This window comes from Electrophorus electricus, chromosome 25 (genome assembly GCF_013358815.1).
Source record: "Electrophorus electricus isolate fEleEle1 chromosome 25, fEleEle1.pri, whole genome shotgun sequence".
In the NCBI taxonomy this organism is placed as follows: Eukaryota; Metazoa; Chordata; class Actinopteri; order Gymnotiformes; family Gymnotidae; genus Electrophorus; species Electrophorus electricus.
Genome location: NC_049559.1, coordinates 9,144,603 through 9,205,644, shown reverse-complemented (window position 1 = coordinate 9,205,644; position 61,042 = coordinate 9,144,603). Strand labels below are relative to the sequence as shown.

The 61,042-nt window shown below is 41.5% G+C and overlaps 5 protein-coding genes across 12 annotated transcripts in view; 3 read left to right on the top strand and 2 right to left on the bottom strand.

Moving 5' to 3' along the window:
• The first annotated feature begins 884 nt into the window (after positions 1-884).
• Positions 885-19,132, top strand: LOC113574341 (coagulation factor VIII-like). Its single transcript, XM_035522758.1, is given in 20 exon segments — positions 885-1,066; positions 1,700-1,782; positions 1,910-2,032; positions 3,112-3,324; positions 3,544-3,705; positions 3,801-4,022; positions 4,133-4,298; positions 4,383-4,563; positions 4,697-4,793; positions 5,240-5,445; positions 5,562-5,712; positions 5,790-6,002; positions 6,268-7,513; positions 14,195-14,509; positions 15,007-15,026; positions 15,029-15,093; positions 15,095-15,725; positions 16,031-16,138; positions 16,409-16,528; positions 16,766-19,132. Coding segments are annotated over 20 exon segments (4,737 nt in total). The 5' UTR covers positions 885-923; the 3' UTR covers positions 17,038-19,132.
• dcaf6 (ddb1 and cul4 associated factor 6) lies at positions 18,035-41,777 on the bottom strand. Of its 7 annotated transcripts, XM_035522749.1 has the most exons (21): positions 41,416-41,777; positions 38,166-38,227; positions 36,626-36,718; positions 35,617-35,802; positions 34,653-34,766; positions 33,516-33,651; positions 33,067-33,278; positions 30,844-30,937; positions 30,467-30,583; positions 29,562-29,936; positions 27,995-28,165; positions 26,833-26,892; positions 25,561-25,783; positions 25,228-25,325; positions 24,449-24,761; positions 24,220-24,261; positions 23,061-23,199; positions 22,760-22,916; positions 22,570-22,658; positions 21,690-21,795; positions 18,035-19,188 (listed from the first exon to the last, which is right to left on the bottom strand). In XM_035522749.1, exons 1-21 carry the CDS (start codon positions 41,546-41,548, stop codon positions 19,145-19,147), a joined length of 2,964 nt encoding a protein of 987 aa, XP_035378642.1. In that variant the 5' UTR covers positions 41,549-41,777; the 3' UTR covers positions 18,035-19,144. The 7 variants fall into 7 exon arrangements, with proteins under 7 accessions (XP_035378642.1, XP_035378643.1, XP_035378644.1 ...); XM_035522750.1 differs by lacking the exon at positions 24,220-24,261; XM_035522751.1 differs by lacking the exon at positions 27,995-28,165.
• A 2,682-nt stretch (positions 41,778-44,459) lies between these two features.
• On the top strand, positions 44,460-48,581 carry mpc2b (mitochondrial pyruvate carrier 2b). The gene is made up of 5 exons (XM_027005146.2): positions 44,460-44,739; positions 46,036-46,076; positions 46,572-46,656; positions 46,826-46,937; positions 47,558-48,581. The coding sequence occupies exons 1-5, from the start codon at positions 44,640-44,642 to the stop codon at positions 47,601-47,603; spliced, it is 384 nt and encodes a 127-aa protein (XP_026860947.1). The 5' UTR covers positions 44,460-44,639; the 3' UTR covers positions 47,604-48,581.
• Positions 48,582-49,651: 1,070 nt separating this feature from the next.
• nxpe3 (neurexophilin and PC-esterase domain family, member 3) lies at positions 49,652-55,712 on the top strand. Of its 2 annotated transcripts, XM_027005151.2 has the most exons (7): positions 49,652-49,842; positions 50,182-50,359; positions 51,231-52,000; positions 52,278-52,348; positions 52,736-52,771; positions 52,850-53,050; positions 53,199-55,712. In XM_027005151.2, exons 2-7 carry the CDS (start codon positions 50,267-50,269, stop codon positions 53,762-53,764), a joined length of 1,737 nt encoding a protein of 578 aa, XP_026860952.2. In that variant the 5' UTR covers positions 49,652-49,842; positions 50,182-50,266; the 3' UTR covers positions 53,765-55,712. The 2 variants fall into 2 exon arrangements, with proteins under 2 accessions (XP_026860952.2, XP_026860953.2); XM_027005152.2 differs by lacking the exon at positions 52,736-52,771.
• Positions 55,713-60,231: 4,519 nt separating this feature from the next.
• The window catches only part of me3 (malic enzyme 3, NADP(+)-dependent, mitochondrial), a 6,260-nt gene continuing 5,449 nt past the window's right edge, over positions 60,232-61,042 (bottom strand). The window contains 1 exon segment of the mRNA XM_035522756.1: positions 60,232-61,042. This exon segment is cut by the window's right edge and continues 284 nt beyond it. The gene's annotated coding sequence lies outside the window, so the exon portion shown is untranslated.

The window sequence follows — 61,042 nt, the reverse complement described above, 5'->3', positions numbered from 1 at the left end:
AATACATTCACTCTGAACTTCATGTAATTACTTAACTTGTACCTACACTCCCTGGCCTTGTTAGACTGTTGGATTTTGACTGGATATGGTATTTCTAGGTGATTCTAAGTGACCAGTGAGTTCTTTTAAAACCAGTGTAGGGCAAAAATGTAGTTTAAAATAATTAGACAATTTGCTACATTGTATTATCAGTTTGCTACATGGTTAAATTTCAAATTACAACATATTTTATAATTAAATGGCATAAAATGAGCAAAGGAACAACATGTAGTTACTGGAACATTCTATCTTTCCCAGATTTCTGTGGTCAGGAAGAACATCTTGTGTCGCTTATTTGACTTTCTAGTCAAATAGAAATATGGATTTGAATGCTAATCATGTTTAGTATATTATTCAGGGAAATGTCTGTCATATTTCAAGCTCAAAAATGTGTAGCTATAATGTAGAGAATCTGTAACTGGTCTTTGTAAGATCCTGTTTGTGAGGCTATTGGTTTCAGTTTTAGGACATTTAAAGTTCAATTTATGGATTACAAAAAATAATATTTTATTTTAAATATGCATTTTAAATAGGTGCTGCCATACCTTATTATAAGTTACTGCTAGCTAAAAACAAGTATGCGGTTTCTGATTTAAGGTCATGAAGGAACATAGTTCATTGTTCAACAAAAACATGTTGAAACTCTGTGCAACTGTTTTGTGTGTGTGTGTGTGTGTGTGTGTGTGTGTGTGTGTGTGTGTGTGTGTGTGTGTGTGTGTGCATGTGTGTGTGTGTGTGTGTGTGTTTGTCTGAGTCTGACTCAGGAGGATGAGAAACAACGAAAGAGTGAGGGAGAGATAAAGTTAGTCGTAGCCTTGACATCAGTATCAGAAGTTTCTGCACACTAGAAGAGACGGACTTTACCTGGAGGTACAGGTTGAGATATGAGGCTTCACTCTTGGCCATGGGCTTCCAGTGCCTTACCACTCCTACTGTATCTGGCTCATTGTGTGGCAGCAGTGGAGAGACATTACTACATTGCTGCAGTTAACATTAACTGGGATTACACAGCTAATGGAAATCAGAGGTATTCTGTCCTTATCTGACAATTGTTTAATCATGTCTAGTTTCAGTCATGTTTTTCTTTTTTTTCCTCACAGATATATTTGATATGACTGAGTAAAGTACTAATACTGATCAGTTCTGATCATATTTTGGGGGGTTAATATTCACTGAAGTATTATCATTTAATTAAGCAAAATATGTAATATCTCTTTTTTTGGAAATGACAGTCAAACTAAATGTAAAATGAAAAAAATATATGCAATTGCACTGTGAATGAGGTTAAGTCTATAAAAGCTTATTTATTATATATAAGATAATACACATTTGTAATTGGAAGTCTTGTCACTGTCATAGTGTTTCACTGAATTATTTAGAGACAAATTTCAAAATTGGTTGATGTTTGGTCAGGTGAATGAATACTCTAATGAACTTCAGTCAGAAGATAAATGGGTGCGAAATATCATCTATGCCATTTTTTCCAAGTATCTTTTTAGAAACATTTTTTAAATCTAATCTTTAGTAAATTGTTATATTCAGATAATTCTGTTGCATGATTTGCATTTAATGAATTAGACTGATTCTGTAAACTAAGTAGTGATATAAATCTTCCAGTGAATATTTGTTTATTTATTTTTTTTGTTTATTTTTTTCCCAGACATGGATCCACCTATAAAAAGACAGTTTACAGGGCGTACGATGAGGGTTTCAAACATGCTAAGACTCATCCCTCATGGTTAGGTATTAAATTTAATTTCGTCATTTTAAATAGTATCACTGAGTAGTCACAATACTTGCTAAAGCCACTAAGAGGATTTCCAAGATCTGCAAGACTGCAAAACCTATAGTTAATTCACACTATCTCCAGGGCTGCTAGGACCACCACTCCATGGCCAGGAAGGTGAAACGATTGTTGTCACATTCAAGAACATGGCAGATCGTCCTTGTAGCATCCATCCGCATGGCATCACTTATGGAAAACAGTCAGAAGGTGCGTAGACTAATGTAATGGTTGCCTCAATAGCACAGAAAGCATGGAAACACCATAACATTGCAGTCAGGCAGTGTGTGAGCATTACAGTACTGTCTTACTTTAGTTTGTACTTTTAGGAGATAAAACAAAAGATTAGTGGCAGTAAGACTATTATGTATATTATTTCAGTTCTATTTCTTTAGCTAGGTAAAATATTGCCAGCATGAAATGGTGTGTTTGCCTTTTTCATACATATTAACCAAAGGCTATGGCCCTTAGTCCAAAATGAAGTCAAGCAAAAAAAATTGTCACCCCAGCAAGGATTTGACCCTCTTCCCCCATTCATTCAAACATGGACTTTCTTCCTGCCACTGAATACTGAATGCTGCTGAATGAGCTAAAGAACTGCTGTTGTCCTATTTGCAAAGAAATCCTGATTCATTTTATCCGCTGTGGTTTGACAGTGGTGAAGACTAGCCACCATTATTTTTGATAGAACATTCTATCTGTCCCTGTTTTCTGTGGACAGGAGAGAACAGTCTGTTTTGCTTATTCAGTTTTCTAATCAAACTGAATGTTTATTTTGATTACACGTAGTCCAGGTTCATTTTCACTGGATGCTCTTTTAGGTTGGATATAAGCATGATTTTGTAACAAACATTATATGTCATTGTTTACTGTTGTCATACCAGTACACAGATGAGGGCATCATTTTGTTATGAAAGTTATTCATATTGGATATTAGTTTAAGTAAACGTGTTATGCAAAATTTGTTGAAGTTAGAACATTGTGTTACAGTGTGCACATCAAAATACTTCACTGTTACTTGTTTAGCTGAGTAAACAAACTGCCAGTACGAAGAGGTGTATTTACCTTTTTCATACATATTAACTAAACCAGTACTCAAGTCCAAAATAAGTCCAAAAAAATCATTCATCCCCCCTCACAAAGATTTCACTATATTTCCCCTTGCGGTGTAATATAGACACTTTTTTTTGCCATTCATATTGGCTGCTGAACATTTATCTGTGAAAAGCAAATGTTAATGGGCACAATGAAATGTTAATATTGCTGCTGCAACTACTGAACCCTTTTAGGGTCCTTGTACTTTGACAACACCTCCGAGTTTGAGAAAGAAGATGATGTCATTTCTCCTGGCAATGAGCACACATATTACTGGGATGTGACTCCAGAAGTGGCCCCTAAAGCTACAGACCCCCACTGCATCACCTACATGTATTCCTCGCACTATGACATCATCAAGGACTATAACACAGGACTGATTGGTACACTGTTGATCTGTAAGAAAGGTAAATAACTAAGCAGTTGTTTTTTTTTTTATCGTCTGTGATCCTCATAAATGCAGAAATATGCATAACATCTTCTGTTGCGTGCTCTGCCCTTTTGGTGGTCAGAGGGCTTGGGTGATGAGTGGATGACCAGACTGTGCGATATAAGTTTGTTTATTCCCAAACTGTGACATCTGTGACATCTGTGACATCTGTGACATCTGTGCCTCTGGTCCACAGATAGCCTTGATGACTCTGGAAAGCAACACAATTTCCATCAGGAATTCATGCTCTTGTTTGGGGTGTTTGATGAAAATAATGGCTGGTACAGCAAAGGAGGTCCACCGCTTGATGAGAACGTGAAATACACCATAAATGGCTACACAAATGGCTCTATCCCTGGTTAGTTGGTTAGTTTCTTAAATACCACTGAAGATTATTACCTTTTATCTATGAATCATATGCTACATGGTCAAATCTCTTTGTGTTTTTATCAGGTTTGAGTGTGTGTGCCCATTCTGAAGTGAACTGGAACCTACTGGGTATGAGCTCTGAACAAGAGCTCTTCTCTGTGCACTTTAATGGGCAGGTGCTTCAGCGGGGGGGGCACAAGGTGTCCTCGGTTGGCCTTATCAGTGGTACTGCCACCAGCGCAGAGATGATTGCGGTCCATCCTGGCCGCTGGCTCCTGTCATCCTTCATCAGCAAGCACTTGGAGTGTAAGTCTTGCCTGAGACTGCAAGACATTGCCAAGTACTGTCAGTAAAGCTCACTTAATTAGTGTTCTGTAAACGTTGTCAGCAGGGCCTGTGATTTCTTACCATTTCAGTTGGAATGCATGGCTTCCTAACTGTTAACAAATGTAAGGAGTTTACTGCCCCAAAGCGAAGAATCACCATCGTGCAGTCACGCGAGAGCCAGGAGTGGACATACTACATAGCGGCAGAAGAGGAGGTGTGGGATTACGCACCAAATTTGCCTGAGAATGTAGACAAGTACGAGCATTGCTAATCCGATCTTGATGAAACGTCCTCTCATTTTGGCCAGCAGATATATTGTTCTCGTTCCTCCCCACGCAGGCATTTCCGGGCCGCATTCTTGAAACAGAGCGCAGAACGGATAGGTAAGAAATATAAGAAGGCACTGTTCACCCAGTATAAGGATGCGTTATTCAAAGAAAGGGCTGAACACAAGCAGAGGAAGAAGGAACTTGGAATTCTTGGTCCTGTTATCAGAGCACAGATTAGAGACATAATCAAGGTAATAATAATAATATTAGTCAGAACAAAGCACATAGCAAGCCTTGCCTGTAAACACTGATTCTGAGCTGTAAGTCCACTCTTAAGAGTCAAGGGTATTGATCACGTATATGGTTTTTTTTCTGTGTCCACAGATTGTGTTCAAAAACAAAGCCTCACGTCCATACAGCATCTATCCTCATGGACTGACCATTGATAAAGCTGCTGAGGGAGCCAATTACCCTGAGGGAGGTGAGCAAAACGACCACGGTTCATTCACATCTGTGCCATATCCTGACCAGGATTTAATATGAAAATAAATCTTAATAGGTTACTTGTTTTTGTTGCTTGTATTTGAGCTTTTGTAATACTGTACTCCTGTGTATGTAGAATAACGCTCAAACTGAATTGAACCGAATACAACCAAACTATACTGAACTGAATTTAATTGAATTGAAATCAAATAAAATTAATTTTAATTGAATTGATTTAAATACTATTAATTTATAACCAGTTTGGTTGGCTCAGATAACTCAATTCATGATAATTCATGAAATATAATGATAATGACCCCTAACCCTATTACATTTGAAGAAGCTTAAAAAAAAAATTTATATATAAAAGAGCATAGAGAGGGCGTAAGTGACAGTCTTGACTTTATCTTTATATTTTTATTCATGCCTCCTACCTTCTGAAAGGTAATCAGAGCCATGCCGTACAACCAGGAGAGACGTACACGTATGTGTGGCGAGTGGTTGAGGAGGATGAGCCCCTGGAGCGTGACGCTAGGTGTCTAACCAGGATGTACCACAGCGCAGTGAACACTCCAAAGGACATTGCGTCTGGTCTCATAGGCCCCCTCCTCATCTGTAAGAGTCAGTCTCTCAACACCAAGAACGTCCAGGTAACCTTTATTACTTGAATTAGTTCCTTTTGGTTACTTGGTTGGATGACCATTCCACACTGATCTAATTTTCCAGATAACTCACTTAATTTGTAGTGTTTCTCTGTGTTTCTCAGCTCAGGGCTGATAAGGAGCAGCATGCCACGTTTGCCATATTCGATGAGAACAAGAGTTGGTATCTGGCCGAGAACATTAACACATACTGTGAAGAGCCCGCAAAAGTAAAACCAGATGACCCAGAGTTCTATAAATCAAACATCATGCACAGTGAGTAGAGTTCTCACTTCCCCCACTTTTATATATCAGTTTTGTGAAGTGTATATCAATTTTATGAATGTCCACAGCAATCAATGGTTATGTGTATGAAAGTGGCCAAGTCCTGGGATTTTGCAATGGCGAAATTGTGACTTGGCATGTGTCGAGTGTTGGCAACCAAGACGACATCCAGACTGCTACTTTTTATGGCCACACATTTGAACTGAACAACAGAGAAGAGGACATCCTTAGTTTGTTTCCCATGACAGGAGAGACCATTACCATGGGCATGGCTAATGATGGTCAGTATTCCTAAAATGGTCCTCAATGGTAAAAATTATTTATTTAATATTAACTGGAATTGTTACTTAAAACAGTTATGGGGGATCAAGTTGAATATAAACCAGTGTGAACCTTTTAAATGTGGCTATTAGGTGTGCTATGTTTTTTAGTAAGTTACTGTTTTAATGTGAACAAATATTTTATTGTAATAATGTGATTAAGATTCACAGTTACCTTCAAATCTGTATATGCACTTAACCAAACTCTTTCCATCTATGATTATAGGAATCTGGCTACTGGCATCACTAAACACACATGAGACCGCCAAAGGATTAAGAGTGAAGTTTAAGGATGTTGAATGCTTTAGAGATTATGTTAAGGCAGAATACGGTGACTACTCTGAAGAGGGAAAAAAAGATCACGATTATTTCAGTGTCTGGAAACCTATTGATGAGACAGAGTTAAAGAGAGAGAGAGAAAAACAACTAAACAACAAAATAAGAACCGTGGAGATTGATGTATACACAGATATGTATGCAGATGTGCTTGGATTGAGGACGTTACATAATACAGAAAACAGCACAGATGATTTAGAGGAGCTTGATCTTTCTTTCTTAGACCACGATGATGGTCTCGTCCATAGAGATAGTGGTCCTAGCCTCACTGCTAAGATCCCAAACATTACCCACCTTGGGGTAAAATATCCTGAAGTAAAGTTTGATTCTGATGACAAGAACTTGACAAGTATGGTTGTCCAAAACACTAGTACAGAAGAGACATTGCGGAACAACTCCATAATGCATGACCCTATATCTATGAATTCTTCCACTAATTTCAGTAACACTTGGTTTCTGCAAGACAATGACAGAAACATTACATCAGTGGACAGTCACAATAGATCACCAGTGGCAATGTCATTGCTATCATCCCATACCTCAGAGGGTGATGGAGAGAATGTGACAGAGATAAAGACACATACCAAGGAGTTATCTGGGATGATTTCTGCGGTAGATGAAGAAGATGATGACAGATCAAGGGGCATCTTTAGTTACAGTGTCCCTGCTCTTAACTCTCCCCTCAACATTGCAGAGGATCAAGACATGGAAGACATTGTGCTACTGGAAGGTAGTGAACCATTGGAAAATATCACCTACTTGCATTTAAATGAACACAACATCGTAACTACAGCACTTCCCATCAATACCACTCCAGAGCAGCTAAGTGTTACTACTCTAAATATAATGAATGAGGAGGTCCAAGTATTAAATACAACCAAAATGAACTCAACATTATTGAGTAAGATGGTTCGGAAATTAAATACCACCCAGGTAGACACAGAACATTCCAGTAAGGAGGTTCAGGAACTCAATAGCACCCAGTTAGACACAGAATTCTCAAATAATGATGTTCAGGAATTCAATTACACCCAAACAGACTTAGAGCTCGCCAGTGAAGATCTTCATGGATTTATTATCATGGAAGTAGACTCAGAATTGTCGAATAAGGAAGTCCAGGAACTTAGCAGCACCCAGCTAGACTCAAAATTGTCAAATAAGGATGTTCAGAAATGTAATAACACTCAAGACTCAAATGTTGATGAGGAGGTTCAGGAATTCAGTAGCACCAAAGTAGACTCAAAATCCTCCAGTAAGGAGGTTCAGGAACTCAATAGCACCCAAGCAGACTTAGAAGTCTCCAGTGAAGAACTTCAGGAATTTATTATCATGGAAGTAGCCTTAAATTTTTCCAAAAAGGAGGTCCAGGAACTTAACAGCACCCAGCTGGACTTCTCAAATAAGGATGTTCAGGAATTTAATAACACAAAAAAAATAAACATCTCAAGTGAGGAAGTTCAGGAATTCAATATCACCCAAGAAGATACAGAATTATCTTCTCAGAATGTGACATCATCTTTCTTAGAGACCTTCACTGACAATGCACAAAATGAGAAGTTGAAACCTAATGTCAGCAAACTCTGGAACTGTTCAGACGAGTTCAATTCAGAAAGCCTGGAGAATACCTCCTTTCCTTGTATTTTTAACCTGTCATCTCAAGGCAGGATTTCAAATGGTACATTGAAAAATGAGTCAGCTTTTGCTGGAAAAGAAGACCACATTACTGACACCTTATTGCCAAGTGGCAGTTCAGAGAAGGGGATGCCAGATACAGAAGAGCTCAGTAAAGAAGAAGTAGTCATCTACGTGCAGGACCACAACAACACCGAGGTCATCTTTACCACTCCTCTGGATCAGCAGTCAGAAAACTGGACTTATGAAGGTAAACACCAGCTGGTGCCAATGGAGATGCCAGAGGACATCAGCAAGTACATCATAGACAAACCATTGACAGAATTAAATGGAACAAGCAGTGCAAAGGAGGATAAAAATAAAATAGTTCTCAAAAGGCTGATGCCAATGAAAGGTTATGGATTGAAGACAAAAAAAAAGAAGGATTATAAACCACAACCGCAGAGTGCCGTATCCCCACGCTACTTCTCTCCACGGGGTTTTGGGCCATCCGAGTTAGCTCTACAGGGAACCAGGTCTAAATCTAGTGAAGAGGACATGCAAGGGAAGTCCATAATCATAGGAGTGCCCAGAAGAGACTTCAGCGACTATGAAATATATGTCACCGATCAAAAGCAAAATATGGAGGACATCCCAGATGAAAATGAAGACTATGAATATGTTGAGTACAAAGATCCATACAAAAAACAGATAGATTTACAGAATACTGTGATTGATGATGGATCTAAATACTCTTTGAAAATAACTGGCACCAAGGCCAGGAGCTACTTCATTACCGCTGAGGAAGTCGACTGGGATTATGCAGGTTATGGACAAAGGTATTGTCTTATCAAAGTACACTCTTAGAAAAGTTCAATGTTATTATAATATTCTTTTTGAGTTTTTCATGTTGATCTATTTGATATATTTAATATACAACAGGTTGTATAATATTAGGCAAACATTTAAGCAAAACTGCATGAATGCAGGCTTCTTAAAATCAGGATTGAGAATATTTTATGCCAAACAAATGTCTGTAAACATGTAAAAAAGTTAATAAATTTAAAAAAGACAGACAGCAAAGAAAAAATATATTATCTTTATTCCTCAAAAACAGCCACCTCTTACCTCAGGTGTCTTCAGAAAATCATCCTAAATGTTTTCCCAGACTTTTGTTATTTTAGGCTTTAATGTAATTTCACTGAGATTCACAACCTTTGATATTTTGAATGTAATTCACTTAAAACCGAATCATATATGAAGTAATTATATACATTTTAAAGAACAGATCATTACAAACGATTTCTTACATGCTGTACTAAGTCTTTGACTGGTAACTCTACACTGAGTTCTTTTGTTAAGCTCAAATATGTTTCTTCTCTTCTTTCTTAAAGGAGGGGAGACAGATCAGCACAAAAGGAGAGGCCCACATTATTCAAGAAAGTAGCGTTTAGGGCATACTTAGACAGCTCTTTTACCACCCCACACATTCGAGGAGAATTAGATGAGCATCTGGGCATCCTTGGTCCAGTCATTAAGGCTGAAATTGATGAGACCATTTATGTAAATACTGCTAAATTAATGATACCTATAAATGAATTTGAAAGTAGACATTTTAAATCCACGTTAAAAGTGTCATAACTGTGTATCCTCGATTCCAGATAGTGTTCAGGAATCTTGCAAGTCGCCCATATTCTTTGCACGTAAACGGAGTGTCATATGGAAAAAACATGGAGGGACTGAAATATGATGATCAGTCACCTTACTGGTACAAGCAGGATGATGCAATTGAGCCCAATGCAACCTTCATCTACATGTGGACAGTAAATGCTAAAGTGGGACCACAACAAGATGAATCTGACTGTCGAATATGGGCCTACTATTCTGGAGTTAATCCTGTAAGTGCCAATACGGCTTCCATGACCCTACTGGTGATGTGAACAATCATTCTACCTGATGATGCCTGAATCCTTGTCTTTGCAGGAGCGAGATATACACTCTGGGCTGATTGGGCCTCTCCTGGTCTGTAGGAAGGGCACACTGAATACAAATCCAGTGGACACACAAGACTTCATGTTACTGTTTATGACGTTTGATGAGAATAAGAGCTGGTACTATGAGAAAAATCGGGAGATTCTCGAGAAAACCAACAGAAAAGCTGTCATGGATCCAGAATTTAACAACAACATTAAGTTTTCTGGTAATAATCAAAATCATTTGTGTGTTTATGTTTCCAAGCTTATCTAAATTTCTGAACAGTTATTCATCTTGATTTCTGTTTTAAAAGATGTAGGACAACAGCCTTTTTAAAATGAATTAATTGATTTATTTATGTTGCTTACAATCAGATTTAAAGGGTACATAATATATTCATAAAGAAAATTATTTCTGCATCATATTATATGAACATTTAGTGACTTAACTGCTTTCCACCCTTGTTAATAGTTAAAAGTGCACACCCACAGTTTACTGACTTAATAATTGCTGATCCCTTTGGTTTGTTTTTTCAGCCATCAATGGAATTATATATAGTCTTAAAGGACTTCGCATGTACAGCAACCATCTTATAAAGTGGCATCTTATAAACATGGGCTCCCCAAAAGACCTCCACAGTATTCACTTTCATGGTCAAACCTTCCTAAACAAGAACATGTATGACCATCGGCAAGCGGTCTATCCACTTTTACCAGGTTTTTTTGGGGGTTTTCTTTTATTCTTTGGTCAAAGCCTATAACTTAACTTCCAGGTCCAGAAATGATCTCTCAATTTCTCATTTCCTTTTTTGCTACACAGGAGGCTTTGCTACTCTTGAGATGTGGCCCTCAAAGCCAGGCCTTTGGCTGCTGGAGTCTGAGGTTGGACTCTCCCAGCAGAGAGGAATGCAGACTCTGTTCTTAGTGTTAGATAACGGTATCGAACCCTTTAAATATTTTTAACACAATACATTAAGGTCTTTGCATTTGAAATCATGCTGAATGCTTTTTTTTTTCCTCTGAAAAATGTTTTTTCTTTTGCAGTATGTGATCACTCTCTTGGTCTCAATTCTGGAACTGTAAAGGACAGCCAAATAACTGCGTCTGACTACAGAAGTACGACACAGAATTATGACATGTGACAAAAATAAATAGCATGACTATGAGCAAGATAATTCAATCCATCTCCTTCTATGTTTAAGGTTATTGGCTACCCAGTTTAGCCAGATTGCACAATACAGGAAAATACAATGCATGGAGCACAACCAAGTCAGAAGGATGGATTCAGGTATTCTTACTTAATAGCAGTCAGATTATTATTACCCCAGAAACTGAGATATGCTAATAAGCAGTTAAAAGAAAACATTGTGTCCTGCTGTTCAGGTGGACTTCCAAAGGCCAGTGGTGATCAGTAAAGTGGCCACGCAGGGAGCTAAACAACTCTTCACTTCTCACTTTGTACAAAACTACACCGTCTCCTACAGCACAGACCGCAAAAGGTGGATTTTCTATAAAGGAGACAGCAAAGCTTTCAGAAAGGCATGTAACTGCTTCAGTGCATATAACTGCTCTACTGCATATGCTGCAAGCTGACAAAACAGTGCTGTTCTGTTTGTAAATGCTAATTTGTCTTTTCCAACGCCCCAAAAGACTTTTGAAGGTAACAGGGAAGCCCACGAGGTGAAGGAGAATATATTCTTCCCACCCATAATTGGCCGCTATGTGAGACTTCATCCGTCTCATTCATACAACTATCCAACCATTCGCATGGATTTCTATGGCTGTGAACTGGATGGTAGGTGTGCAAAAATAGATTAATAGAAAATAGAAAATGCACAGGTGTCAAGAACCTACTGCAATAAGGATAACATTCACGTGTGCAGGGTGTTCTGTGCCACTGGGAATGCAGAGTGGACTGATCACAGACCAACAGATCACAGCTAGTTCTGTAGCCACCAACTGGTACTCTGGGCCTTGGCACTCTTGGTATGGTCGTTTAGACAAACAAGGGACCGCCAACGCTTGGCAATCCAAGGTATCTCATACATAAGACAGATTTTCCATGTTCCCACCTCAGATCCAGTCATTTATTTAATTCTGGCATCGTCACCCATTCACAGAGCAACGACATGCAGCCTTGGCTTCAAATAGAGCTGAAAGTAGTCAAGAAGATCACTGGAATTGTAACCCAGGGAGCAAAGACACTTGGCACAGAGATGTTTGTGACGTCATATGTCCTGGAGTATAGTGATGATGGGATAATATGGACGAAGTACACAGACGATGAGGACTATGAGCAGAAGGTAGCTCACCGTATTAACCAAGTCCTGCTGTAGACCTAAACATGTTCTGATGCACTTTGATGCACTTAACAGTAATCTCTTCATCTTCCTTCTTCTTTCCTGCAGACATTCTCGGGGAACTCCGATAACATTAGTCATGTGAAAAATTATATTTACCCTCCAATATTTTCCAAATATATCAGGATAATTCCAAAGAAATGGCAAAACGCTGTCACCATGAGGATTGAATTGCTTGGGTGTGATTTTGAATAAGGACAATATTATATCATCTTTCTGCGCAGTTGAAGCTGGGAACAACGAATGAATGGGCATTTGGACATTTTTTATATTCGTATGTAGTATTTCCTATTGAAAATTCAGTACTGAAATGATCCGGGCAACGGGAGCTATCGCTTATATTTTACGTGCTTTGTAACTGCTAAGCATGCTGGCGCCACCTAGAGGCAATTCAGCGTTCACTTGTTCAGGTTTCGATACAGCCCCTCCATTATTCGATTGGCTCAGAATCACACATGGTCGTGCTGTGAAATCATGCGGGAACTTTTGATCTACTTTGGTGGTCCATGCTGAAGCTGTTGAATATTTAAATGTAATGTTTTTTTCTTTTACAGTTGTCGATACTTTATTCAACCTGTGTTACTTTAATTCCTTATTAAATTCAATAAAACGTAAAGATAACCGCGCGTCGTACGCAGACCACCCAGTGTTGGTAATTTTCTTGTGGAGTCTGTGGGAGGCTGGAGGGAAGTTTTAGGACGAGAATGTCGACGCCATCGTAGCCGAGGAACTGCCCTCTTTACCCTCCCGACGACTGCACAGAGGGGCTTCACTCCGCACGGTGGGTGGAAATGCATGCAGATATCACCCTGGTAATTCCACCCACAAAGACGCTCCGCTTTCGAAATGTTGTCGTGGGACGGTGAGAAGTTGAAGGTTGTTGGTCGAGGTGAGAAATGACCGTTACCCGGTTTTTGGTTTTTTTTTTTATGTGTGAAGAGAAAGTTTCGGTTTTGTAATATAAAGCAAGCTAGCTCAGTTAGCGTAGCCAAAGCGTAGATGAAAGTCGACTAGCTACAGTGGTCCATGAAACTGTTAGATTGTTTTACAACACTAAAGGTCTAATAATATGAATGAACTGAAAGAAAATCAGGATAAACCTCTTTTGCAAGGCCATCTTAATACTGTGGCAGAAATATGCTTGCTATCTAGCAGAGCTAAAGCTAACTAAGCTACACCTGTCTATATTTATCCTACCAGTTAGCGTTAGCTAGACATAGCTCAAGTGCTAAAGATATAACAGTGTAATTTAATCTTTGGTTTAAAATCGTTATAGGTTATCTATTTATATTTTTGCACGATACTCATTTTTACCCAAGTGCCTTTCCTTAAAAAAGTCTTAGAATAATTAAATCTAACCTAGCTAGGTTCATCTATCTGCCTAGCTTTTCGGTTGGCACATAGACCTTAATCATTAACTTGCTTTTATAGAGGCAGAAACTAAAGTCTGTGCTTGTCCATCACGATTGTGTAGCTTGCAATAAAACTGTCCTTCCGACTTTTATTAATAACTTTAGCTGAGAGCGGATATAGGAACACCCCTTAACATTGATTTACACATGGTAATCTGTAACCAGAATTCACGTCATTAAGCAGCCCAGTAGCCGATTTCAGGACAGTAATAAATGCTCCATTACATTACAGGAACTACAGGGATGTTTTTTTATTGGAATCCATCAGCTGGTCTGTCAGGGTTGCACTTTACACCACCTGTATCAGTTTCTTTGTATTTCCTCTTAAATCACTAAGTACACTGGGCTGTTGGGTTGAGTGCTGAGGCATGCCTCATTTGTGTCTTTCTTTCAGGTGCATAGCAGCCTCCCACAATGAACAGCAGCAGGAATGGTACGGTGGTGGGGAATTCCACTGGCAGTCTGGGTGAGGGCACGGCCGTGGTGCTGGAGTCGGCCTCCATCATCATCATCGCTCTGCTCGTCTGCCTGGGGAATCTGCTCGTCGTAGTGACGCTCTACAAGAAGCCCTACCTCCTGACGCCCAGCAACAAATTTGTCTTCAGCCTGACGTTGTCCAACCTGCTGCTGTCGGTGCTGACACTGCCCTTTGTGGCAGTCAGTTCAGTGCAGAGGGAGTGGATGTTTGGGGTGGTGTGGTGCAACTTCACGGCCCTGCTCTACCTGCTGGTCAGCTCAGCTAGCATGCTTACATTAGGAGCCATAGCCATTGACAGGTGAGTCAGTTGTGTGCTTGGCTGTTCGGGGTGCATTAAGCTTTTTAGTCAGTTAAGACATTAAGCTTTTTAGTCAATGCAAGTGAGGGAATTTAACCTTTGGGAACCCAGTAAATATATCAACAGTGGTTACATGTTTTGTGGGTCTGGTGGAGCAAAGTAGACCAAAGATACACTGCTTGTTGGATATCATGTTTGTTTAAAGGTTCCATTCACTTTCCATATTGAACTCCATTAGCATTGCACTAATGGCTGTTCTTGATGACATTCAGGAGTCTAGTTTTGATTCAGCAGTTTTACTGTGATTATGCACACAGAGAGCTATTCAACTACACTTTTATCAGTATTCAAATCCAAGAGATGCTTTTGGGCACTATGGGAATAAAAGATATGTGGGGTGAATTTATTGGCAGATTATAAAAATGGTTTTGACTCGTATGTCTCTTGGGAGGAGCATGTGGCACTGTTTTAACATAACCCTCCAATCTTCATTGTAGGTATTATGCTGTATTATATCCATGATTTACCCCATGAAGATCACAGGAAACCGGGCCGTGGTGGCCATTGTTTACGTCTGGCTTCACCTCTTTGGTGGGCTGCCTGCCTCCACTCTTCGGGTGGTCGACGTTCGAGTTTGACCACTTCAAATGGACCTGCACAGCAGCGTGGCATCGGGAGATTAGCTATACGGCTTTCTGGGTCACCTGGTGCTGCTTGCTTCCCCTGGCAGCCATGCTGGTGTGCTACGGGGTCATCTTCCGTGTGGCTCGTATCAAGGCGCGCAAGGTGTACTGCGGGAGTGTGGTGGTATCCCGCGAAGAAGTCAGCTCGCAGAAGGGCAGCCGCAAGAACTCCAGTACCTCCACGTCGTCCAGCAGCAGTCGCAAGAGCCTCGTGCAGTCAGGAGGCCAGTGCAAGGCATTCGTCACCATCCTGGTGGTGATGGGCACCTTCCTGGCCACCTGGGGGCCCTACGTGGCCGTGATCGGGACAGAGGCGCTGTGTGGGAAGGACAGCGTTTCTCCACGGCTGGAGACGCTGGCGTCCTGGCTGTCATTCACCAGCGCAGCCTGCCACCCACTCATCTATGGTCTGTGGAACAAGACGGTGCGCAAGGAACTGCTGGGTATGTGCTTTGGGGACCGCTACTACCGGGAGTCGTTCGTCACGCGCCACAGGACGTCACGACTCTTCAGCATCTCCAATCGGATCACAGGTGAGTGTCGGCGGACCTGGTCCATTTTGGCTCTGGGCCACAAGGGCCAGTTTCATGACCCTTTTAGGGAAGAGGCTTGATCTGTGAAAAGATGTGGGTCGCAATCACCTCTGTAACCATTTTAAAGCCTTTTGGGGATTTCTACACAATGAATAATCCTAATCTTTGACTAAAAAGGACTTGAATGATGAATAGACAATTTAGACTAGGCTCAGTTTATGTCCAAGAATTAATGCCTCACAGTGAAGCAGTTTGTAACTTTGATTGTCCAAGTGTTTGAGCTCAATGTCTCCTGTGTCCTGCAGACCTAGGAATGTCCCCTCACCTCACGGCCATGCTGGTGGGTGGAGCTCAACTTTTGGGGCCCAGCAGCAGCACATGTGACACAGGGTTCAGCTACACTCAGGACTCTGGTATGTCCATCATTCCCAGGAACACACACTCAGCCATGCTTCCCATCGCTCAGAGGGTTAAAAGAGCTTCAACCCAGAGGTGGAAAAACTACAGGGCAGAAAAAGGGTTTGTTTCTAGGAATTAAAGGGGCTGGGCACTGTCGAGGGAACAAGTTTTGGGGAAAACAGGCGCCAAGGAGTGAAGAGAGTGTAGAGAGGTCAGAAAGGTGTGTGTGTGTGTGTGTGTGTGTGTGTGTGTGTGTGAGAGAGATCCTCACTGTCCCTCTCCAGCCACAGATGTCATGCTGCTGGATAACTACTCCTCAGACCTTTCTCATTCCACACACTACAGTGGCATTAAGAGAAGAAGCTCTGTTACATTTGAGGACCAAGTGGACCAGCCTTGCAAAGGTATTTCTAGCTGATTTGCCGTGCAGAGTTATTGTTGATTTGTTGGTTATTGTATTATTGAATATGTATGACGAAATATCAAAAGAATATCACATCACTCAAGTTACTTCATGATAGTCTTTAACTAAAACTTAGTTCCATTCTTCCCAGCATGCTGGCATAGTGAGAAATTAAATAACTGCACTATTCATGGCTAGCTATGGCCCTGCCTGCAATTTGTTTTTTGTTTTTTTCCAGGAGGCCTGGCATTGGTGCAAGTCACGGCAGATGTGCACAAGTCTCTGGACAGCTTTGCAGCTGGCTTGGCGAAAGCAATTGAGAGCGATGCCAAGCTGCATCTCTTCGGGGAGAAAACTCTGATCCCCAGCAACCTACTGAGCGCACGCCACCCACAGCGAGGACCACGCTATCTGGACGGACAGAGGCTCAGGATGGAAAGCATCGACGAAGGAATAGTGAGGGATAATGAGCAGGAAGATGAAGAAAGCTTCAATGATATCTCTGCATAGTTTCCTCATCTGCTGCACCTAAAGCACAGGATGGGACTCCGCACTGTGCTGACGTCTGCCTGTTGTGGTACACAGTGTACCCAGGAGATCATATACATTTATATATGCTGTTTGCCGTATATAATTGGCGAACTACATGGTGTCTTTTGCGTGTTTTACAGATTCAGATGAACTACGGTGTGAATTAACTATCATCTCTGGTGTGGAGAGGCTACCTTTTTTGGTTGGGGGGGGATGACCAAACAGAAATGTGTGATGGGGAAAATGTTCCATAAGAAAAATGAGTTTGTTGCTTTCCCTCAGCTAAAGTATGCTTTTGTACAATATAGTGGTATTGTAACAAGAAAAGAAACTTGATATATGTTTGGTTCTATGCTCATGTGCCTAGTTATTTGTTTTCTAAGGCAGCCATAACCACTATATTTAGTAGCTTATCTTAATGGACTAGTGCACATGCTGTATGTACTTGTCCTTGATCATCTTTGTATAAAGATCCTGAAATGTGCTTTTTAATTTTTTTTTTTTTTTTTTACATGCAGACATATTACAGATACCATTACTTCCATTGTAAAAAGCAGCCATGATGCAATTAACTGTATTAACATCTGTTATTTATAAGATAATGTAGTTAAAATACTTGACTCATACTCTTCTGAATAGGGTTGTTCTGCCTATAGATCTTGTGATGCCTTAGTTTGTACATGGCTTGTTACTATGCATAACAAATTTCATTAACAGTATTGGAATGCAGGAAAAGCAGTGTCTTTCAATTGCACTTGAAAACGGTACATGACATCTGAAGTTCGGTACTTTTTTTCTATTGCTCTTTTGTAGCTGATTACCAATGCTGTTTGTCTTAACTGCATCTTGAGAAAAGAGCAGTGTGGTATGCATTCCTGTGGAATGTTTGGAGAAAATGCATTATGCATTTTTATACCAATCAGTGTTCATGTGCTATACATTTATCATGATAAAGCAATGCCATATAGATTGGGAATTTCTTGCAATGATTTATTGTGATCAAAAAGAACATTTTGATTATCGATTTCAAATTGTGTCATTAAATCCTTTAAAAGGTTCTTTTAAAAATGCATTTAGTGTCCATATTTATCACAGCACATTCAATACCATAAATATTCATTTTCTCCGTTACACTTTTGTTTCTTTCAAATGCAACTAAAACTCATGATTGCGGACCTGGTGGATGAACGGGGCAGCTTGCATTTCTAAATGGTGTGAAATGACGTGTACAAAGCGCCACAGGGGATGGGGGGAGGGAGGATGAGCTGTAGCCTGCCTCTCTATAATCAACGTCCACTTAGCACAGCACTCTGGCCAGCAGCTGCCAAAACATACACCGTCTGTCCTGTTAGCCGACAGCCGAAGCAAGCCGTGATCTACCAGCCATTAGTAAGAACGGTTTGAGTAGACAGCTGCTGTTGATCAAATTCACAAAACTGACACATCTGCCCACTCACATTGCACTCTGCACATTCAGTCCACTGTAATACAGCTATGTCTGGATCCCTCAGTAGGGCACACTGATATGAAACCTCACTAACTGCTGATCCTGATCTGGAGGGGGTGGCTGGCATTTGAGTCCATCAAGCAGGTTTCGTGGAAGAGCAAAAAGGAATCATAGAAAGCCTGTCTGCCTTTACACAAACTGCACACTGACTAGAAGGAAAACTAGATTTTCAACAACAAAAACAAAGCATGATTTCATGTCTGACATGCATGCAACTGCAGGTATACAACATTTGAATTCTTTTCCTGATACAATGCTACAATAAAAAGAACCAAACCTAACAATGACCAAAGCTCAATCATGTGCGCAACAAAAATATTGCACTTAAATATTCTCAGACCTGTCACCTACACTCCTCTTCTCATGTGCGCATTGCCCTTGTTTGCTTTTTATTCGTTTTCACAGACGTTTAATCTCATTTGGGGTGATCAGTAGGAAAGTCATCTTTAAAAAAAGAATACTAAAAATTGATCTAACAAGGGAGTATTCTATATAATTGCCTGTACAAATCTCAAATATTTGACTGTTTCAAAACAAAGAAACAGCTTGTTTAAAAAAAAAAAAAAAGTCTCAGCAGGATTACTGTTCATCCTCGTTCTCCTGTCCAGAGCCCTCAGTGCGGTCTGGGGGGGGAAGATGAGAGACAGGGTGAGGTCATAGCCCAAACTCACTTGGATGCTGCATACATGCATTTACATCTATGCCATTTATAGTGCTTACTGGAGCAACAACTGTTTCTAAAGACATACTAAGGCCTACATTATTCCGACCTCAAGTTTCAAGCACTTACACTGGGATCAGGCTACATTCTTTTCTTTCATTCTTTTCTAGTCAGTATATCAGATTAGGCGATTACAGTGGCATAAATTCTTTCCGTGTCTGGGTTAGGAGGCTGGCAGTACTACTTGTCTGATGCCAGTGTCTTGTTTACATATGTGCACCAGAGACATTGACCATCTTATTGGTCGGTGTCGACGATGATGCCACAGTAGCTGTCAGTCTACAGGAAAACGTAAAACAATTCTGACATGCTAGACTTTTCAGTGGGGAGTTATGGGGCATCTTAGATGTCACAGCTCTGTTCTTTATTTACAGTTATGTGCAAAATAATAGCAGTCTAACATCACTAATGTATTTAATTACTCATTTTGGCAGAAAAGATAATCCAACATGGGGGAAAAAAATCCATGACTAGGTGTAGCCAAGTAATGGGCAACCAACAGAATCAACAGTCATGACATGCACGGTGCTAATTGGGTGTAATTGATTCATTTAATGAAAGGGGTGTGTTCAAATTAATAGCGGTGTGGAGTTCAATTAGTGAGGTCATTCATTCTGTGAAGAAACAGGTGTCAATTATGGCCCTTATTTAAAGAAGGAGGGCAGCAAATGTTGTACCTGCTGGTTTTAGCCCTTGCTCAGTGAGTAAAATGGGTCATTTCAGACATTGTACTGAATGAGAAAGAACTTTGATCAAGAAGTTGATTGGAGAGGGGAAAACAAAGTGCAGAAAATAATTGGCTGCTCAGCTAAAATGATCTCAAATGCTTTAAAATGGCAAACAAAACCCAAAACATGTGGTAGGAAAAGAAATGCTACCATCTGTGTAGATCATAGAATAACAAGAATGGCAAAGAAGCTTCCAATGATCAGCTCCAGGGAAATTAAAGAAGATCTTCAGTTACCTGTGAGTACTGCAACAATCAGAAGACACCTACGTGAAACCAAACTATTTGCAAGAAACCCTCTTAAAATACCATTGCTGAAAAAAAACACACTTTGACAAGGTTACAGTTTGCCAAAGAACACACTGACTGACCTGAAGAGAAGTGGCACAACATTCTATGGACAGATGAGAGCAAGATTGTTCTTATTTGGTCTAAAGGCCACAGACAGTTTGTGAGACGACCCATAAACACTGAATTCAAGCCACAATGCACTGTGAGGACTGTAAAACATGGAGGTGCAAGCATAATGGTTTGGGGATGGTTCTCATACTTTGGAGTTGGACCCCTTTAACGCATCCCAGGCACCATGGACCAGTTTGAATATATCCCAATACTGGAAGAGGTCATGTTGCCTTATGCTGAAGAAGAAATGCCCTTGAAATGGGTGTTTCAGCAGGTCAACAACCCCAAACAGACCAGCAAGTGGGCAACATCCTGGTTCCAGACCAACAAGCTTGATGTTATGAAGTGGCCAGCCCAATCCCCCAGACCTCAATCCGATTGAGAATTTGTGGAGTGACATCAGAAATGCTGGTTTTGATGCAAAACCCAAGAATGCAAAAGAGCTGTGGAATGTAGTCCAGTCAGCTTGGGCTGGAATATCTGTTTGCAGGTGTCAGATGTTAGTTGACTCTATGCCACACAGATGTAAAGCAGTTATCAGAAATAAAGGTTATACAACTAAATATTAGTTCAGTGATCAACAGAAAAGCTAAATTTGTAAACAACTTTCAGTTTATACTGTAAATATTCGAGTTTGTAAAAAAAAAAAAAAAAAAATTAAAAAAAAAGTGTCTTCATTTAAACAGCCCATTATTCTTTTTTCTTCATTTTCAGTTTAAAAATTGATATTTTGTTCATGGTTTCATTTGGAATTGAATGTGCAGTGCTCCCAGTGCCTTTGTGTACATGGAAATAAATGCTATTATGAGGGTTGAGGTTTTTCTCAGTTGTTTTAAACACACTGATCATTCCTTGCTACCGATGCTCACAATCGAACCCATCACTGGAAATTTGTTGGCTATGACAATCATGTCAGAATCGGGCTGTATTCCTGTAGTCCGGTCCCAGCATTAAGCTGTGTCTAGTTATGAACTGGTCTCAGAAGTTACTTTCCCATTTATGACACTCAGTGCAATGCCAGTTATTAAAAAGTAAGGCTTTATTGTTTTTGCTAGATATATTCACTAATCACCACAACCTTAGTCCCAGGCCCAGGGTATCCCTGCAGAGCACTGTGGTTCTCTCTGCTCAAACACACCTGACTAAACGCCTGAAGGGGCCTGATAACTGGTGCATCAGAGCTGAAACAGGTTAGGCACCGAGCACAACCTAGCTCAGCCTTTCAGCTGTATTGCCTCACAGTGACCAGGTCAAGAGTGGAATGCGGCATTCACCTGTTCGGATGTGATTGAGTGAGGCCAGCATGCGCAGCATGAAGGAAGCAGGAACAGTAATGGTGTTCCTCGTCTCCTCCAGCATCAGTTCATTACGTGCAATCACCTACAAGGAAAAAAAAAAAATGTTTAAAAAATGAAAAGAAAAGAGAGAAAGAAAGGCATCACTAGCTGATGTCAGTCAGCTATAAGCAATCCTTAGTGAAGTGTTTAATTCTGTAAAGTGTGGCCTTTTTGTTTAAATACTCAGAGCACAGGTTTGTCACCTAGAAGAACCGGGTCCAAGGCTAGGTGTGGTTGCTGCTTTCACTACACTGATTAATGGAGTACAAGCATACGTTTGGAAAAGTATTTTGTGGCTTCTGTGTCTCAGTGAACAAGCTAGCATGACACCCCTGACAGCAGCCTGCAGCGGTGAGCTCTGCTGCACCCTAGTGGTTCTATAAATAACATCTGGACCGATCACATGGAAAGTTTGGGAATAACATTCAGTCGAGTTGAGATGACAACAGCCATTATACCGGTAGAGGGTACAAATGTAACTTCTGCATGTGAAATTTGAGCTGCGTGCATTGCTATCATCCAAACCAGTTTTTAAATATGCAGGAGCATATGTTTATAATGGAATTCTGATTTGTTTAACCAGAGTAAGAGCTGATTGAAGAGAGTAGTATATTCAGTATATATGCATGAATAGTATATACACATATAGTAGTATATATGCATGTCTTTGCTTCCTCAATATGGCAGTCATATTCATATTAAAATAGATGCTACAATGAACAATTAGAAATGTTTTTATTTAAAGAAAACAGTGGATCAATAGGCAGAAAGAGTGATCTTTTGGTCAGACTTGAAATAGTTAAAGGAAAAGCTTTACCTCTTCGGCAAGGTCTCTGTTAAACGATGGTGACTGCTCAAGTGGGGACCACAGTTTGATGTCATAGTCGATTCCAGATGAGGCGAGAACTAACAAAAGCAACGTGAACTGTTAGATCAAATCGGCTTGCAGATGCCATTCTCCTGGGGGGCGGCACCTGAGCCTGTCGCCATGCGCGGCATGCACTTACTGGGGTCGTAAGGGTGGGGCTGCAGGCAGTTGACCACATGATTGTCAGCTTCAAGCAGCATCAGATGCTCTCCCGTGTGCCTGTCCCAGATGAAGATGTGCCCGCAGTCCGAGCCACTCATCACAAAGTTAGTGCCCCAAAAACATGACTCCTTTATCTGCAGAGGGCGGAAACGGTGGCTAACGTAAAACCGAAAGACGCGTGCAAAAACACGGCACCCGCTTTGAAATCAACGTATGACTTTTGCTTATTAGCAGTAATTGGTTCTCGTCCTGCCCCGTGGACAGTAAGTGGCGCCCACCATGGTCCTGGAATTGCGGTGGCCCTTGTACATCATTTTAACGGCAGGTCTTCTGATGTTCTGGGTCTCACTCTCCTCCATCTCACGCCGCTCCTTCCTTCTGCGGAAGAGCTCCTGGATGCGGGCCGCTGCAGAGCGCCTGCACGCACGCGCGCACACACACACACACACACACACACACAAGCAAAAACTAGCAAAATCACAGTGGTGGCTTTTGAAGGCCACTTTAAAAACGAGTACAGCAAAGTCTTATTTGAAACATGTTTATAACAAATGCGATCGATATCCTACATTAAACAAATACAGCCGACCCAGCAGACCTTTAAAGAACATATTGGGAATTTATCCAACACATAACTTAATAAACATCGTTTCCCATCATTTAGAGCTGGTCCTAGCACAACCATGCCCACAGCTTTAGCTGTGGAGCTGTGGAACTTACCAAGCCTCTTCTCACTAGGGTTAAACACAATTCAAAGAGATACTACTTTACTCCTCCAAATACCCTGATGTTTCACCTTTCCACAAATGAGAACAGGCATAGATCATCCACTGGGGTGGTGGGTGGAGTACAGAGCGATAATTTTTAAAAAGGTTTTATTGGCTTTACTTTGGACAAATGTACAAATGATTAGGCTGTACAACAGCAATTATAAGTAGTTTGAGAAATCAGCCTACTGTTTCATTCGAAATATTCTGAGTATCCTGTTTGTGAAAAGGAGATTTATCAGGGTTTTAGAAGGCTTAAACATGAGAGTGGTATGTTTCTCTGTGATGGCATACACAATCATAAAAAATGGATATAACAATAGCAAACATATCCTTAACGTTTCATAAGATTCCTGCCAAATCCTATTAAATATAAGAGCACACAAATAATTGCAAACACATGTGCACCACTCGTTAGCTGGATTAGTCACTGATTGAAGTGTCATTAAAACCGACCCACACATTTTATACACGCTCAGACACAAAACAGGTAACAGTTTGTCTCTGTACAAAAACATTGTGCACTGCAGAAATATGCAATTCTGCTGCATCATGAACACATTTGTAAGGTTAGTGTATGCTTTAAATAAATAAATAAATAAAATTCAATAAACCATCCACCTCTTGCAGTTAGATGATTTTAGTAATGTGCTCAGCACTGCTGGAATACCTGATCATCCTATCGCCTACTGCCGAGCCTCTGAAGCTAAATCTATTGAGAAGAACATAAAATTCACATCCTTGTACCAACATGTCCTTACTCCTACCCATCGCATACCTTTCGTGTCAACCTGATGGGACTGTCTTAACGGTAGGTTGGGTGGTTTTATAAATGTTTGTCTCTGTGACATGTGAGACTCCCAGGTTTGAACGAAACACTGACAAAAGAAAGCCCATACCTCTGTCCTGGAGCTCCTCTGTACCTGGCTGAGGGGATGAGGATGGGGTCGTCGTCGCTATCGTCAGAGTCCTGGTTACTACGAGCGGGCTGAGCGGAGCTCTGAGCACCCTTCACTGTTGCTTCCGTCCTCCTGAACCCCTCGGAGGACTCGTCCGAGCCTGCTGCCGCCTGATCAACTGGGCTGGCCGGGCTCCCTGTGCACCCTGCCGTCAGGTCCTCAGCTGGGTCGGACTGCAAGGCGCCGCCAGGAGCCTTCTCAGTATCGCCCTCATTGGGCTGGTTGTCTGTGCTCTGGGCCACCCCTGCTGAGACTGGGAAAGAGAGGCGCACGCAAGGGATCACACATCCGGGAGGCCAAGTTGCATATGCCTGAGCTCAGCTTCTCTCTCGTAATTAGAGCTAGCCAATCATGGTCTAGCTACTCATAGCCGTGCGACACACAGTCAAGGTCAGTAGCTAATCATAGTCATCGGTCACACAAAAACATAACTGGGCAGTTAGCACATTCTTCACAGTGCAACAAGCTGTACAATGATGTCACATTATCATCAGCATATATAAAAATAACCTTTTTAATAAGAAATGAATGTACTCGGTTCCTGATAGAATTCAATGTGGCTAAACGTGGTTTACGGCAATACTGCGATGGTAAAAAAACGTCAAGAATCATTATGTATATTTGCAATATCACCTGTCAATTGGAAGGACATTTTTGTTAGGCCTAGATTCAGAAACTATTATCAGAATGCAGTGTTAGCTGGTGCCATAATGGTTTACCCTGTACTGGTGTCTCTCCTGTAGTCTCCTGGCCCTTGACCACTTCCGTAGGCTTCTGACCCCCACCACCTGCCCTGGAGCTGGACGCGGGACTACTCCTACAGAGGCAAGCAAACACTTAAACCATGCGGTTCCAATAAATACACTTCAATTGCACTGCATACAAATTATTTGCATCTCATTACTGTGGGGAAACACAGTCACGTATGGCGCTGTGCTGTTGTCTTGGCCTGGTACTTTTTCACTGTAAAACAAACGTGAATCTGTTCAGGCCACTTGCAGAGCGTTGGCTTGTGGGACAGATGGAACATGTGCCAGATCCGCTGCCCTCACCACTCGTCGGTGAAGTCTAGCTTGATGGTGCTAGTGGTGGTACCCTCTGTGCTGTAGTGCAAGCTGAGGACAGGCTCAGCCATGGCCGCCGTGGCCCCCGGCACCCGCCCGGGACCCGCGCCCGTGCCGGCTGCCGGCGGGAGGCGCTTTCCAGACTCGGCACACGCTTCTGCAGTAGTTGTGCTTGCATCACTCTGTACTGTCCCTGACGCCTCAGTGCTTGCTGAAATAGAGTATAAGTGGCAGAGAGAGGAGGAGAAGCAGGATGAGGAGAACAGAAAGGCCAGCAGAAGGGCACCTCATATGATGCTCACGCGTCTCTACAGTCAGTCCTTACACTTAATCATAAATAATAATAATTGGTCCTGAATGCCACAGATCCAGCAGCCAGTTATCACATTGGCACAGAGCTCAAACTCTGGAGACAGCCATGAATTTATCACCTAATACATTACTGGCTGGCACTGCTTCATCAAAAATAATAATAATATATAAAACATAATAAACCATTATAAAAATATAAAATAATAAAACAAACAAAATTATAAACTTGAAACAAAAAAGAACAATAAAAATATGACACTGGAATATGCTGCAGGATGTTAAAAGATGGAATGCGCATATTGCAATTCAATGCAGTATGACAGTCACACAAGCCACATGCCCGTTCCAGACGGCAGGAAGCTTGGGGGAAGGGAAGCACGCCTCAACCACTACAACAACATTCAACCAGAGTGCAAGTTACCAGGGCAACTCCACGAGTGACAGGAAGCTTTCTCTGGACATCTCTGAAAGGTTAAAAGGTACGTTCTTCATTACGGCCATCCAAGGTCAGAGCTGGTCAGCTCTGAAAAAGGGAAGATCCAATTTTCTTTTGTATTTTCTTTTTCTATTGAATAAGCACTTAAGATGCCCAAACTGCAGGGGGAAAACCCTCGGTAGCAGGAAGAAGAAACAGGGACTTGGTCTCCTGAGGCTGAATGAAGGAGGGCAACATCTGCCAAGGTGAAGGAAAATGAACCAAGAGGAAAATGCGTTCATCTTTCAGTGGACTGGCAGCTAATGCTGCAGAGAAAGCTTCCAGTAGCCTCGGGACGCCTGCTCGGCAGGCCTGCAGGACACGGCAGCACGTGCGGAGTCCTCGCAAGACGGCACGAGATGCAGCTGGCCCAACCGGGGCCGCAGCGCTGCCAAAGAGATGCCGGAAGCCAGGGAAGGAGAAGGAAGAGAGGGAAAAAAGGGAGAAGCAGAAGAGGAGAAGATCTGACGCACCCTGCTGCTCATCCAGAGTCATGGATCTGAGCTGTTTGTTCACCACAGACGAGGGGGAATCTGGAACACAAACGAGAGAGGCTGAACAAACACACAAAACAAACAAACAAGTGAAAACAAAATGGCACAGGCAAAAAAGTGGGCGAGATTGATGTGGAAACATCTCCACGCACACAAGAAAAATCACACTGCAATGCAGGCAGCATCAACAGACAGTTCTGAAAGCTGTAAAAATGTCAAAAAAAAATTTCTCTCAACACAGCTTCATTGTCTACTTCCACGATATCCATCTATGCGCATATGCTGCACTGCAAACTCAACGAACCACTCTTAGGTCAAAACCAGAACATCTGCTATTTTAGAGGGCTAAGCACAATCTTAACCCTAACCCTATGTTATTCACCTTTCTTCAGAATGATGAGGACAACTTGCTTAGCTACACTACAAAATAGCCACTGCAGCACTTACGGCATGAAAACAGACCAAACAAGATTCTTGGTGTAGTCCAGATCTATTGCTATAGAACACACAGATTTCAAGGTAATATTTGTTAATATTTGCTGGTCATGGGACATCATCTGGAAATTATTGTAGCTCTAGTCTTTAAAAACAAATTCCTCATTTTGAAGTCCATGCTCCAAGACATTATGAATATCATATAACCGGCAATGGAGAAGCTCTGTGAAGCCACTCCCCTGCTAGGAAAACAGCAGAGGCTCAGCGCAGTTTAGTTGGTATGCAAATCTGTCACCCCGGAAGCTTGTAAATCATGGCAGTGCTGCCAGATTTGACAAATGCAAGGCCTATTAATTACAAAATGCATATGCAAGAAGAAAAGTCTGAAATTAACCCACAAATACAGGAGAAATACGCTTTTGTGAGTATACGCATTCTAAGGTAAAATCACAAGGTGGCAGTATAACATGGTAATTGCTGTGATCGCAACACGCACTGTGCGTGTTCGTGTGTGTGTGCACGCGCGTGTGTGAAAGAGAGAAAACATTGCGTGCTGTGAGGGGGTACAAGCAGTGCTCCCAAACCCTAAAGCCAGGCAGCACACCAGAGTGGTAAGAGGAGCCCAAGCAGGTGGATGAGGGGGAGGTTAGGTGGGAGGGCTAGAGCCATGAGGGGCTCATGGCTAAGCAGCGCGGTGGAGGGTAACCTGCTGGGGGGCGGCTCCCTGCGGCATGGCCCTGGGCGGGGCCCTCTGAGCTGGAGGCCCTGGAGGCTCGAGAGGCTGAATGCTGGCCCTGCCCAGGAGGGTCAGCCAGGAGCAGCAGCCTCTGCAAACGCCTGCACACTAAACTTACCGGCAGCCTGCGGGGGCCATATTCTGACAGGAAAGCAGAGACAAAGAGAGAGAGAGAGGGAGAGAGAGAGAGGAGGCAAGATGAAGGGAAGACGTAGGGGGGAAAAAAAGATCAGAAAGGCAAATGACAGACAGGAAGGACTGGAGATGAGAAAAAGGCGGAAAATGTAGAGACAGAAGCAGCAGCCGTGAAGATCTCGTACAAACTGCACGAAATATTCATGCACTTTATCTTCACCACCAGGTTGCTCAGCTTCTTCGGCACAGAAAGACTATGCTTAGACACACAGGAACAAAGAATACAAAATCATAGATTCGTATGGACACATGCTACAATGTTGCAGGACGACACCAAAAGATAACAAGACACCACCAAAGAAAACAAAACACAAACAGGCTAAAAGGTATAATGTCTTCTCCCCCTGGTCCGCCTTAGCACACAAAGCCTTCCTGTTGCCCTCACTAGCAGAAACAGAAGTTTTCCCTGAACTGCGGTGGGCAGGCCAAACTCTACTGGGGTCACAAGGAGGAACCAGACATTGTTTTTTGTATCCTAATGAATGTGAAAAGCAAGATGTTTGCCTGAGAAGGTTATTAAATCTTGGCTCCTAGTCTAAATACAGATTTGATTTCACAGACACAGCCCTGGGCCTAGACCAACACAGATAATCACCACGGTCACTGTCCAAGTGAAATAACAAGCTTCCTATGGGTCAGAGAGAGTGGCCCTACACGAGCCACTCTGACTGACACGGAAAAACCAGAGTGGGAGGGTGAATGAGTAATGTGATGTAGCAGCATAACTATATGACATACACATGTGCCATATGATATACAGCACCACAACTACTGTAGATCAGATTATCGGGCCTGAACCGTGCCCGTGTGACACACGGTTGTTTGGGTATTGCTACATGTGACTTTCAGGACTTCACACTGACACTTTGGCTATGTTCACACAGTTTGGGATCAGCAACCTTATTCACTAGTAAGAGCAATTCTCAAATTGTATTGTGAAAGAGTGAAGCAGGCCCAATGTGTACAGCCAGGTAACCGTAATGAGCCTTGATTAACACCTAAAACCAGAGAGACAGACCACACTCAAAGATGGCAACTTATGTAGCACTGGAAAGTGAGTCATCATACTGTATAAGGTCGAATTCTTGAAGGAGAGCTCGACACTTGAAGGAGACAGTGTTGGCATATGTACAGTGACGCGATCAACTAGTCGTCCACTGTGATTCTTGTACATACAGTACATATCAATCTAATCCAGTCTTGAATTCTGCATCAACTTCCTAATCATTTCTAGCAGTCACTTTTAATGTCCAATTAGATGTGCATTTAGCTGCTGTATGAACTTAGCCACACACAATATAAACAGTACTAACATGCACCACCCACACAGTGGTGTTCTTACCAGAGAGAACAGCCTCTGTTGAGGGGGTGGGTGTGGCTGAGCTAGTGGGCGTGTCTTCAGCCTGGCTCTTCTGCTCCGAGTCTGGAGAGGAGAGCATGGAAGAAGAAGTGGGGTGGGGCGGGGCTGACACAGTGGAGGAGGAGCCAGACGAGGACGAGGAGATGGATTGGGGCAGGGGTTGTGCAGAGGCCGTGGCAGAGGTAGAAGCAGAGGCGGAGGCTGAGGCTGAGGTAGAGCCGGAGACAGAAGCTGATGCTGGCGTGGTAGAAGGCTCGGGGGCGGCTGCCTCCACGTCCATGGGGCCTTCGGTTTCCACAGGTTCCTGAGAGGGTGTCTCTGATGGTGCTGCTGCCTCCTCTGGTCGAGCCACAGTACCTGGGTGGGAACAAGTCTTTTTTTTTCTGCTCTTATTCCTTCAAATATACAAATATAGACTTTTCCTTTCATAAAACATAGGGTATACTAGTTGTTTTGTTGTTTGGGTTTTTGGGTTTTATATATATATATATATATATATATATATATATATATATATATATATATATATATATATATATATATATATATAAAAAAACAGGAGTGTAACAATACATTCAGCTTCCCATTTTATTCATGATACTGTGTCCACGACTTCATATTCTAATGACATTTTAAAGAGTGTTTAAACAAAGAAAATTGATGACGTCATGACTGGAGTACATAAGTGCAGGAGCTGGGAGTGTGATCACCCCCTATGGCCACCTATAGGGTTAATGCAATGCAACTGCAGAAAATGGTACAATTAGAATGCGCTTGATGTCGCCCTTCTCTGAGATGCACATCGTACTCAGGCTTTAATTACTTTCACTGGTAAAATTTCTTTAGATGCGAAACAGATGCAACCAGTGGGGCGCCGCGCACCGTACCTCTCGGCCGGGCCTGCGGACGAGCTCTGCTGCCCTGGGCCTCGCTGGCCTCCTCGAACCAGCGCGACAGCATGTCCGACATCCTCTGCATGAGCGACACGTTCGGGCTCTGCTCTCCTGGGACAGACAGGGACAGAGAAAAGGGTCACTGCACTTTAAAGCCTCAAGACAGGAACACACACACACACACACCCACACACCCACACACCCACACACCCACACACGGATTAATGTGACTCCCATCTGAGTGCTGAGGTGGGGGTGGGTCATGGTTGATGTGGGTTGGGTTTTTTTTTGTTTAACTTGTACGCTTTTTGCTGTTTGAGCTACGTCATGCTGGAATGTTTGTGCTGGCGGTATGAGGTGTGTCGTTTTACCGTCGCGTTCTCTCTCGCTCTCCGGCCTGGCGCGCGGCCCTGTGTCAGACCAGTCTCCCCTCAGACGTAACCGCTTTACAGGCGGCTGCCTCAGCTGTGGGGAGACAGGCGTAAGCACCTTTAAAGCCACCCCATCAGCCCCCCTGCACTTCCAACCGCTCTGTCCAGAGTGACCTGAGCACATCATAAGTGAGGCTATATTCGCTATGGCTCTATGGGACTCACAATATCTACACACTGTTTACAGATTTTTAGACAGGAAACCAAATCCAACAGGGTCGGGCAAAATCAGACCATAAAACAGGCAAATGTTCAAATGCTCTATTGGCAGTCAAAGGCTGTTAACATTTTACAATATTCACAAAAACAGAAACACAGCAAGTGAAGCAACTGAAAGCAATGCCTAATGGTCCAAGAATGCAGTGGTGGTAAAACAAGCTGACAGACAGTAACTGGCCAAACGCCAGTCAGGAATGGGAGCTGTGACATGTAACTGACTGATGTCAGTGGCTAGACCTGAAACACCAATACCCATATGCACCCAATCATATCCTCTGCCTACAAGTACAGGCTGATTACTACAGAGGCCGTAAGACATTTCATAAACTAGAGTTGTAATAACTCATAAAATAATACAGAGGTTGGAGTGCGAGAATCATAGTGAGGTTTCCAAAGACATACCATTCAGGGTCAGTCTACACGAACAGGGTTTTAGCGGATGCTCAACGTCTCCCTTATTTGGGACGCTCCATGCGGACACAACTGGTTACTCTCCTGTGTCTGTGCCATGGGTCACACTCACATGCTTGCTGCTCTGCTTTCAGTCATGACACTTCACTCTAAAAGGACCATGCCAGCAGATTACATAAGGGCTACCATAAAGCCAGTGGCACTCCCAGTAGTGTGGTAGGCAGGAGAGCCATTATTGCTAAGCACTGGCAACTGGAGCAAACAGAAAAAGCTCCTTTAATTTGCTCCTACTCCATCACTTCCAGCGACAGAGTTCTGAGACACAGACTTTTGCCAACAGCCGGATTATGAAAGCTTACTCCCGCGCCTGCAGCTGCCGACAGCTAAAGAGGCCTTATGTAAGCAAAAATCAGAATACAGCTTCAACATGGGGAAGAAAAACTTGGTAACTGGAGTAACTGGATTCCGTTATGCCAGGCTTTTCCTGTATGCGCTTACAGAGCGGGAATGAGCAGGCAAGGGAAGAGGCAGCTAGAGATGCAAGCGTTTCTCCCTGTCTCGCTGGCTGCACACTCTGGACATCTATTTCTGTCCCTGCCGTGGAAAGCAGGCTGCCTCTGCAGCTTTATTTGGAAAGGAATGTGAGTGCAGGGGATCCGACCACAGCGGAACACATGGAGTGGAGCAGCAGCTGATGGGCCTGGACCAGTGACCCAGCACATTTCTCACACACTCGCGCGTGCACACTGACACACACACACACACACACACACACACACACACACACACACACAGTCTAAATGGGGATGCTGAAAGGTCTCATGATTTAAGAGACATAAGTCAGGATCTAGTCACAGACATTTTATCCATATTTTTTTTTAGCCATGCGTTCAGGCATGCCCATGTCCTTACATAAAATAAAACAGTCCTATGAGCCGGCAGGGGCCGATGGAAAACGGGGTCCCTCTGGATGGCTCACGTGCAGGCATGTTCACCAGTAAGCTTATGCTATAGTGGACTGGCACCATGCCTCTCCATCTTTATGTATATATCTAAGCCTTTAGATCAGTTTAAATTTCCTTCCCAATAAAAAAAACACAACACCTGTACCCGTCATCTCCCTCTTTGACATTTGCTTGCTATTACATCTCTGCTCTAGAAAGGCTTTCTCTGCAGCAACCTTGTGCGATGACACTTTCCTCTGTTCATTTGGGACATTTGGGTAGTTACATCTGCCCCGATGTGTACAAAGGGCCATGAGCCCTGAAAACAACAGAACAACTCCGCTAGGGACAGAAAGGTTCAACTTGCAGTGAAGGCACATGAAGCTTGCAAGGCAGCTGGATACGTTCCAAGCCCTTCCCCTGAACGGCAGCACGAGGCCACTCCCTGCAGCCCTGCGTGAACTACACTGCGTTATATTGCACCAGCCCAGAGGCCCATGCCTCCTCCCTGCCATTTCCGTGGGGAGTCATATAAGGAGGCTTCTCTCAGCATAATGTGTTGTGCGCTTCTGGAGCTGGTGCTCCTCACCTCCTCTCGCCTTTCCTCAGACGGGCCCTTGAGCTCCCGGGCCTGGTCGTCTTTGGGGTCGAACAGGTAGATGTAGTCGGAGGAGTAGCTGACCAGAACCTCCTGCCCATCTCCACTGTAGCACAGCGACGTCACGCGGCACGACTTGTTAGACAAGTGGGCCGGAACGAAGCGCACGCACATGCCTGTGGTCCCGCGCCCCATGTAGTTACCTGCAACTCATCAGACAGGGGACTTCAAATAAGAAAAACATGTCCTTTATTCTTGGCATACTGTGCTAACAGGTAAACATAAACAGCCACGTTGCATACCATACGTTTTTGTTGTGACTGATGAGAACTTAAATGTTACTGTCTCGTGTTAGTCATGTTACCATTATATCACCAGCCTATATTGAAATACTGATATATTGAATGCAGTTCGTAATCACGGTAAGATGCAGCCCTCACCCGTAGCCCTTGTGCCAAGCATACGCCTGTCATAGATTCTCACGGAGCTGTCCGAGCATCCCACAGCAAGGTAGTAGGGCACCAGGGGACAGATGGATATCGAGGTAGCAGCTCTCCGACAATTAATCAGAATATCCTGATTGCAGATGATCAAAAAGAACAAAAACAGGGGAAAATGGTGTGTACAGGGCAGAGGGAGAGAGATACGGTGCGATATGCACATATGTCAGTCTGAAAAGGTTGTCTCTGTGCAGTGTGAAGGACCTTTTTGTTTGAAAAAACTCCGAACAAGAAGACTGTTCAAGATAGGAGAAAGGAGCCAATACACTTGTTTCTCAACAAATGGTGGATATAGAGTGGCTGTAATGTAATCAATAATGCATGACACTTGAGACAGATATTATGAGAAGGTACAATGTACTTTCTTCACAGAAGAAAGAAGAGAAATAAGAACTTCAGCTCATTCTCAAAGTCCAATGTTCTCGACAGGCAACGGGTAATGCGTGTCTTCGGGTCTGTGGAATCTACAACCCAGTCTCTAATAGGACACAACATGAAGACGCACCCTTTTTGACCAATATCTCTTAGTTGCCAGTGAACACTCGAGGTGAAAGTTTGTTTCTTATTTTTGATAAAACAATCATAACATGCTGATGTGGCAGTCTGCGTTCCAAAGAGGCTTGGGGCAGGCCACAGCTGTGGTGCTCCGGCGGGGAAAATGAGGATTAAGGTTACAGGAGGAAACGTGATCTGAGATCAGCACAGCAGCCGTCCCTGGAGCTCAACCCAGTCAAAGACATTTTAATGAGAAAAAGAGCAAATGGTTACAGCGACTGTGTAGAAAGCTGAGATCATCCAGACATGCGGCCAAAGACGACAGACAAAAACCTGAACATATGTTCTCCCCAGGAACTATTTCATTATGAAGAAAGAGGGTGGATATAAAGAGGAGGGCTTGGGGTTCACTGGCCCATTTACTGTTTTAAACAGCAAAGGAAGGTGATGATTGCCACCAAATGTTCCAATCAGTATTATATAAGCAAAGTGAATTCGTTTGAACAAACTAATATGAAAGACTTGTGGTTACTTACAGTGCAAGTTATAGTATAATCAGGAAATTAACAGACAAAACCTTACATCTTTACAGTCCTCCTTCGTGCAGCTGGTCTTCATGCGCAGATCAAACCACCTAACTGTGCCATCTTCCCCACAAGACAGGAAGGTATAGGGGTCATTAGGAACGGTCATTATCTAGAGAGAGCAAGAGAAAACAAGAGAGAGAGAGTAGAACGAGAGTGTAGTCTGCAATTTAAGCCAAACGACATCATAAAAACAGTAGGTACGTTTATCATGTCACATAACAAATGCGCACGTGTCTAACTTAAAAACCCATACCTGCCAACATTAGGCTGTGAAAAAGCAGGAGATTTTCTGGGTTATCGGCAAATGGCCTACCTTCAACGACACCACAGATTACTAGAATAAATACAAGGATGTGAAAGTAAAACGACTTAATTAGACTTGAATTCAATGCTCATACTAAAATGCCTCCATGGCTTGTCTGTGTTTTAGCATATATAGCCATCATGTTTGGTAATGTCATTTTCCCCACCATGCTCTATTATAAAGCCGGCCCGACATATCTTACAAAACGCATGGTGTTTGCTGGTCTGGATAGCAGTGAAAAGGAAAGGTCTCATACTGAGGGGAACTGAAATTTGGAAGCGACTTTCTTCTCCTTGGGAGCTGCTGCATCTACTTTCGTTGACATATATACATGGCAAACTGACGAGTGACGCACGTCAAGCAGGGTCATTTGCACATGCTCACCTCTGCCTCTGGGTTGGGTTGCCAGGTACCACGACACATATCCCACACAGAAACTGAGAAACACCCGTTTGATTTGTATCACTATGAAATCGGGAGATTAACGGGAGAAATTACCAATTGGGAACACAGCGGGAGAAAAAGTTAAAAATAGGGAGAATCCTGCAAAAGTCAGGAGTGTTGGCAGGTATGATAAACCTCTTACCTTACCAGCCTTTCCAGCTTCCGGCTTCTACCGGTGTGATTCTAACACTCGCTCCAGCATCACACCTACCTCATAAGCCGTTCCGTAGTGGCAGGTGAACTGGCACTGCCTGTTTGTGTCCGGGTTCTTTTCCGTGTGCGTGTAGTAAACGAGGCCGTCTCCTGAGCACGACACGATCTGCTGATCACTGGTGTGTGGCATGAACTTGGCGCTGAAAATGTTGGCCCGGTGACCTGAGCGGATGGTCGCTTTGACCTGAGGGAAGAGTGGCGAGAGTAGGACCAGTGGAGATCAAACCTTCTGAATGCCGCTCTCAATTCTTTTCAGCCGATTCTGCATAACGGGGGACTGTAATGTGTTCAAGATGCCCTTTCAAAAAGTTGTTTTGTTGTTTGGATGAAAATCATTACTATCTGAATGGATGTAATGTTCTCAAAGGGCTCAAAATCTTAATAGACTTTGTAGCAATCTCATTAAAGCTGTTAAATAATCATTACTGACAGAAACTTAAGTAGAACACCACTTACAAATAAGAACAGTGCATTAAAACATTTTGGAACCTGTAAATTTTGTGTGAAACAGGGCTTTAAAAGGCACTCTGTTTTCAGGGACATTCCATGCTAACTCACCTTGATTTCCCACTCCCAATCCATGTCATGGATTTTCTTTTTAAAAAATTAAATAAAATCATGCGAGGATTTCTATTAAATTCATGAGAAAAGCTTGCAAAATCTTATATCTTGATGCTGAATACCTTTTTAGTTATACATTTTTGAAGTTTGTCCCTAAATTATCACTTTTGCAGTTTTTTGTGTGAAAATCCACTTTTTTAGATATTTTGACCTTATATTTTCCCCCCTTGCACTTGCAAAAGAACTAGTGAGACATATCTTCTCTTTTTTCAGTGTTTTTTGTAGTTTCACCTTGATATGCTTTACTGTATGAAGCATTATTGCTCTATTGGTCAGGTAACCAATTCCAGTCTGTACATTATTTCTGCTAGATAAATAATGCCTACTCTTTGATGTCTATGCAGATTTTATGCTTCACAGGATATAACATTACCGCATAAACTTACCTTCCTGTTGTAGGGATTTGTAATAACCAAATTAGTGTCATCAGATCCTGATAAAATGTATTCCCCTGTGTCATTCCAGGATATGGTATTAACCTATTTAAAAACAGAGAAAAAGATACCTGGTGATACAGATATCTGACATCACTCAAGATGGAATTAACGGAGCATGCTAAATATAACAACATGGTCTTTCGCAACATGTCACCTAGAACTGCAGGAAGTACAAGAACAAACAATGGCCTCGCAGCAGTGAAACCTAGCACAGGACAATGCAGCTGTCAAGCAGCCTCAGCCTTTAAGAGAAATCGATCAATATTTCATTATCCCAGTCCGCAAAGGCTAATGTGTTCTGCTCCCCTCTGGTTTCTGTTTCCAGTGCTCCACTCTGTATTAGGGAACAACGAGCATCGTTGCACGAACCTGTTCCATTTCACCTCAGCCCTCTGATGAACTACTGTTGTGAGCGGCTGTCATTTTCCTCTCACACTCCTCCACATTTAATTTAGAAAAACTTTTGGGGGGACAAGAAGGCATTATATACATATGAGCCACAGCCTATTTGATCAGAGTGTGAAAAAAATGTTGAGCCTTTGTGAGATCTGTCAGACAGCCACTGGGGATGGCTGACGTGTCTGCTAAGAGGACGCTCTAAATGTGGGAAGCACGTCACGAATCGGAAACTGAAACGCTATCTACTACTCTCTGACAGGAGACACCTATCTTTGCTAGCAGACAACAAATGCAATCCAGACATTTTTTTTTTGCCTTCACACACAGCATGGCTCCCACCTCTCTGACAGGCTCTCAAGACATGTTGTGGGAAAAGCTGCAGCAAACGCTATTCTGAAGGGGGCAAAAAAGACAATTAAAGAGCAATTACAGAGCAGTGATGAAGAAGCTCGACTGGCTGTTCACCCCCCCCCCCCCCACTCAAACTCCTGCTTGGGGTCTGCTTGGCCTGTCTGTTTAATGCGGAGGTGACATATTGAAGGTGCACAGTGCAAACGACAGCAGGTAGACCACCTTAATATGCTGTCTTCTGTTAGCTCCCTGACCTCAAAGAGGCCTGCATTACTCACAGTGGCACAACCAGCATTATGATACACTGCATACAGACGCTCCACCAGGGCAACAGAATAACAAGAATGTGCACTGACAGACTGGGGCTTGTGACAGCTAAATGACCTAAAATTGCAAAGAACATATAGCCAAGCCCACATTTGGCTTGTTTTTGAGTACTGGCTGGCAGCAGTGCAGTTGAACTAGAACAGCTGATGCTGAATAGCATCATACAAAGCCTTTATAGCAGCCTAGTGTCTATCAACATCAAGTCATTAACAAATCAAGAATCAGACACTGAGCTCAAGTACACCACCCCACACACACACCTGTGGGGGCAGAAATGTCCAGACAGGCAGGCAAGCACATTCTTTTAGATGTAGAATCTAAATATAAATAAAAACTGAAACACTAATTTGCTGAAGTAGGAAAACCTCTAAGAAAACCTGATAACCAAAATGAACGGGTATTGAATACTCACACAGCCATCATGCACATTGAGTATGGCTTCAAGCTTCAGACGCTGCACGAATTCTCTTCTGCCTGGAAAGGAAAAGGGAGCTTTATACGTTAAACAACTTTTTTTGATATTCTCATAAACCTACCAAATCCAGAAAGATTCGCTATAACACAACTTCACTTTAACAGTGTTGAGAAAGCTATTTTTCATTCATGTTTCTTCCAATAACATGCCAATAAGATATGATTAAAGAGTGAATAGCAATTAAATTATTTTTTTATTGCTTAAATGCATGAATTTATTTTAATAGTTTTGTTTTGTACACATAGCCTAGCCTAACAATACAAAACCAGACCGAACTATGACTCATAATTGATATATTTCTTTATTTAATTAATTTGATCATAAATTATTTCAGCTTCAAAATTTCCTGATAAATGTTCTGCACGCCCCCACCCCCCTTTCTAACAACAGACTGAACAATTCTTCAAATCAAAAACATGCTGAAGCCTTTCAGACGCTTTTGCACATAGCAAGATGTTTCATCATTTGAAGAGAAAGAGGAAACAGAAAGGCATCCTAGGGTTGGCAATGAAAGCACACCTTTGCTGTCCTTGTGCTGGCAATCAGCTGCAACTGGTTAATGCCAAATTTAAGCACAGTGCAAACCTAGTAAGCAGCTGGTGTTTTACAGCAAGATGCCTCGGCACACCTCAGAGATTCAAAATAAATACACACAACATGGTGAAAATAGAAGCTAGACAGCAGAACTTTGCAAGAAATCCGGTCTTCCTGAGTCACAATATACCTTCTACAAGTGGATTCAAGCTATTAAAAATGTAGATTGTACAAGAAAAAACACAATTCCGCTCTTTAACAATTAAGAATGTATGCTTGAGGTTGAAAGCATTGGTAACAATACTGGAAAAAGGAGAGGAAAAAAAACAGGCTGCTTGACTTGACTTGCTTTCAGTGACATGAGAGTCTTGCAGCAACTTGACTTTAACTCTCAAGTCTTGATTAGTCTTTGATATTGCCTGCAGGCAGTTTTAAATGTCCCCCTACTTTTACCTCAGACTACATTTCCCTTTAGTTAAAAATACTTTGGACCATTTTTGCCCCTTTCACTCCATTATAACCTTTGCTGTGATTACCACAGGATCTAGAAATGCACCCACCTTAAAATCCTCCCACACCAATCACTGGAACATTGCTAAATTTAGGCTCGGCTCTGTGGATCACTTGCCTGGTTTTATTACAGGCACTTGTCTATTCCCTGTCGATTAGCACTGACAGCCCTAACAACGTGTGGCCTGGCCAAGCGCACACGCAAACACAAACGCGTCACCAGCTACCTCATGAACTGTGGTAACACTTATATCAGATCTGAAACATTGCAGACAAGGTGGAGAAAACAGCAGTGGTGCAGCTTCACAACAGTGAATAAAGACCAAACTCGCCATTAACGAAAAGAGAAGCATTTTCATAATAGTGAGTCTACATGATTCCAAAGACAACAGTACCATTATTAGCTGCAAGGCAAGTTATGTCAGCGAAACCCCAGGTATGCTCACATATCCAGGTCTAAACTGATTATGTAGTATGTCGTTAAATAAATAATTATTGTCAACATGTACTTTCCACATAGTAGCAAACAATTCCCCACCAAACACAGTGTTCATAAGGTACAAGATATCTGAAGGGAGATTTCGTGATCAATCACTCCTGACAAAATAAACTATGAATGTTTTGGTTTGATGACATGCTGGTATCACAAGCATCCTGTTATAGTAAATTCAGTTCTAAGACTTAATTATTGTTTAGTCTGTTTAGGTGTTTGCCAAATTATTTATTTATCTCGCCAAGCAATTCTAGATTTTAATATGCACTTAATTAACTGATGTATTTGAACTACTGGTCACATTAAAGAGCTCGAAATATACACCTATTTTTCATTTAAATGCATTGATCCAGAAATTATGAGGGTGTTAAAATTCTCAGGAACTTTTAAAAGATCATAAACTTCAAAATTAGTGGTTTAGGTATAAAATCATATCATTTGTTATTACCAGATATAATATGTATTACTACACAATAATACAATACAATATATGGTTACCATACACACGGAAGGCTTTTTCTGGCTAAATGTAGACATATGTTACCAAACACACTGTAGGCATATTCTGGTTAAAAAAATTAACGTTTGATGGTTTGCTTGTTGTCAGTCCCATTTAGCTAGTTTGACTAAGGAAAACTGACCATAATTTGATGTTTAAGGCAGTCCTTTGACACTTTTGCTTGCACTGAAATATTTGCAACCATGTGATACTGAAAGATACAGATCATAATACTGCTGCCACACGCTTAACGTGAAACAACCATCTACTGCCTGATGACATAATTCATTTAAAGACGCCAAGACATCACCTTTTCTTCACCTTTCTCAAATAAATCTAACATTACTTGAAAAGTACTGTTACAGGCTTGAACTGCAAGTCCCTGGCACTTTACATCACACACGCAAGCAAGCATCTGGAACAAGAGACAAGAGAAGCGCACAAGAATGTAGCTAGCTAGTTACCCAACCTAGCTATCTAACTTCTGCTCGGCTAACGAAGCTACGAAGCACGGATAAAAATGGTCACGGAAACCACCAAGTCATTTTTTAGCCAAGCAATAAAACAGCCACGTCCACATCCGTTAGTATATAGGGATAGGGATAGTAAATTGGGTTATTAGCGTGGCCACTGACTAATGTTTTTCATGTTGACCGTCAACGCCCCCAAACACACAAACCAAACAATGGTGGCTTCTTGAATCTATAGTCCGCTAACACTAGCCAGATTATAAGAAGGCTGCCATCCTGCCAGGTGTGTGAGATACCTTAAGCTATCTTGACCTAGCTATTAGTTAGGTCAACGCTCACTGTATTCATTTTTATGTAGCCGGCTAAAGTTAGCTCCACGGACAATTAACAAACAACCCACTGTGCAAACACACAGTGTGTGTATGTATGTGTTTGGCTGAAATAACCCAAAGGACAATGCTAATCGTAGTTAGCTGGGATAGATAGTTAGGCACCTAGCTGGTACAGTATTATTTAGCAAGGCACTCGTGAGCAGCTAACGTTTGTTTTGTCCAGAGTTCTCTAAGGTTACAAAATGGACAGTCGTCAGTATGAACTATATGTTATAACGCTAGCTAAAGGTCGTCACTAAGAAAGCACACTGCCAAAAACGCACAGCTGTCATGTCCACGGCTTTCTTACCCAAATAGTTCGTTCTGACAAGGTTGGGATCATCGTATCCAATGGAGCGTTTCCTTACATCCCAAATCAGGTTTCCAGAGCAGGACATGGTGCTCTCAGATCTATCCTTCAGAGACCAGGTGCATTGAGACATCGAGGGGGAAGACACTTAAACACAATCTAGCCCGAAGCTAACCTAGCTAACCACCGCTACCTAGCAATCGCCTTATTTATCGTCCGAACACTTATGTGCTTCAGTGTCTGATTGCAGCAATAAGAGGGCAATTAACAAAAAGTCACTAAAAATCTACAGCCCTACAACAAACGTCATTCAGTCTCCGTATCATCCTAACCGCCCCCCCAAACAAAATGAGGCAAAAATGTTGTTGTTGTTGTTCTTGTTGCTGCTGCTGCTGCTGTTGTTGTTGTTCTTGTTGTTGTTGTTGTTGTTGTTGTTTAGCTGGCTAACTGCTTCTGATTCTCCCGGATGGCAAACCTCGCACATTAGCCAATGAAACACGAGCTACACGCGTGGTAATCAACGAAGTGCGTGAAAGACTGTTGAAGCTCGTCATGTATGCGCAGCATTACGCAGAACTTATTCTGTAACTTTTAGACTGTGCCGTATATGGAGAGTGTTGGGATAGATGGGAAGTGTGTCGTCACCACTCTATTTCACAAAATCCTTTGTAAATTGTTTGCAATTGATGGCTTGTGAGATACTAAGTCATGTAACAGCATGCGACCGGTATGGCGATACCCAGTTATAGGCGAACACAAATATCGGTCAAAGTCATTATGATTTTTAGCACCAGAACTTGATTATATCAACATACAGTAATTGTGGATGTGAGGCATTCCAGACACTGATTGGTAATCCAACCTTTAGTATTTTTAACCTTTCTATGACATTAAACAGCTACACGGACAAATAATGTTACTTAGTAATGTTGTTTTGCACTTTGCTACCTCCAGATGGCCGATTTGGGTTGTGCAGCCGTTTATCTGATCATCTTTACTTGAATTATTATTCTCAAAATTTCTCTAAGGAGGTATTGAGCATATAGCCTCAATTTGATATAAAACAGATGTTGTTTGCTGCATAAAAAGTATTTAAAAGTATCGATGTTTTGTATGCCCTCGCAAATGTTTCAGGTTTCCTTGCAAATGCTGTGATTTTCTTAAAATATCTAGGGTTAGTTTAGCTAGCTTACATGAAGGAAGAGATGAGGTATGGAGCAGTTTATTGAATTTTACTTTGACTTCGTCTTGGTGGATAAAAATGCCCAAAACTATTTTGCCAAAAAAAGTATTAACTAAAAATGTGTCTTCTCTATCAACCCCTACAACAATCAAAAGAGACCCCTGCATATAACATTATATATGTACATCTATGATCCAGGGTATCATATCATAGGCATTAAGGGACATAATGAGAACTAGGAGTGAAGAAATAAGATTTCTGTATTTGTTCTACAGAGATATACAAATCATACTGTGATATTATCAGTGAGACAGACCAGTGACTAATGATAATCTTTCTCTGATGTGTTGGTAGCCTAACAGTTGCATTTTAAATGTTTTGGGAAATACAAAAACATTTACCAGATGAACACAAGATTCTCTGTTTAATTGTTATGGTTAATACAGAAGAACTATGTATCCAAAAAGTGCCATTTAAAATTTCCAACTGCGTGGAAAGTCAAAATTAGTTAATGATTTTAATGACTACATCTCAGGCTCCAGCTCTGGTGTTTCAACAACTATGGAAAAACTAACAGATTTTACAAGAAAATCATGTCACTTATAAAAGAGCAAAAAATCATTTTTCCATTGATTCTTCTTTGCATTGCAAAACAGCCTGGATGTTTCAGAGATTCTGTACTAAATCTTTTTAAACATGGTCACATCAATGTAGGGGGGCCCGATGTATGGAGCATAAAGTGGTTCATTTGAGGACTACAAACAATCTTGAGTCTTCATCTCATGTGAATTGCACTTTGTAGAAAAATTTAAATAACAAATCATTACTTTCAGAAGTATAACTGGCAGTGAAATGCCTATGGTGACTGCTCTGCTTGTAGCCTGTAGCCGAGGAGAGATACATAAAATATGCAGATCAGGGAAACGGATGCGGATTAATGAATAAATATGTCCAGATAAAAAATGAATGGTAATGCTTTCTACTTTCACTCACTCACTATAATCAGCTACAGCTGTGCTGTTACAAGAAATCGGAGCTGATGTTGAAGATTTTATCTGAAGTTACATTAATGATTAATCAGACCTAATAATACGCACAAAAATAGATGCTAGGTTATTAAAATCTACTAATGGTTGTTTTAGGCTACCTATGATGTTCTGATTGCCATTACACCTTTAATATAAAGCAAGTGTAATTTACGGGAAAAGGCAAATTTAGTTGTATTGTAACATGTTCCAAGGGCTGTTAAATATCACACGGTCAGTTTGAGCATTTTGGTCGGGTTTTGAGCAGTAACACGCAAGCATTTCTGCTACGGAGTGCTAATGGTTTTGTGAGCTGACGCTGGAGTCGCAGAAAAAAAAAACATATTCATAAGTTTTGTTTGTTTTTGCTATTTTATTGCAATACATATTTCTACTTTCCCACGTTAAATGAACATCCGTTTAGCTCCATTCATTTTTGATTCACTCTGGAGAGCAACAAACCCGAAAGATTTGGAGTGGTAACTTTCTACATATTCTCTGACAAAGATCATTCAGCACGGGGTGAAATTCTTTCTCCTGTAAATGATTTTGTGATCATTTAATAAGCAGCGGAATTTGTCTTTGGGTTTCAGATAAACTGTTTTGTTGTTGTGCGGTTTTTTTTTTAGCTGTAAACAAGCCTACAGCAATTCTGAAATTTGAATGGGCTCGTCGCCCCGCCCCATTCACTTACTAAAAGACGGTAGTCAAATGCCGTAAAACACCATGGACCAATCATTGAAAGAGTTTGGCTAAAACCAACCAATAAGACACGTCAGAAGGCGGGCTATTCTGTGACGAAATAAACTTGCGACGTTTCCGCTTTCCGGCAACTCTGTTCTATAGCAACAACACTGGCAGGAAGGTCGAAAGGGACGAGAAATCAGATGTAGTTTGGGGCGGTTTTTTAACGTTTTGATTTTTCATACAGGTGCTCGCTAACTAGCGAGAGGAATCTGCTGTGCTGTCCTTCGTCCTTTAGGCTTCTTGTTTAGTTATTTAGTTAGTTAGCAGTCATGGCTCTGGTGGGATTGAGAGCCTCTTACCACAGAGTGCTCCAGAGAATCGAGCTTTTACTGCCAGCTAAACTGAGACCTATTTATAACCACCCAGCAGGTAAGGCAGGTGTCATTGATGTGTGAATTATGTGTCACCTATAAGTACGCATATGTAGTTAGAGACTCCTGACTGGACTGTGTCGTTTAGAGTTAGCTCACCGCTGTGGACTGTCTAGAGTGTAACATAGCTGGGTGAAAACCGGTTAGGTTGTGTCTGCGCAGTCTTCCAGTAGCTAACGTGTTATCTGAGTCTCAAGCGATTTGGATGCTGTGTGATTAAGTTTTTGTGTGTTCAGATAGTTAGTCGTCGACCTTGACTACTCAAAAGCACTGCAGAGCTTGCACCGTAAACAAGGGTAAACACTGTAAAAGTCCAGCCACCAGCTGTACATTCACAGATTGTCCACATTTGACTGTATTTTTTTTATTGTAAAAGTATTAAATTTGGAATATATATCTGAAAGTTAAATTAGGACAGTTACTCTCTTTTCTTGCAATTTTCCTAATGGAAAGAGTGCAGAAATTCTCTAGAGGAGATGCTAAAAGGGTCCAAGCGTGCGCTCTTGGCTGTTGAGGGCCTGTCATGTTGAGCCATTTACTGTTTTCTCTCAACATGATGAGTTCAGCATTGATTCAGTGCTGTTATTCTTTAACTCAGTGTTGTTTTGGTATGCATTGTTAAAAAGAAAATCACTTGGCCTAGCTATGTTTAGAACGCAAGCGGTACTATTGGGCTATATTTAAAATGAGTCTATCATTAATGCAGATATATTAAATATAAGCTAATATCATTTTAAAAGCCAATAATAGTATCTGTCTAAAATGCTATTTTCAGTTCTAAATCCTATGTTAGGAGTGTCACTCGGATATACTCCTTTTTACCTCTGAGTATGAGAAGCTCTTTTTCCAGCTCAGTCAAGGCGCTTTGTGTGTGTGTGTGTGTGTGTGTGTGTGTGTGTGTTTATTTAATCATAGTGTGTTTTCAATTTACTGTAGAAAATTTGAGTTGATCATAATGTAGATTTTGTTGTTTTTATTTTACCCACTGGTGTAGCAAATTTACTTTCACCACATTAACTTACTTCACACCCATAAGCTAGACGGCAATGTATTTAAATTTTTATTTGTTTGTTTATTTTTAAAAAGGGGCATCCTAGTCCTCATGAAAAGTACAAACCTTAAAGAACTACTGTGTCCAAAGGGTTGTCTTGAGTAAGATGAAGTCTTCTTTACAAGTCTAAGTGGCATGTAATATTTTATACTACTCTTAACACCTTGTTTAGCATAATTTATTTATGTTGTTGGATTATATGTATTTTTAAAAAATGTCTGTTGTTATTGTCTTTCTCTTTAGGTCCAAAGACTGTTTTCTTCTGGGCACCAATGTTTAAATGGGTATGGACTTGTTTGTACATTTGAAGGAGACCTTTTTTCCTTGGTTAATATTTATCTTTAATTTTCAATGCTTACACAAACAAAGACATGCTCACACACAGACCCCACAGAAAGGTTGGGGTGGGAGTTACAGAGCTAATAATCTGTAAATGGTATTAAGTCATGCACATACACAACATAATAAATCTATTGATAGAGACAGGCATCTGCACATACAGCCCTTTGCATTGAGGAATAATCTGTACGTTGTCAGTGGCATTCAGCATGCTGCACACACATGAAAAGAAAATAAAAGATTAGTGTTAATAACACATTAAACATAATGTGTGCTGGTTCTGATTGCACAAGGGGAATCAGATGCTTGCTATAGCTCTGCTTTTTAAGAGTATTTGTCTTGTCATTTCTTAACTTAAAAAACCTTACATTTAAAAGCCAGTAAGATAAATTAAAGAATTGTTTGTGTTTATAATTGCTGTTTTCCTTGTTTTCTATCAGGGTTTGGTGCTGGCCGGTCTAGCAGACCTGACTCGACCAGCTGAGAAGCTTAGTACATCCCAGTCTGCTGTACTGACTGCCACAGGTATCACTGTTTGTGGATGGCAGCTCTTTTTGTGCTCTTTAAATTCCAGAAAAATGTTTTTTCTATGCATAAGCCTTGAATACTATTGCATGAGTCAGAAAATAAATTCTCATATATTCAAATCATTGTTCAAGAATGTAAATCGCATTGCTTTCTCCTTTGATTACAGGTCTTATTTGGTCCAGGTACTCCCTTGTTATCATACCTAAGAACTGGAATCTCTTTGCTGTCAACTTCTTTGTTGGAGGTGCAGGTGGATCTCAACTCTACCGAATATGGAAGTGAGTGTTTGTTTTTTAATGCAGTAAAGATCAAGAATGGATAATAATATAGCACGTAAGATCCATTCACTAAAGGTGCATTTGCAACCAGGCTACCTAAAATAAGTCACATTTCTGTTGAGACTTAATAATCAATAAATATTTCATTGTTGCGCAGGGAAGTTGCAAAATAAGAGGAAAATGGACAAGTTGTTTAGTAGTCATGAGACCCCTGGTTAATGAACAACTTTCCTAATTAATCATGTTGCATCAGCATGGCGCAGTGATGCTTTATGGCATGTTTTTATCTTGTCTATAATGAATTCTAGCAACAAAGCATAGACTACCTAAGCAAACTCCTCATATTAGTAGCGTAGGAGTAAAAATTAAGGTTTCAGGTTCGACATTGTTTACTGCCAGCAAAAGAAGACCATAGATGTTCTCACAACCCAAATGCTTTAGTTATTTTCCTTTATTGTAGCTGCAAGGCAAAAAGACCCCCCCAGTCAGGGGTTTGTTTTAGTTCTTGTTTGTTTTTTCTAATGAGTCATTTGTGGCAGTCAAATTCTTTTTCTTGTGGAAGAATTGGGAATGTGAAACATGAATTAAAAAAAATTGTGGATACGAATTCCTTTCTTCAGATACAAACAAGAACAGAAAGCAGAGGTGGGAGCTACAGAGGCTTGACCCCTGACCCCCGACCCCCGTCAGTGCCGTCCCATGGGAAGAAAACGAGTCCCCGTCGAGCTTAATGTCCAGGAAACTACACCGCTATCTCTCGTCTTTTGTTATCTTTTTGTAATGTTGTTTTTTTTTAAACAACACAGTAGTATAACACACAGTTTCCTACTAGTATTCTTAATTCCTCAAGATAAAGACAGTTTTGTCATTAACGCACAACATTTTACCAACAATATTCATGGGATTGTGTAATTTTCTGTAAAATATTAAGTGCTTTATGGGAAAGAAATGCTTGTCCAGGTTTTCTTGGGTTGCCAACATACTATTTAGTACAGATGCCTCAGCGGTTGCAATAAAGAAATGTCTCCTAGTAAATTGTTTCTTAGGAGATGTTTTAAGGATTAGTTGTAGACATTTTAGGTGATTTTCTTGTTTCCCTTTGTTTTTAAAATTAATCTATGCCATAGTAAAACTATTGTACAATTCACACCTTGGAGTAACATCTTGGACTAATTTGACATTGAAAATATATTTACTATAGTAGCTAAGATTGCTGGTGAGATTTTGAGGCTTCATAGCTACGTTTGGCTCATAGTTTCGGTTTTGTTAGTTTTGTCAATTTTGTTAGCTAAGCTTTTTCTTTTATAATCAGCAACCTTAGCCATGTTTCTTGTGTGCATTTTTGTCCATTAACACTTTTGAAAAATGAAACATTATCTTATGATCTCTAATATTGAAACCTTAGAATATTATAAGCTGTCTTAGTTTCAGGCAATGTTAAGAAAATCACTTTAAACCACAAATGAGTTGTAAAATTGTCTGTGCTTTAATTTATACACAGGATTTCTTAAGTACAACAGCTTGAATTAAGTGTGAGACTGGCATTCTCTCCTAGGAGTAGTCATATATGACTATAGATCACCTACCTCCAGCCACACAATGGTAATAACCTGGTTAAGAATTAAAGTTCAAAGTAGACTTTTATATCCCAATATCTCTCTTTATTGGAATTGTACTCACTGCACCACCAAGCAACTGTTGTTTACATCACCTTGAAATGGAAGATTAATATTCAGGACTGCACTCACTAGCTTCTAATGCAGCAGGACAAGATAAGCAGCTCCTCTCTGTCACCCTTCTGTGAATGTCTAATGAACGGTGTTCACACACGGTATGCTCGCTAGAGCTGCGGTCTCAAGGCTGACTTAGTTGCTCTCACATGATGGCCTACTGTGTCTGTGGCAGTGTGTGTCGACAGCTAGCAAGTATACATCACAACAGACCTGTTTCCAGCGGGCGACTTTATGCTGTACAGTTTTAACTTAAAATGACTGGTCTGAACAAAGTCTCGCTGTTTGTTTAAAAATTACTAAACTGATATGCAATTTGTTCCAGAATAATGACAACTGTAACATAAATTAGTAAGTGTAACATAAATTACCTAAGATTAATCTGCGATAGGGAGCTTTCACTTATGTTACTTTAATGAGTCTCTTTAAAAGCTTCAGCTCAGCCATAGGTTACAAGATGCAGGTTATCTTGCCTGCAATGGTAGTTTGTCTGAGCATATTTAGGCAGACCAAAAATACCATATGGTAAATTCTAATCAGTTATTTAAAATGGCAATGCACAGAATTGTGCATCCATTTTTGTGAGGCACTATAAATCCTGATTGACTTATTCATAAAATCAATATATTGAATTTTTGACATTGAAATAACTATGAAATTATGAAATTATTAATAAAATGAAGGCATTAAATTTGAGCCACCTAAATATAAATCTAGAATTTGTCCCTTGATGAAAATATTTGGTGAAATGTCAAGTTCACATCTTCTATATGTTTACGGCCCATTTGTTCATAGCCATCGTCACTTTTTATTTGAGTGGATCTAATTCTACATCAGAGTGGTACTTAACTCTTCCTGATTTTACATTTTACATTTACATTTACATTACAAATGATTTTAGTTGCACCTTGTATTCGTTGTGTAATTTCATTACCCAGGCGTTTGGGGGCGGTGTGTAAAGAAACAGGAACACGGTAATCTGATAATTCTGACCACCACTCACCAGAAAACCTATCACTGGCTTTCAGAAACAAGGCCTCGTAATTACGCCTTAGAAATCTGGAACTTTCAAACACCCTTCCCTGTTAGATCAGTGGCTGGTTGTACTTGTTCTCGCTTACGGACGCAGCCATGTAAAGCGTGAGGAATAAATCAGAAGCACATCTCCATCGAAGGTAAGTGTGGAGTACCTCGCTCTCCTAGCTGAGCGCAAACATTAACATCTCACGTAGGTAGGTTATAAGGGTAGCTGGTAACATAAAATATAACATAATGGACGTTATTGGGTGGAGCGAAATTGTGTGACCGGAAGTCCGGAAGACGTTTGAGCTCTGCAGTCCTTTTGGAATACATATAAACATCAAAGTAATCAGATCGATGCATTGTTGCAGCGCATTTGTCATCGTATCCTGTGCAGGATTCTTCAGAGCCGTGAAACGGGCATGGGACAGGTTGGGTTCATTCGCCCGGGCTGTGTGTGTGTGTGTGTTTTTGTGTCCCGTCCTTTCTGTTAGTGGTGGAGTTTCTTCCCAGTTATCCCTAATGTGTTGACGTTGCGTGCTGCGATGCTGTTGTGGAGGATGGCACAGAGACCCAGCCATGCAGGGACATATACCCAGACTTGCCCCGATCTTCATTCTGCTGGCATTGTCAGGATTTGTCCTGCTCATCCGCAACATTACCTCGCTGGAGGTAAGTGCGAGACTTTAGGAGCAGAGTGTGTTCCCTCATGACTGCGCCGGTGTAACCCAACTTCCGTCTGAATTTTCCTACTCTACTAAAATGTAATATCATCATTAACAAATTTAAAAGGAACTGGGTCATTTACCTACTCAGAGAAAGCGTGTTTCAGATGCTTGTTAGCACAAGTCATTTGATTCTTGAGTTAAATACAAGGTTTATGAAATTATGTCAGTACCATTAATATACAGCAGTTTATTTCAGATAGGTTTAGTTCATGTTTTGAGGCAATCTTTTGTGGATTTTTTTTTGTACTGTTTCAGATCAAACCATTGTATTACAGCAACAGACATAAGCAAATGTAAGCAAACGCTAACCTATGTTAGAGGGACAGAATGTCTAGATGTTCTTGACCTTGTCACTGTTGGATAGATTCAGTTTAGTGCAACTGCACTGAAGAGCGCACAACTCCTGTTGTTAGAAATGACTGGATTTTTATAATGAGATAAAGAGGTAGTTAGGCCAAACTATTGCAGAACATTGAGGATAAATGACAGTAGTATTAACTAGAAATGAAAGATGGTTTATAGCAATGAATTGCTCTGACTGAGACACCATGGCTGTAATGCAGTCATTTGCAATGGTTGGAGAATGGAGACAACAACACTCTATATAAATGTTATTGTTAAACATTGTGATTTTACCCATTTCCCATACTTAATCCCAGTGTCACCTGATGCATCATATCTGCTTGCAGTCCATGTTCATTTATGTAGCATTTTCCAAAAAATGCAGCAGCACTTATAGGTACTGTATGTTAACATTTGAGTAATATATATAACTAGGACCCCAGCTTCTCAGTTTCAGTGTGATCTATTTGCAGAAGTGGAACTGTCAGACAGTGTCCACGTTCTACCAGATCCAGAACGGTATTTACTCAGCTTTTAAGACCCTCGAGACCTCGCTGCCGACAGAGTTCAACCACACGTACTGCGCACGCCTTGGCCAGGCTCCCACCGTGGAGGAGGCCAGAGAGGAGCGCTACCTCCTCAGCTCCATCGCCTGGCCGGGACCTCCCGTGCAGGGCCTGCCGCTTCGCCTCAGCACTGACCCTGCCCAAAGCTACTTCGTGATCCGGGGCCCTGCGGAGCTGCACGTGGGTGGACAGCTGGTGGTGGATGTTCACATGCTTAACTTCATGGGCCAGCCCAAGAGGCACGGTGGAGACTTCCTGGTGGCACGGCTGCACTCGCCCGAGCTGGGCGCAGGAGTGGCAGGTCGGGTGCACGACCACCTGGATGGCAATTACACGGTGCTGTTCCCGCTGCTTTGGGCTGGCCTGGTGCGGGTAGAGGTCACCATGGTGCACCCCAGCGAGGCCGTGGTGGTGCTCAAGCGTCTGCGAGAGGAGCAGCCCGACCGGGTGTACTTCAAGAGCCTGTTCCGCTCGGGCTTCCTCGCCGAGACCACTGTGTGCAACTTGTGCCTGCCCTTTGGACAGCAGCCGCTCTGCAACTACACGGACCCCCAAACGGGTGAGCCCTGGTACTGCTATAAGCCCAAAATGTTGGGCTGTGACACACGAATCAATCATTCAAAAGGGGGATATAAGAAAAACCTCCTCACGAAATACGAAGAGCAATTCTTCCAAAGGTAAGCTGGCAGTTGGGTCTTTTTTGTGCTGCTTGTTTTGGATAAATGAAGTTTTAAGATCATTTTTAGTAGAGAGAAAATAGGGGAAAAGGAGAGACAAAGTAATTGGTTAAAATTTGAGTTTAATGAAATTCAGGGGTCTTATTCTAAATATATTAGTTTTATTGTGCTTCACAAAATGATTTTATCACATTTTAATATTTTTGGCAAAACTTAAAGTTTTGTCTCTGGCAAGTAACAAGAAGACATTTATTTATAATTTTGTATTTTGTTTCAGTGGTGTAAATATCAAAGTTCCTATACATGCATCAGGGATGGACAGTGTAACTGTATTACCTACAGAACAAGGTATGTTTTATAATTATTATGTTGTGAGCAAACATACAGTCCTACTGTTTGGTTTAAGTACTGGCTAATTTACATTAGAAAGCTGTGAGTGCAACTTAATTATAGCTACACTGTAATTAACTGATAGGATGCGTGCGGCATCTGCCATACAAAAGTAGTTATTACATGGCATTTGGTGTTTATTAACAAGCACATTCATATTAAGAACACCTATAGTAATGTTGAACCATAAGTACAAATTGATATCTTTCCACAAGTCGATCTGAAACTAATGAATTTAGTCTCTTTTCAGATTTATATCTGTTCAGTGAAATTGTTGACCTTTATTCAGTCATATGTTTTACTGTCAGAATAGGCTGAAATCTGTTGATATATTTTCCTTGATAGAAAACAAGAAATGCCTTAAGATCAACAGTCCTTCAGGTAATATTTATCACGGTGGGCACAAATTTAAATAAAATGTAAGCCCCATTTTTTTTCACGGCTTTTGTTCCTACAAAGTGCAACCCAGAGTGAGAAGCAGCACCTTCACCCCTGCCGGATACTATTACCACGATACCTGGAGGCATTTTACCGGGATACGTATGCGTCAGTTTAATGACTCATGGGCCATAACACAGTGTCTTAAGGGGAAGATTGTATACATGTTTGGAGACTCCACTGTGCGCCAATGGTTTGAGTACTTCAATGCCTTTGTTCCTGGTAAGTGTATCTTATTACACTCTCATCAAGTCTCTTTTTGAACCCTGTTCTCCTTTGTTCCTGATCACTTGTTTCATTTTTTTGGCTGTTGGCTTCATGCACTTCACTCGTCATTCTCCTGTCGTACCTGACTGTGTGTGTGTTGCAGAACTGAAGGAGTTTAACCTCCGCAGCCCCAAGAACGTGGGGCCATACCTGGCCGTGGACAGTAGGCACGACATCCTGCTTAGTTACAGCTGCCACGGACCGCCCATCCGCTTCACATCCGTGTCCTCATCGGAGATGCACTACGTGGCCAATGAGCTGGACCGTATCCGGGGTGGGCCGGACACCGTGGTGCTCGTGGGCGTGTGGTCCCACTTCAGCACCTTCCCTGTGGAGGTGTACATCCGGCGTCTGCGGCACATCCGCCGCGCCGTGGTGCGGCTGCTGAACCGCGAGCCCACCACGCTGGTGGCCATCCGCACGGCCAACCCCCAGAAGCTTGACCCGGAGTCCAGCCTGTTCAACAGTGACTGGTTCTCCCTGCAGCAGGACATTGTGCTCAGGGCCATGTTCCGCGGGCTCAACGTGCGTCTGTTAGACGCCTGGGAGATGTCACTCGCCCACCGTCACCCCCACATGCTGCATCCGCCGCCAGCCATCGTCAAAAGCATGGTGGACCTAATCCTGTCCTACATATGTCCAGTCAGGAAGAAAAAAAGAAGAAGTTAGGAAGAAAGTCTGGAAGAATCTGAGCTTTCGAGGAACTGTGAGGAAATCCGGCTTCACTGGAGCCACAGTGAAGCCACAGAGTATTAATTCCTCAATGAGCAATGAATCTCCTACTTGCTAAAGTAATTCTGATAAATATACAGTATAATGTTAAATATTGTGCAGTTTATAGTTGCTTAAAGCAAGTATTCTACATCAAATGATAATTGCCAGTTAAGATTCCATCCTATGACTTCAGTCATAGCCATTCATTAATTTTTAGCAGTGTTATTCTGGGCTCATTGATTGAGAGTAAATATGCTTATATAGTACATAACCTATTCAGGCACAATTATTAAAGCACATGATCATGTTTATTGTCCTCATGGTGGCATCACAGTATATAGGCACTTAAAAGCATCAATCAATCGCATGTGCCAATTAACTTCCAAACATTTTAAATGCATTAAACTGAGAGGTAAAATGTAAAGGGGAACAGTAACATTAAATCCTGAAAGTTTTTCAGTTTAGAGGACTGATAAAAGCAGCCCTACGATGCCCAACTGGTGAATATTTGAGACTGCACCCAGCTAAGCTAGTAGTGCACATATATGAGCATGTGAATATGCAAAGCATTACAAAACCAAACTGTGTTTGAGTTCAGTTTTGTTGCTTTTTGACTGATCTCTTCAGAGCTAACCAAAGACTTGGATGTATGTAAACAGTTTTTAAACTCAACGGTTGAAGCTCTTCAGTAAAGAGAACAGTTAATTTGTTCTGTCTTGTGACATTGCTTCACCAGAAAATTAACCCACACCATACTAATATTATGGAAGAAATTCCTTAATTATTACATTTGTATTCAATACAATATTATATTCGGACATATGCAGTAAGACTAGTCACACATAATTAACCATTACACAAACAAAAATGTAAGAAGAGTCCTTTTATCAAAGTATAAGAATGCATACTCAATATGTAAAAATGAACTTATTATTTATACAGTGTACTTTGTATGAACTCGGAATACATCTGATTAAAAAGGTTTGGTGGAAAACATGAAGAGAAAAAATAAGATACTTTGTCTTTGGGACGAGACAGGTCTGGTCAAACATATACAACAACAGATGTTCTGTTATTTATTTATTTTTATTTTATATCATCTCAAACATTGTTAAATCACAGGAATGTAATAAACATATGGTCACCTATAAATGAAGTGATGCCAGGATAGATGTGGAAATGTCAAGAAACAACGGTAATTTAGTTTCACTCTGAACAATTTTTGTTCAGAGTAAAGCCAATTTGTAGTCACGCATGAAAATGGTTCTGACAAAAGTTGGTACCAGCAAATTTGAATCAAGCTACCAATGTAACATGCTATAATTGCAAAGAGCAGTTTTATTACCATTCTACTAATGAACTGAGTGGGAAATGGTGGAAAGATTGAACATATAACTTTATTGCCTTGCTGTGTCAAATTGTACCATTTTTTACATGACACTGCATTAGCCTGTAAGCCTATGCAATTATAATAAATCATAAATAATTACATGTAATTAATAATTTTTTTCTGTATGTTAGTGCTATTTGGGCTTCCATCTGATATCCTCCCTTCATTACTGCTGTGCTATGCTGTTCTGTAAGAGGATCTGAAACTGTCTTGGTGTTCTGTTCACAGGCCTATGATATAAGAAAATATAAGCTGATGCAAACAGAATCGAATCCAAGCTATTTCCTGTCTTGAAACAGGGTTATGAAGCTTATGAAATTATTTGGTGCCAACAGTCTGTTTCTTGCAGTCTACCATGTAATTCCCCTATTCCCAGGGAATAGTTCACGATAAGGTATGTCATTTATCATGCTTTGACTTTATCTTTATGTTAATGTAATACTGTGTTGTCACCACTCAGTGTAAAAGGTCTACAGAATTGCACAAATAAACAAGCTTTATGTCATTTTCAAATGTGGCTGCTTGTGAGTCATTTTAATCCAAGAGGAGCATCATTTGAAGTTCCTGTGTCTTACATCTGTGTTTGGCGCATTGTGATGCTTTGATTGTGTGTTATGTGAACACCACCAATTAAGAAACGGTAATAAAAGGGAATTTTGACCAGGGGAATTTCACTCTGGAAATAATCACGCTGATTTCAGATCAGGTCAGTGATGCTTTCAGCTGTTTCCAAGCAAATAGGTAAGAGCCTCCCATTGGATAATTACTGCATGGGTGATTATGTTTCAGCTGGCAACAAGTTATTTTACCCTAACTGATGCAGTAAGTAGCTTTTCAACCATGTCGAAAGACATCCTGTGGTCGTGGAAAAGATGTTAATCTGTTTCAGAAGGATCAAATTATTGGCATGCATCAAGCAGAGAAAAGATCTGTGGAGATTGCTGAAACCACTAAAATCAGACACAATGCAAAGGGAACTCAAGGGATTGGGACTAAACAGCTGTGTAGGCATAAGAAAACCACTTGTCAGTGAGGCTAACCGGCAAAACGGCTTCAATTTGCTAGGGAGCATAAAGATTGGACTCTGGAGCAATGGAAGAAGGTCATGTGGTCTGATGGGTCCAGATTTACCCTGTTCCAGAGTGATGGGCGCATCAGAGTAAGAAGAGAGGCGGTGATGCACCCATCATGCCTAGTGCCTACCGTACAAGCCTGTGGGGGCAGTGCTATGATCGGGGTTGCTGGAGTTGGTCAGGTCTAGGTTCAGCAGTGTTATGTGCCCAAAGAATGAGGTCAGCTGACTACCTGAATATACTGAACGACCAGGTTATTCCATCAACGGGCATATTCCAAGATGACAATGCCAGGATTCAACAGCTCAAATTGTGAAAGATTGGTTCAGGGAGCATGAGACATCATTTTCACACATGGATTGACCACCACAGAGTCCAGACCTGAACCCCATTGAGAATCTTTGGGATGTGCTGGAGAAGACTTTGCGCAGTGGTCCAAATCTCCCATCATCAATACAAGATCTTGGGGGAAAAACTAATGCAACTCTGGACAGAAATAAATGATGTGACATTGCAGAAGCTCGTGGACATGATGCCACAGCGAACGCGTGCAATAATCAAAGCTAAAAGCGGTCCAATGAAATATTAGAGTGACCTTTTTTTGGGTGAGGCAGTATATATATATATATATATATATATATATATATAATGAGGGGTTTTGTTGTGGTTGTTTTTTTTGTGGGTGTAGCACAGTAGCTTCATTGTTCTAAAGACTGCACTCTTCTGCACTGAAATTGTCACTGAAACCTTTTTATTTGGAAGGTTTTTCATTTTGCAAGCTCTATTTTAAGCATTTTAAAATCCACAGTAAAAACCAAGCTTATACTCAATATTTCATTTCATTTCATACTCCATAATGTGTAGTATTATTTCATTAAAGTACTTTATCAATATATTAAAACTTTCTTTAATCCTTACTATTATAGAACTTGAGATTTTTGACTCAAACAAATCTATGTAAATAAAGTTAATATCACCATAAGAATAATATATAATATAAATACAAATATAATAAAAAGACAATATAATATGAACAATACAATCACCATTATTGTTACGACTGCTTGGGGGTTAGCACATTTGCCTCTCAGCACTGGGGTCTCATGCTCGTGCGCCTACCTGCCTGTAGTTCAACGTGTGTATGTGTGTGTGTGTGTGTGGCTTTGTGTTGAGGTCTCCAGGTTCTTCTCTACCCCTTCTGCGCCTGAAGCATTCTGCAGAGGGCTGTGGTTTCTGTTTGAGTGCATGCTATGTGCAGTTGCCTGCTGCTTCTCAGTGGTATGTAGAACAGATGTAAAAGCTGTGTGTGGACTGTAGTGGCCTTGTGTTCTGAGAAAACAGCTATATAAGTGTAACTTCATTCCACTTATTTTACCTGTGTTTCACATTATCACATTCATTCTTGTGAATGGGGCCAAACGGTGATGAGAGATATAAATTGACTATTTTGTGAATGCAGACCATGCCTTCTTCACCTCTAGAACAGAGGTGATTGTGGGAGTATAAGGGGAGGAGATCTTGGGTGAACTTTGGGCCAGAGTTCTGTATGGTCTCCATAGGTGGGAGAGGCCAACCTCAAAAGCTACAGGTTATAACTGGGACATCTGCTGGTGGGATTTTATGAGGTTTTGTACCTGGGTCCTGATGTAACTGGAGAGCCAGTATGTGAGGCGGTAGATAATGTGATCTGGGCTGCAGCGCTGATCTTGAAAGAGTGGCAGTTTGAGTGAGTCCACGCAGGAGATGGTGTACCAGAAGCTAGAGGAGAATTCTGACCACGGAAAGAAACCAAAAGATGCGAGGAGAAAGAGGCCTTGATGGTGATTGAGGTAATGATTGCAATCATGGCTTTTGAGGTGTAGATCAATTTGCAAATGGCAGGCAGAGAACAATGGAGAACTGGTGATGAACTCGATCAGTGAGGGCATGAGGGAATCGGAGCACCCTTTGTTAATGGAACTGACAGTAACTTATCAGAGTGAATGAGGAGGAACTGCCTGGACCAATGAAGCAACAACACGATAAAGCTCCCAAGAGGTGGAAAGGTCACCAGAACCATCTGCCAAAACAAAAAAAAAAACTTCACAGGCCAAAGGGAAGTGCACCAGCAGACAGAGGAGGTGCTAAAACTGCGTCTACATGAGACCGGCGTATCCCAGGAAGCCGAAACGTGCAGGGCAAGGCAGTAGGAGATGAATGTCTAGCCCTTCTTTGGGGGATGATGCAAATGTCATATTTGAGGTGACCGAGGAGGGAGAGGAGCTGGAGTTTAGCACACTGCACCATGGTCAAAACTGGACAAGGTAAAGGTTACGCAGTCGACTTTATCCATATGGAGGCACGTGTGGACTGTGTCAAGAAAGATGCAGAGATTTAAATCAGATGGTAGAGATCATGGTTATTCCAGGGAGATTGGGACCCCAAGGTGGTGGAAGGGAGACAATTTGGTAGATAGACACTGGGCAGGGGGAAGGAGGAAAGTTGATGGTGAGGAAGTCATCCAGAGGATGAAGAATGAAGGGAAGTCATTGAATGTTCAAGAGGATTGAACAAAAGGCCTCAGCCAGGGTATCAAACAATCTTGGGGCTGCTTCAGTAGCTGAATACAAAGTGCACAGCAAAATAAAATTCGTTTTCTCAACATGAACAGATACCAAAAATCAGGGTGGACAGGAAGGGCCTTGAATTCAGAAGCAATGTCTGCTTAGGCAAGCCATATCTCACACCCCTCGGGATATGATGGTTGCAAAGCAGAGGGAGTAGTCAGGACCAGGCATGAGAATGTCGATAGAGGTCTCAGAGGACCCATGAGGCACAAAAAGATGTGTTGCTTCTTGCCAGTTCTTTTGGGAAGGGGGGTGTAGCCGTAAAACGAACGTTCTGTTGATGACCTTTCAGTAATTACCATGTGTCTTGTTCCCATAAGTGAGTCTGTGTGGTTGTCAGGCCCTTCTGCCCAGCAGGCTGAGTAGCTGATGTCACCATACAGGAAGCAGCCATGTTCAGCCTGGCAGACACTCCTAAACACAGCTGCTCTTCTCCCCACCTAGTTCTACCTAACCAGTCAATAAACAGTAAAGCAGAAAGGAGTGCCATACAATTGTTGAATAGAATTCCATATTCAATCAGCTTGATCTTGCAAACTATAAAATGATTAAATAATACAGATGTTCTTGTAGCTTGAATATTAATGTCTTATGAAATTTTCTGTTTGTAGAAATCTTGCAGCATGTACTATATATTTATTTGCCTTTGATGGTCATATCCAACTGTCCAACAATGAGGCTTGTTTGCCTCTTTCTGTGTAGCATTCCTACATCTTTAATGACAGAGCTGTAACATCGCCCGCACGTGCCCAGACTGCCCCTTTACCTGTATGAGCTGAGTCGCACTGCAGCCAGCACCCACCTGGTTGGCAGGCCCAGAGTTTTACACACAGCCTCTGCCAGCTTCAGCCTGCCCACAGGTGAGTGCTACTTAGCGTTACAGCCAGAATTACACTGTATAGAGGCTAATTCAGTGAATGTAGCTGGTCAGCTTCCATGTCTGTAGATTTTGAACGTGGCACGCCCTTCCGTTTTTACACAGGACTAGACAGCTGAACCACATGCCCTGAAGTCACTTAATTCCACAGGGATCAGACACTTTAAAGGTTCTTAAGGGGACTAAATCATGTCTCATCACAACAGCTCTTCTTAAGGGGACTAAATCATGTCTCATCACAACAGCTCTCGAGGCCCATTGGAGGCACAAGTGTTGAAGCCCAGATGCAGATACGTGGACGAGCAAGACTTCATGAAGTACTCTACTGAAGTGGACTGGAAAGTTAGAATGTTTAAAAGGTAAATGCTGAGAAGGTGCTCAGTATAACTGGTAGACTACAGAGCAGTTTCTTAAGTGTTGGTTCTTACCGTATTCCTCCTTTTCTCCAATAATCTAAATCACACACATACATGGAATGGATTTGCTTTTAAATTGTTTATTTATTTAAAAGTTCCCCTTTGCTGAACATGTGAAAATAGACTTTGTTTACAGTGCTCAATCAATTTATGAATGACGATAGCAACAATTCTCCAGACACTAAGCACTGAACAATTTGCTAGCTACCACTGAAAATGAGGGTGGCCCAGACAGGTAGTCATGCTTTGTAGTTAGCACAGTATTGTCTGCTTTTGATGTGTTTGACACAATGTCCTTTGGCAAAATCCGTACGAGACAACACAGGAGTCTTAAAAACACAGCAAAAAAATAATAATAAAAGAGGAAACCTGCTTACAGTATTCAAGAATGATGCCATCTTATAAATAAAACTAGAGAAACATCCAATTTGTTGCAGGCAGTTCTTAAGATCCTACTAACAGAAATGGTATAAAAAGAACCTCTCACTAAATTGATAGCTGCATGATTGCAGCATGAATCAGTAATGGAATCAAAGGAGTGTTTAAAACCAGATATTTTGGCTTGGAGCGCACTCATAAGTGTAAAGCAAATCCTGGAGTGACAAAATCTATTCATAAAAGCTACACAAGAATAATTTGGCTGTTGGCTAGACAACAGTGGATTGCGGTAGTTTTTTTTTTTTTAACCTGTATTTACAGCCATCCTTCCAATGATCCTTCAACACCCACATCTGCAGCACAGCCATGTGACCAATCAGATGAACTGCAGTCTTTGGCATCTGTGGGCAGAGGCAATGTCTTAAGAGCAGGAAGGTCTACTTTTAACTTACCAAAAATCTAACAATGGAGAAATTGGTTGAACACTGAATTC

Excerpts from the sequence above, each read along its gene's own strand:
- dcaf6 (XM_035522749.1), bottom strand. The coding sequence starts at position 41,548 with ATGTCTCAATGCACCTGGTCTCTGAAGGATAGATCTGAGAGCACCATG. Across the intron at positions 22,659-22,759 it reads GCCCCACCCTTACGACCCCA|TTCTCGCCTCATCTGGAATC; the intron begins GTAAGTGCATGC and ends TGCTTTTGTTAG. Across the intron at positions 21,796-22,569 it reads ACAGAGACCTTGCCGAAGAG|GTGATTGCACGTAATGAACT; the intron begins GTAAAGCTTTTC and ends TTTTCCTTGTAG.
- nxpe3 (XM_027005151.2), top strand. The coding sequence starts at position 50,267 with ATGCAGGGACATATACCCAGACTTGCCCCGATCTTCATTCTGCTGGCA. Across the intron at positions 52,001-52,277 it reads GAAGAGCAATTCTTCCAAAG|TGGTGTAAATATCAAAGTTC; the intron begins GTAAGCTGGCAG and ends ATTTTGTTTCAG. Across the intron at positions 52,772-52,849 it reads TAAGATCAACAGTCCTTCAG|TGCAACCCAGAGTGAGAAGC; the intron begins GTAATATTTATC and ends GTTCCTACAAAG.
- mpc2b (XM_027005146.2), top strand. The coding sequence starts at position 44,640 with ATGGCTCTGGTGGGATTGAGAGCCTCTTACCACAGAGTGCTCCAGAGA. Across the intron at positions 46,657-46,825 it reads TGCTGTACTGACTGCCACAG|GTCTTATTTGGTCCAGGTAC; the intron begins GTATCACTGTTT and ends CTTTGATTACAG. Across the intron at positions 46,938-47,557 it reads CAACTCTACCGAATATGGAA|ATACAAACAAGAACAGAAAG; the intron begins GTGAGTGTTTGT and ends TCCTTTCTTCAG.